This window comes from Gracilinanus agilis, chromosome 1, assembly GCF_016433145.1.
Source record: "Gracilinanus agilis isolate LMUSP501 chromosome 1, AgileGrace, whole genome shotgun sequence".
In the NCBI taxonomy this organism is placed as follows: Eukaryota; Metazoa; Chordata; class Mammalia; order Didelphimorphia; family Didelphidae; genus Gracilinanus; species Gracilinanus agilis.
Genome location: NC_058130.1, coordinates 709,423,849 through 709,495,937, shown reverse-complemented (window position 1 = coordinate 709,495,937; position 72,089 = coordinate 709,423,849). Strand labels below are relative to the sequence as shown.

Here is a 72,089-nt window from a genome sequence, read left to right as displayed (position 1 = left end):
ACAGATAGGGATGACTAAGGAGATGAAACACAACAGATGAAGGACACAGGGGATTGGGTTGGGGTTTTAGAGGCTACAGAGTGCTAAACTGGGAGTTAGGAGAGAACTGGATTCTGTTATTGACTCTGATGCTCATTACCTGTGACGGAGGCAGGTAACTTTTAACTGCAGATTTCTGTCTCTAAATGTGGAGATAAGGACACTTGTACGTTGGTATCATATGATTGTTAGGAGGCCTAAAGAAGATAAAGTATATAATATCAGTTGATAAACATTTATTGTCTACTATTTATTAAATGCAAGGCACTGTGCTAATCACTAGGGACAGAAAAAAGGCTAAAGTCTCTGCCCCCAAGGAGCTCATAATCTAATGCAAATAAATCTATCCAAAGCAAGCTGTATACAGGAGAAATGGGAAATCATTAATAGATCCTTTAGAAATCTTAAGAGCCATGTCTCAAGCTCAGCTGTTAGTACTTTCCTGCCTCCTCTTAAAAACCTTGAGTGCTGAAGAAATCAACCCTCTCATGAAGCAGCTTATCCTATTCTTGGACAGATCTAATAATTAGGAAATTTTTCCTTCTCTCCAGCCAAAATTCCTGCAGTTTCCACCCACTGTTACTAGTTCAGCCTTTCAGGGCCAAGAACTAATCTGTCTCCTCTTCTAAGCATTAGCCCTTCATAAACTTGAAGTCAGGTGTTCACTTTCTCACGACCATCTAATCAGTAGAAGTCAGAGATAGGTCTTCTGATGCCAAACTCAATATTTTCTCTCTCTTATAACCTGCTGCTCAGCTTCTACCCACTAGGCAGGCAAGCCAATCTAGCCGAAGTGGTAAGGTTCCCAGAGGGAACATCAGGGAATACGTGGTGGGAGTATACATTTGTTTTTAAACCTTATCTTCTTCGTATCAATTCTAAGAAGAACATTCAGGACTAGGCAATCAGGATTAAGTCACTTGCCCAGGGTCACATAGCTAGGAAGTGTCTGAAGTGAGATTTGAACCTAAGTTCTGACTCCAGGCCTGATTCACTATTCACTGAGCCACCTAGCTTCCCCAGGAATCCACATTTATTAAGTGCCTATTATGAACTAACTAACCAGTGTACTAAGCCCCTTATAAATGTTCATTCATATTAACATTTAGTGTTTTTGTAGCACTTTTAAGGTTTGCAAATATCTCATTTGATCCTCACAACAACCCTGGTGGCAGGAGTTATTACTATCCTCATTTACACTTAAGGAAACTGAGGGGCTGGTGGGTGGCTCAGTAGAGCCAGATCTGGAGTCAGGAGGACCTGGGTTTAAATCTAACTTCAGACACTTCCTAGCTGTGTGACCCTGGGCAAGTCAATTAACCCTAATTACCTAGCTCTTACTACTCTTCTGCCTTAGAACTGATACTTAGTATTGATTCTAAGGCAGAAGGTAAGTGAGAATAACTAAGTTATTCACAGTTGATTGTCAGACAATATTGCTACCACTGTGTACATTGTTATTCTAGTTCTGCTCACTTTACTTTGTATCAGTTCATATAAGTCTTTACAGGTTTTTCTGAAATCATCCTGCTTGTCATTTCTTGCTGTAGTCCAAACATTCTAGAAAACAAGTGGGAACTATGCCCAGAAAGCTATTAAAATATGCATACCTTGGCTCAGGGGATTGAAAACAAGGCCTAGAGACCAGAGGTCCTGGCTTCAAATCTGGCCTCAGATAAATCCTAGCTGTGTGGCCCTGGGCAAGTCACTTAACTCCCATTACCTAGCCCTTACCACTCTTCTGCCTTAGAACCAATACACAATATTGATTCTAAGACATAAAGTGACTGTTTTAAAAAAAAAGAATTATCATTTGAATGAACTTGGTTTCTAGTATATGGTTCAAGATATTTCAGAAGATAATGAGAATTATCTTCTAAATAAGTCATTACCTTCCTGCCTCTGCCTTGGAGAGATAATTTTTTAAAATTCAGAGAAAATCTGCAATTGTTTCAGGTATGGTTTTTCAAAATCTTTATCAGTCTCAAAAGTCTCATGAAAATGATAACATCTTGGATTCAAATGTTTGTAAAATAAGACACAAATAAGCTCAGTATTCTCATTACTAGAAAGCCAATTTTCACTTGCTTTCAAAAGGCTTAATAAAATGGAAACCAAAACTATTTATATATATATTTGATCTTTTGACTCAGAAATAATGCTACTCTAGATCTAAACCCCCAAAAGAGATCAAAGAATGAATTAAGCAACCCATATGTATGAAATTTTTTACAGCAGCTCTTTTTGTGGTGGCAAAAAAATTAGAAACTGAAAGGATGCTCATCATTTGGGGAATGACTGACCAAGTTGTGGTATATGATAGTGATGGAAGATTGTTGTGCTAGAAATAAAGAAAGAGATGGTTTCAGAAAAACCTGGGAAGGCTTATATGAACTGATGCAAAATGAAGTGAGCAGAACCAAAAAACAATTTACATAGTAAAAGCAATATTGCAAAAATAAGTAATTTTGAAAGACTTAGCTATTCTGAACAGTACAGTAATTCAAGACAATTCCACAAGTTATTCATGATATAAAATGCTTTATTTTTTTATTTTATTTTTATTTTATTCATGATATAAAATCAAATGTAATGGACTTCTCTACTAGCAGCAATGCAATGATCCAGGTCAATTCTGAGGGACTTATGAGAAAGAATGCTAACATTCAGAGGAAGAACTATGGGAGTAGAAACACAGAAGAAAAACAACTGCTTGAACACATGGGTTGTTGTAGATATGATTTGGGATGTAGACTCTAAACGACTACTCCAGTGTAACTATCAATAATATGGAAATAGGTCTTGATCAATGACACATGTGGAAATGCACATCATCTGGGGGGGAGAGAAGAGAAAGAACATGAATCATATAACCATGGAAAATTTTCTAAAAAATAAAAATTATCTTTAAAAAATGAAAAAAAAAAACCCTCCAAATAACAAACTGATAAGTCAGAGTAAAGGTTGAAGCATTTTTTTCCTCTGTGTTTTTCTTGCTTTTTTTTTCCTCTCTGGAACATGGCTAATGCAGAAATTTCTTTGTGTGACTTTATTCTGTGATAGGTTTTATATTTCTTGCCTTCTGAGTGAGGGGGTGGCTAAGGATGATAATTTGGAATTGAAAATAAAATAAAATTGTATTTAAAAAAGAAAAATGCCTCTGATACTATATATTTCCTGGACTAGTTTGCTGAATGATTGTTTTCCCAGAGGGAAAGGGAAACATGGCTATTTGCTGTTTTTCCTAACTAAACATCTAATGTTGAATGTATCCCCTGGTCTATCTGCAGAGATCCTTGCTATTGAGGAAAATGTGGCCCAGAAACTTATTGATGAGGAAGAAACAGCACAACGTGTTGAATCTAAGTTACAGAAAATTGAAGCTGAACTTCAGAAGACCAGCGAGAAGAATGACAATTTAAAGGCCAATCTTGAATATCTTTGTGTCCTTTTTCTTTGAAAATTATTGTGTCGATTCTTTTTTCCCCCCAGATATTTGTAACTCCCCAAAGTCTACCCCTATACCTATTGAATTCTCCCTTATGATAAATAAGTAGGGATAGGCACTGGGCCTATGATTTCATTGATTTAGGGATTGCTGAATGAGAAAATTCCCTCTACCAATGCAGGTCAGCACCTCTCTGTAAGAGATAAGTGACCTGTCCAGGATCACATAGCTAAATACATGTCAGAGGCAGGGCTAGAATCTAGATCATCCTGGCTTCAAGGCCAACTCTATCCCCTTCACTAGGCTGCTTCTCTGACACATAAATACAGGCATGAAAAAAATTAATCAAACCATTGACCATGTCAAAGTATCTGCCTCATTCCACATCTAGTCTACCACCTTTTTACCAATAGGCAAGAGAAATGTTTCATTATTGGCCCTTAGATTTGGCTGCTGTATCTCATTCAAGAGTTCTAAAGTTTTCTCCACCATTTTCCTTTATGTGATGATGGTCTTTATGCCAATTGTTCTTCTCATTGTGCTTACTTTGCTCTATATCAGTTCATGCATGTTTTTCTATATTTATGAATTCTTATACTCTTTATTTCTTTTTTCTTTTGTTTTTTAAACTCTTATCTTCCATATTAGAATCAATACTGTGTATTTGTTCTAAGGCAAAGGAGTAGTAAGAGCTAGATAATGGGGGTTAAGTGACTTGCCCAGGATCCCACAGCTAGGAAGTGTCCGATATCACAGTTGAACCCAGAATCTCCATTTCCACGGCTGGCTCTCTATCCACTGAACCTCCTAGTTGCCCCCTATACTCTTCATTTCTTAAGACACAATAGTATTCTATTACTTTCATCTACAACAGTGGTTCCCAAACTTTTTTGGCCTACCACCCCCTTTCCAGAAAAAATATTACTTAGCACCCCCTGGAAATTAATTTTTTAATTTTAATAGCAATTAAAAGGAAAGATATGTATTAATGTTTCTACCTTTTTCGTAAAATATAGTAGAGAAAGGTGTAAATTAGAAACATTGAACTTTGAAATTATGAAACTATTTATTGAACTCAGAAATGCACCTGTGGCCATCACTGACCCCCCTGGATCGCTGCAGCACCCACCAGGGGGTAGTGGCACCCACTTTGGGAATCACTGATCTACAACATTTTGTTCAAATATTCTCCAAATGATGGATATCTACTTTCTTTCTAGTTCTTTGCTACTTCAAAAAATGCTACTAAAATATTTTCACACATATGTGATCTTTCACTCTGTCTTTGACCTCCTTGGAGTATGTGCCTAGCAATGGTATTATTGGGTCAAAACATTTATATATTTTAGTGGCTTGTAAGTATAATTCCCGATTATTTTCCAGAAGGGTTGCAACAATTTATAGTTCTATCAGTAGTACAGTATTGTACTCATCTTCCCATATCCCCTCCAACATTTATTATTTTCATCTTTTGTTACTTAGATTAGTTTGGAAGTAAAGTGAAACCTCAAAGATGTTTTAATTTGCTCTCTGTTATTAGTGACTTAGAGGATTCTTTCACATTGTTGTCGATAGTTTATATTTCTCCTTATGACAATTAGTCAAAACTCTTGACCATTTATTTGTTGGGAAAGCTTCTAATATCCTTTTATACAAGCTTGCATTCAGAGCCAACCTCTAGCAAAGACTTGCCCTTTGAAATGTTCATAGAATTTCTTATGAATTATTTGTGGATCTGGGAGAAAGGTTCTCATAGTCAAGACCAATATTGCAATTTTGATAGGAGCAAGAGGAGGTATTCAAAATAATGGCTCCTTAACTTCCTTTGGTACTCTGTTGACAAAAGAGCTGGAAGAGCTCAAGGAAATGGAACAAGATCTCCTAAAGACCGAGGGAGAAGTGGATGAAGATACCACTGTCGTGATCCCTTCAGCTGTGTAAGTGTCCCTGGTGTATGTCCCCAGGAAGTCATATTTGTGTTAGATGTGATGTGTTTGACCTATTAAACTGGCCTCTGTTTTCAGCAGAGATTCTTGACAATGTCCATAAAATGCCACTTTGATGCCTCATCATGGTATGGGTGTAGGTAACACCAGTGGTTCGTGAGCTCTATCAGGTCACGCCGAGCTGGGCCCCACAGCCAGGCATTACTCAAGGAATAGCCAAATTAAGTACAGTGATCACAAGATGATTAGCTACCCTAACTCATCGAACTGTCTGTTAATGCTTAGAATCACAGATTTAGGACTGAAAGGCATCTCAGAGATCATCTAGTCTAGACCTCCTCATCTTATGGATGGAGAAACTGAGGCCCAAATAGGTTAAAGGAATCAAAATTTCTGTCAGTGAATGGAACTACAACACTCCTAATACCTTAGGACTAAATATTAACATTCCCCAACACCAAACCTTTTTTATGTTTTCTTTTGCAGGTATGTGTCTCAACTTTATCATCAAATCAGTAAAATTGAGTGGGATTATGAATGTGAACCGACTATCATCAAAGGCAGTATCCTTCCCTGACGGTCAAGGGGCAAAGGTCCCACTGGGAGGGGTTGTAAATAGAAATTTGTTTTCCTTTACTTTAGCTCTGCAGTTCATCACGGTCCCAACATTGCACAGCCTATCCATCTGGACAACACCCAGCACTCTCAGAAGTTTATCAGTGACTATCTCTGGAACTTGGTGGACACACAGTGGTGACCCATCCATTGGCCCCACTGGCATGGGGGAGGTAATAGGAGGTTGTGAAGTGTAGGGGCGCTGCTTCAGGGTGACTGGTAATTAATTGTAAGGAACCTCAGTTATGTGAGTCTCTTTATAAAGGAAGTCTTAAGTGTTAGGTTTGTACTGGGTTTTTCTTCTTATTTGTCCTTCAAACCCCATTATATGTTTGGTTCAAAGTCAACACAGTATGTCTTGAGTAATGGGAAAAACCACTCATCTAGATCCCTGCGTTCTAGTTTTGGCTCCATTCCTAACTAGCTTTATGACACTTTGCAAATCACTTAATGCCCCTAGGGGTGGGTCCCTTTATAAAATGGGGGGAACTGTTAGGGCTCTTCTAGAGTTCTGTGAGTGTGTGATTCATCTCAGCTTCTGAAAATATGCTCTGATCCATCTCTCAGTGACCCTGGAATAATTGGTATTTTCACAGAGGAATTAAGGAAGGATTTGAACCCATGATTTCACCTTAACATTATAGCCAGGATAACCTCTCCTGGCCCTCCACCTGAGAGTAAGTAGCAATTTGAGGCCTCAAGTCTCTGGGGTAGACTGCTGAGTCAAAATGTCCACTCAGTCATTTTTCCTGAACTCCCAGCTCACTATCAAAAGATAGGGCTGATCCACCAGTCAGGAGTGTAGAAAGGGCTACCCCAATGTCAGGGGGAAGGATCAGCCCATCAGGGGGAGGAGCAGAGTTCTTTTGGCTTTTGCCTTGCTGTCTAACAGCTGCCAGGAGATGGCACTAAGAACAAAGCCCAGAGCCCCATTCCTCCCTCATTCTCACAGATTTTAGGCAAACCAGTTGACTAGCACTTATGAAGCACCAAATGTGTACCAGGTGCTGTGCAACTACCAGAGTCCATCGTATTTCCCAGCCCCAACATGAGCCCTAGAGTTCTGGGAGAATAGAAATGATTTAATTTCCTAAATGGCCCTCTGCCCCAAGGGAATAGGAAAGAATTCAAACCTAACCCAAGGAATTGGGTGTTACATTTAAAAATAGCATTAGTGACTCCATTTTGCCTTTATCCACCATTCTGTGAAGCCGAGTTTCAGCTGCTGAAGTCATCGGGTTTCTGAGAAGCCACAAGATTACTCCTCTCCCCAAAAGTGACCCGACTTAAGGAATGTCATCAAACTACCCCCTCTCTCATCTTATTATCTCCCAATGCCCTCAACCAATGAGAAACTAGATATCTCAGTCCCAGTAATCCTATTTTTCACTCTCCAAATTATATATTAACTATGTAGAAACTGAGCTTCGGGTCCTTGACCACCTAGAACCTTGGTCTCGATTTGTAATTGCATGCATTGCTAAATAAATTATCTGGATGAAACTCCGTTTCTTTAATCCACCATAACACAAAGAAAGGATTCAAACCTACCTCAGGGGACTGAGTCCTGAGAGGTACACAAGCTAAGAATGTGGTCCACAGAGGTATTAGACAGGTTCCCAAGAAGTGAATTTTTTAAAAATTAAAAAAATGGAAACATTTAATATCAGTCCCTGGACCTGATTAAATTATAACTGGGGAGTACCTGAATCCAAAGACCTAATGCTTCCAACTTGCATGTTCCCAGCCAGTTTCTATCTTCCTTTGTTCTCCCAAAGGGACTTTCCTAGTTTTTCCCTGGGAGAGTAGCCAAGAGAAGCAGGGTAGGTGACAAGTAACGCAGCAGCTTCTCGGTGAGGCTCCGAGAGGATGCCCTTCCGATGGAATCTGCTGACCAAACGGTAAAAGTCCAGGTCAGAGGACATGTGCAAGGGGACCCAGCAGGGGCTGAGTACTCTGGAGACGTGTGGAAGCCTGGGAGGGATGAGGAATGTACAAGTGGGTGAGGAATGTGGCCTGGGCTTGGCCTTAAGAGCATCATTCTCCCCAGGCCTCATTCAGGGAGTTGCCTAACTTTGAAAGAAAGCAATTGTGAAAAACAGAGGTGGATATTGTCACAGGCTGCTAGATGAGAGGAGGGGCAGATGCCTGACTCACAGGGAAGCTATGGACCCTATTACAGGCTGGTACATTACTCTGGCCCAGCCTGTCTGTCTCCCCCCCCCCCCCCCCCNTGCCTGACTCACAGGGAAGCTATGGACCCTATTACAGGCTGGTACATTACTCTGGCCCAGCCTGTCTGTCTCCCCCCCCCCCCCCAGTGTCAAACAAGACTTTCTTCTCCTGCCCTCTGCCCCACAGCCTAAGATCTGAGACTTTCTAAGAGAAGGGAGAGACTGGAAGCTATTGTCCCCATTTTCCTGAGGAATATAATAGCTAAAGACCTGCAAGGTTTCAGAGTCCGGAATAGAGCTGGGATCTAAACTTCCTGGGAGAGGCATCAGATTAGAGTACAAATTAACCCTTCCAGCAAATGGGTCTTTGAATAGTCACCTATGACTAATGTTTATTAAACATGAGTCACATCCTCTTCCCCCAGGCATGATGATTAGCTCCACCCTTGCAGGTTCCTCTCAGAATTCAAGTTTTAAAGAATTTACAGATTTAGAATTTAAAGAGACCTTAGAGCCCATGTAGTCCAGTTCTTGCATTTTCTGTGTTGGGTGTGGACTACATCTGTCTAAGGAAACAGGGCCAGAGAATAAAAAAAAAAAAAAAACAGATCATGTTAGAAGTAGTCGATCAAGCTGGTATTTGAACTCAGGTCCTTTGACCTCCTACTATATCAGGCTGGGGTAGATGATGGTTGGTCCCAGGGTCATTACTTACTAGTAATAGCCTTGAGATACCTGCCAGCTCTTTCTCCTGAGACTTATGAAGATATTTGGAAGACGCTCTGATGTGAGTTACCCTAGGCTGAGGACTAGAGCCAGGGACTGGGTTCCAGGCAGAGACAACTGAGAAGATGGGTTTAACTCTCCCCTGCCCATTTTCAGATTTAATCATCCCTGAAAATTTTCTCAAACTTTTTATTAAATCTAAAAATGGGCAGGGAAGAGTTAATCCCATCTTCACACAACAGTTGGAACTTGAGACAACTGGAGCCTCTTCAGGATGGAGCAGGAGCTCTGGGGTCCCTGCTTACCACTGAGGCCCTCCCTTTACCTCCCTGCAATGGGCCAGGCGGCTGCTCTGAGCTTATCCTTCATTCTACCAAGAGGGGTAGGGCAGGGTGGAAAAGAGAAGTCTGGCAGGAAGGTGCCATCTAAAATCTGCCCATAAATACCTGCCCTGCTTGGGCCCTCTCAGAAGAGAGGAGGCCACTGCAGGGAATCAGAGAGGCCAGCCCTCTCTCTTGAGAATATCACGGACCTGCCCAAGTCTCAGTGGTACCAGCCACTACCCTCCCTGATGGACAAGGAAAGGAGCCTGGCATTTTCCCTTCAAGTACCTGGGGTTCTTTCCCCAAATTTCCCCTCCCCTGCCACTCACTAGGGGCTTGGCCTTTTATTGCCTCAGTAGTGTGGAAAGGTAAACCTTCAAAGGAGGTGGGAGGCCTGACTGGGCAGAGGCCCTGGGCAGAAGAGGCAGTGAGTGGGACAGAGGCTGAAAAGACCAGAGCCGAAGAGAAAATCTGATGTTCAGACGCAAGACTCAAAAGAATAAAATGGTAAACAGAAAAGAGAAATCAGAAGGGATCCAATAAGGTTAAACTTCGCATTCCTATGAAGGAAGATTCCCCCTTGTAATGCCTAAGAACTTTATCATTGTTAGGACAGTTAGGAGCATATATAGAAGGCATGGGTGTGAGCTGACTATAGTGGAATGATTTAAAAAAATAAAATCAAGGGATGAGAAAGGGATACACTGGAAGAAAGGTGAAGGGAGAGGCAGAACAGAGTAAATTATTTCACATAAAAGGAAGAGTTTTTACAGTGGAGGGAGGAAGCATGGCCGGTGATGCCTAAACCTTACTCTCATCAGAACTGGCTCAAAGAGGAAATAACCTACCTACTCAGTTGGATATAGAAATCTTTCTTGCCCTACAAGGAAGTAGAGAGGAGGAGTATAGAGAGTGGGGTGGCAAGTAATAGAAAAAAGGACAAGTTAGGAGAGATGGTGGTCGGAAACAAAACATTTTTGAGGAGGGCCAGGATAAAAGGAGAGAGAGAAAATGATAAAAGGGAGGAAACAGGCTGGATGGAAGACAACACACAATTGGTAATCAAAACTGTAGGTGTGAATTGGATGAGTTCGTAACACGAAAGCTGATAGAAAAGTAGATTAAAAAACAGAATCCTATAATATGTTATTTATAAGAAACCACTTGAGACACCTGCAGAGTAAGGGTAAGGGGCTAGAGAGGAACTATTATGCTTCAAATGATGTAAAAAGAAAAAAAGTAGGGAGAGCAGTCATGATCTCAGACAAAAGAAAAGCAAAAATAGACCTAATAAAAGAGGAAACTATATTTTGCTAAGCAGTATCATTGAAGGGCAGCTAGGTGGCTCAGTGGATTGAGAACTAGCCCTGGAGAGGGGAGATCCTGGGTTCAAATCTAGCCTCAGACGTTTCTTAGCTGTGTGATTCTGAGCAAGTCACTTAACCCCCATTGCTGAGCTCTTACTGCTTTTCTACCTTGGAATCAATACTTAGTATCAATTTTAAGGGTTTAAAAAAATTAAAATAAAAAGTATCACCGACAATGTTGCAACTAAGTAATAGGCAGCACTATTAATTAATATTAATAGAGAGAGCACTGTGGTTGGAACCAAGACTCATCTTCATGAGTTCATGTTCAGCCTCAATTACTAGTTGTGTGACCCTGGGCCAGTTATTTAATACTGTTTGCAGGGGCAGCTGGGTAGCTCAGTGGACTGAGAGTCAGGCCTAGAGATGGGAGGTCCTAGGTTCAAAGCTGGCCTCAGACACTTCCCAGCTGTGTGACCCTGGGCAAGTCACTTGACCTCCCCCCCACTACCCACCCTTACCACTCTTCCACCTATGAGCCAAGAAGTTAAGGGTTTAAAAAAAAAAACAGTTTGCCTCAGTTCTTTATCTGTAAAATTAACCGGAGAAGGAAATGGTAAATTATTCCAGTGTCTATGCCAAGAAAACCTCAAAATGGGGTCACAAAGAATTAGAGATGACTGAAGCGACTCAACAGTGACACCATAGACAAGGAAATTATATCAATACTAAATGTAAATGTACCAAATGAAACAGCATTTAAATCCAAAATCTTAAATTCTTAAAGGAAAAGCTAAAGAAGTTTTAGGAGGAAATAGTAAAACTATACTAATGGTGGACCTCAACTATCCCCTCTCAGAACTGGATAAATCTAACCAAAAAATAAACAAGAAAGAAGTTAAAGAGATGAATGGAATTTTAGAAAAGTTAAATATGATAAATCTCTGGAGAAAATTGAGTGGGAATAGAAAGGAACATACCTTTTTCTCAGTGGTACATGATAGCTACACAAAAATTGACCATGTATTAGTTCCTAAAAACTTCACAACTAAATGCAGAAAAACAGAAGTATTAAATGCAACCTTTTGAGATCATAAGGCAATAAAAATTACATTCAATAAGGAGCTGTGAAAACAGACTAAAAATTAATTAGAAACTAAATAATCTAATCCTAAAGTACACAGAATGAGTAAAAGAACAAAACATAGAAGCAATCAGTAATTTCAGTAAAGAGAATGAAAACAATGAGACAACATAACCAAAATGTATGGAATGCAGTCAAAACAGTATATAGGAGTAAATTTATATCTCTAAAAGCTTATATGAATAAAATAGAGAAAGAGCAGATCGATGAATGGAACAAAAAAAAAAAAACAGTAAAAGAATAACTTTGAAATCCCCATTTAAAGTAGAATTAGAAATCCTGAAAGTCAAAGAGATGAATAAAACTGAAAGTAAAAAACAAACAAACAAAAAACATTCAACGAATAAACAGAACAAGAAACTGGTTTTTATGAGACAAAAAAACAACAATAAAATAGATAAACCATTTGGTTCATTTGACTTTTTTTAAAAAGGAGGAAAACCAAGTTACTGGTATAAAAAATTAAAAGGTTGAATTCACCACCAATGAAGATGAAATGAAAATAATTATTAGGAACTATTTTGCCTAATTAAATCTAATAAGCTAAGTGAAATGGATGAATATTTACAAAAATATAAATCGCCAAGTTTAATGGAAGAGAAAATAGAATATTTAAATAATCTTATCTTAGAAAAAGAAACTGAGCAAACCATAAGTGAGCTCTCTAAGAAAAAATCCCCAGGATCAGATAGATTTACAAGTAAAGTCTACAAAGCATTTAAAGAACAATTAATCCAGTATTATATAAACTATTTGGGAAAATAAACAAATAAAATTCTTTTATGACACAAATATGTCTCTGATACCTAAACCAGGAAGAGCAAAAACAGAGAAAGAAAACTAGAGGTCAAGTTCCCTAATAAATATTGATGGAAATTTTTTTAATAAAGTACTAATAAGGAGATTATAGCAATGTATCACAAAGATCATATATTGTGATCAGGAGGGATTTATACCATGAATGAAAGGCTGGTTGAATATTTGGAAAACTATCCACATAATTGACCATATCAATAATTTAAAAAACACACAAAAATCATAGGATTATCTCAATAAATACAGAAAAATATTTTGTCAAAATACAACATTCATTTCTATTTAAAACTCTAGGAAACGTGAATAAATAGAGCTTTCCTTAAAATAAGTAATATTTATCTAAATCCAACAGCAAGTATTATCTATAATAGGAAGAAACAAAAAGCCTTCCCAATAAGATCAGGGGTGAAGCAAGGATGGTCATTAACATCACTATTATTCAATATTGTACTAGAAATATTAGCTATAGCAATAAGAGAAAAAAAAAGAAATTGAAGGAGGGAGTGAGGAAATGTAGCTATCACTCTTTGCAGATGATATGATGGTATTCTTGAAGAATCTGAGAGAATTAACTAAGAAACTAGTTGAAATAATTAAAAACTTTAGAAAAGTCACAGAATATAATATAGAAATATATAAATCATCAGCATTTCTATATATTACCTGTAAAATACTCATTTTATCAGTCTATATATTATCATCAAAGATATAGAAAGAGAAATTCTATTTAAAACAACTATAGGGGCAGCTGGGTGGCTCAGTGGCTTGAGAGCCAGGCCTAAAGACGGGAGGTCCTAGGTTCAAATCTGGCTTCAGATACTTCCCAGCTGTGTGACCCTGGGCAAGTCACTTAACCCCCATTGCCCACCCTTACCACTCTTCCACCTAGAAGCCAATACACAGAAGTTAAGGGTTTAAAAAATAAATAAATAAAAGTGTCATTTAAAAAAAAAACAACTATAGACAATACAAAATACTGAGGAGTCTACCTGCTAAGAGAAACCCAGGAACTATATGAACATGATTACAAAACATTTTTGACACAAATAAAGTAAGGTCTAAATACATGGAAAAATATTCATTGCTCATGAATAGATTGAGCCAATATAATAAAAATTCTGCCTAAATTAATATATTTATTCAGTGCCATACCAATCAAATTACTAAAAAATTATTTTATAGAGTTTGAAAAATTATAACAAAATTCATTTGGAAAAACAAAAGGTCAAGAATATCAAGGGAATCAATGAAAAAATATGAAGGAAGGTGGCTTGACCATAACACATTTCAAACTGTAGTACAAAGAAGTAATCATCAAAATAGTCTGCTAAGAAATAAAGTGGTGGATCAGTGGAATAGATTAGGTACACAATATGCAATAGAAAGCAACTATAATAATCATATTCGATAAACTCAAAAGTCCAAACTTTGGGGACAAGAATTCAATATTCGACAAAATTTTCTGGGAAAACTGGAAACATTGTGGCAGAAACTAGGTATAGACCAACATCTCACAATGAAAACCAAGATAAGGTCAAAATGGGTACACAATTTAGACATAAAGTGAGATACCATAAGCATATTAGGGGAACATGGAATAATTTTCCTGTCTAATCTATGGATAAGAAAAGAATTTATGACAAAAGAAGAGATAGCATTAGAGGAAGTAAAATGGATAACTCTTATTACATCAAATTAAAAAGGTCTTGGATGGGGACAGGTAGGTAGATAGGTGGCTCAATCAATTGAAAGCCAGGCAGAAGATCCTGGGTTCAAATCTGAACTTGGACACTTCCTAGCTGTATGACCCTGCACAAGACATGTAACCACCATTGCCTAGCTCTTACCACTCTTCTACCTTAAAGCCAATATTCAGTATTAATTCTAAGATGGAAGGTAAGGGTTTAAAAAAAAAGGGGGGGGGGTTGTACAAATAAAACTAAAACAGACAAGATTAAAAAGAAAGTAGAAAAATAATGGAGGGAGTGGATTTTTAACACAAGTTTCTCTACTAAAGGCCTCATCTCTCAAATATATAGAGAACTGAGTCAAATTTATAAGAATATAAGTCATTTCCCAATTGATAAATGGTCAAAGGATAAGAAAAGACAGTTTTAAAAAATGTATTTATTTAGAATATTTTCCCATTGTTACATGATTCTTTCCCTCCCCTCCTCCCTTCCCCCTCGCATAGCCAAATGAGCAATTCCACTGGGTTTTACATGTGTCATTGATCAAGACCTGTTTCCATATTATTAATATTTGCACTAGAGTGATTTGACATCCCCAATCATATCCCTATCAAACCACGTGATCAAGCAATTGTTTTTCTTCAGATGAAGGAAGCGAAGCTATCCATAATCATATGGAAAATGCTCTAAATAACTATTGATTAAAGAAATTCGAATTTAAATTACTCTGAGATATCACCTCACACCTATCAGATTTGCTGATGGGACAAAAAAGAAAAAATGACAAATGTTTCATAGAATGCAGGAACATTGGCACACTCACACACTGTTGGTAGAACTGATCCAGTCATTCTGTAGAGCCATTTGGAACTATGCCTAATGGGCAGCTAGCTCACTACAGATCTGCATCTCAAAGAGATTTTTTTTTAATAATTTTTTATTTTTAGAAAAATTTTCCATGGTTACATAAGTCATGTTTTTACTTTCCCCTTCACCCCCTCAACCCCCCCCCCCGCCCCCCTCCACTGTAGCCAATTCACATTTCCACTGGTTTTATTATGTGTGGTCAGTCAAGACTTAATTACACATTATTGATAGTTACATGGGTGTGGTCTTTTCAGGTCTACATCCCCAATCATGTCCTCATCAAGCCAAGTGTCCAAGCAGTTGTTTTTCTTCTGTGTTTCTACTCCTGTAGTTCTTCCTCTGAATGTGGGTAGTGTTCCTTTCCATAAATCCCTCAGAATTGTCTTGGGTCATTGCATTGCTACTAGTACAGACGTCCATTACATTCAATTTTGCCACAGTATATCAATCTCTGTGTACAATGTTCTTCTGGCTCTGCTCCTTTCACTCTGCATCAATTCCTGGAGGTCTTTCCAGTTCACATGGAATTCCTCCAGTTTATTATTCCTTTGAGCACAATAGTATTCCATCACCAACATATACCACAATTTGTTCAGCCATTCCCCAATTGAAGGGCATACCCTTGCTTTCCAGTTTTTTGCCACCACAAAGAGCGCAGCTATAAATATTTTTGTGCAAGTCTGTTTATATATGATCTCTTTGGGGTACAATCCCAGCAATGGTATGGCTGGATCAAAGGGCAGGCATTCTTTTATCGCTCTTTGGGCATAATTCCAAATTGCCATCCAGAATGGTTGGATCAGTTCACAACTCCACCAGCAGTGCATTAACGTCCCAATTTTGCCACATCCCCTCCAACATTCGTTACTCTCCCCTCTTTGCAGATGATATGATGGTCTACTTAAAAAATCCTAGAGAATCAACTAAGAAGCTTGTAGAAATAATCAACAACTTTAGCTAAGTTGCAGGATACAAAATAAATGCACATAAATCATCAGCATTTCTATATATTTCCAACACATCACAGCAGCAAGAGGTAGAAAGAGAAACACCATTTAAAATTACCCTAGACAGTATAAAATACGTAGGAATCTATCTACCAAAACAAATACAGGAATTATACGAACATAACTACAAAACACTTTCCAAAAAAGTAAAACTAGATCTAAACAATTGGAAAAACATTGAGTGCTTATGGGTAGGATGAGCTAGCATAATAAAAATGACCATTCGACCCAAATTAATTTACTTATTTAGTGCCATACCTATCAAACTACCAAAAACCTCTTTTACTACATTAGAAAAAACTATAACAAAGTTTATTTGGAAGAACAAAAGATCAAAGAGATTTTTTAAAAAGAGTAAGACCAATATGTACAAAAATATTTATAAGTAGCTCTTTTTTGTGGTGGCAAAGAACTGGAAATTGAATGTCTATCACTGGGGGAATAGCTGAACAAGTTATGGTATATGTTTGTGAAGGAATACTATTGTGTTATAAGAAATGATGATCATGATGCTTTCAGAAAAACCTGGAATGACTTATAAGAACTGATGCAAAGGGAAGTGAGCAGAACCAGGAGAACATTACACATAGTACCTGCAACATTGTATGATAATCAACTGTGAATTGCTTAATTATTCTCAGCAATACAATGATCCAAGACAATACCAAAGGACTTAGGATGGAAAATGTCATCCACCTCCAGAGAAAGAACTGTTGAGATTTGAATGAAATTCAGAGTATATTTTTAAAAATTATTTTTCTTCATTTCATGGAGGGAGGTCTATGCTTTCTTTCACAACACGGTTAATGTATACTCCATATCAAATTGTTTGCCCTCTCAACAAGTGGGGAGGAGAAGGATGGAGGAAGACTCAAATGTTAAAAAAAAATGTTTTTTCCATCTAATTTGAAAAACTTTTTTTTAATTTTTAAAAAATTGTTTGGAGGGAAGACACAGGGTGAAAAGGGAAGTAGTGGTGATGATGCCAAAAAAAGTATGATTGAAATATTTTAAATTAAATTTTATTGATAGCTTATGTTTTTATCACCAATGTTTCCCTCAGTATCTCTCACCCACCCCCTTCCAGAGAGCCATCCCATACATCAAATAATGTTTTTTTAAGGAAAATAAAATGAAAAAAAGGAAACCAGAAAAATTGATCAAAAGGTCTGAAAATATGTGAACATTCATGGACATTCACCCCTACAAAGAGGTGAAGAGGTGGGGGGGTCCCCTCTTTTTCTTCTTTGGAGCTGGCTTGTTCTTTACAGTTCTACCACATTGGCTTTTATTTGTTTTGTGATTGTTCTTTCTACTTCTATAGTTGAGGTCAAAGGTTATATTGTTTTCTTGATTATTTGCGTCAGACTGGATCCAGCCATGTAAATCTTTGCATGTGAAGTTTCTGAACTTATTTGTTTTTTAATACACAGATGAGAAAAAAGGAAGTATAAGGGGAACTGGCGAAGCAGGACACCTTTGAAACCAGTTTGCTGAATTTATTATATATATAATAGAGACGATAATATAAATAATTATTATATATTATATCAGTCTATATTATATGTAGAAATGATATATAAAATAATAAATATATATAATATACACAATAATATAAAATAATGTAATAATATAATATATTATATGTAAAACCAGGCTGAATAGAGAGTCAAGGCTTCGTTTATGGGTTTCTTTTTCTGTTTTTTATATTTGAAACTATTTATATCCATTGATATTTATCAAGTTCAGAGTAGCAAAGAATAAACATTTACAACAAAGGGAGGAAATAAATAATAAAAGCAGTCACTCTCATGAGAGGAATGTCTGGCTCCCTGGGAGGTCTGTGAGGGTTATAGGGGAAGAGGGGAGCAAGTGCCTACCTAGTTCCTCTAACTAGTGGGCGCAGACTAACAGGCAGCCTGCAGGATGTGGGGAAAAGGTTCTAGGGACAAAGCCAAAGCCCATTCTGGGCTCTTTCCTTGGCTGACTCGCCCCACCCAGGAATGTGCCTCCCGGTACCATTCCCAGGGTAAGTGACAGAAGACAGGACCTGACTTAGCTCAGGAGATTAGAGGGGTTGTGCTTATCCCTGTATATATTCTGTTCTTCTCTGAACGGAGTCTGGAGAGAAATATCTGGGAATCCGAGGTAGTGGGTAACCTCTGATAACTGGAGGACCTGAAATGGAAAACGCAGTTCAAACCAATCATAGTATCAAATATATGGGCAGTCCTTTTCCTAGAGCTACCACCTTCTTTTTAAAATGTTAATTTTTAAAAATAATTTTAATTTTGTATCTCTTCCTCTTACTGCCCTTCTCAAATAAAAAATATTGAAAATCCTCATAACAAGTACTCACAAATCCAGCAAAACAAATTCTGATGTGGGCCATATCCAAAAATACATCTCATTCAGCATTTTAAGACTGTCACTACAAAGAATGCTATCTAGGGGCAGCTGGGTAGTTCAGTGGATTAAAAGCCAGGCCCAGAGATGGGAGGTCCTGGGTTCAAATTTGACTTCAGACACTTCCTAGCTGTGTGACCCTGGGCAAGTCACTTAAACTGCACTACCCAGTCCTTACCGCTCTTCTGCCTTGGAACCAAGGCACAGTATTGATTCTAAGATGGAAGTTAAGGGTTTAAAAGAAAGAAAAAAAAGAATGCTATTCATCTCCAGAGAAAGAAACATTGGAGTCGGAATGTAGATCAAAGCAAATGATTTTTGACGTATAGTTTATTTGGAGGTTTTTGTTTTATATGAGTATTCTCTTACAAAAATGATTTAAAAGTGATTTACTGGGAGGCAGCTGGGTGGCTCAGTGGATTAAAAGCCAGGCCTAGAGATGGGAGGTCCTAGGTTCAAATACGGCCTCAGACCCTTCCCAGCTGTGTGACCCTGGGCAAGTCATTTGACCCCCATTGCCCACCCTTATCACTCTTCCACCAAGAAGCCAATACACAGAAGTTAAGGGTTTAAAAAATATATATTTTAAAAAAAAGTGATTTACTTAAGTTCCAGAAGCTAGTAAATATCTAAGGTAGGGTTTGAACTCAGGTCTTTCTTCCAAGCCCAGTGCTCTATCTTTTATTTAGTTAGTTATTTAATATATCTATATGTTGTTTTTTTAAACCCTTACCTTCCACCTTAGAATCAATACTGTGTATTGGCTCCAAGGCAAAAGAGTGGTAAGGGCTAGGCAAGTGACTTGCCCAGGGTCACACAGCTAGGTAGTGTCAGGCCACATTTGAACCCAGGACTTCCTGTCTCTAGGCCTGGTTCTCAATCCACTGAGCCACTCCGCTGCCCCCCACTCTCGTGACCTCTTAAAACTTTACAGTAACTCTCTGAAGTTGAACCTGTTCATTCCTTGGATTTTCATCTGGGCCTCTTCCCTCTGAGATAAGGAGAGACCATGAATTGGGGAGCCATTCACACCTACCCCCTCACCCAGAAAGAGGCATAGCTGAGGGGCAGCTAGGTGGCACAGTGGATAGAGAGCCAGGCCAAGAGATGGTTGGTCCTGGGTTCAAATGTGATCTCAGACATTTCCTAGCTGTGCGAACTTGGACAAGTGACTTAATCCCAATTACCTAGCCCTTCCTGCTTTTCTGCCTTGGAACTGATACTTGGTAGCATTCTATGATAGAAGGTAAGGGTTTATTAAAAAAAAGAAAAAAAAAGTTATACAGCTTAGTCTCAATAAGACCTTAACAAACAGGGCAGCTCCCTTCTACGTGCAGCCTGCTCTTCCTGGCACATAAAACAAACTGCCTCAGACTTCACTTCCTCCCCTTCTCTAAGGCTGGAGGCAGACTTTTCTGCTCCTATTTAGCACTCAGAAAGAGTGCTACGTTTTCTTAGAAATGACTCTTTATTAAGCAAGACAATCTTGTATTTCTCCAGTTGGGTAGAGCATACAAAGGCTGGAGGGTATGGTTAGTGGAGTGGTGGCTCAGGGCCCCATGGGGGGGACTAGAATGGCAAAAGGTCAGGTGAGAAAAAAAACAACAGGTTGATGCCCCAAGTTTGATTGGAAGAACAACTTCTAGAGCTAGTTAGCAAAGAGATCTTAAATATTCAAACCGCCACTCCCTCCCCTTCAAAATGGAGAGGATTGGGGGCAGCTGGGTAGCTCAGTGGATTGAGAGCCAGGCCTAGAGACAGGAGGTCCTAGGTTCAAATCCGGCCTCAGACACCTCCCAGCTGTGTGACCCTGGGCAAGTCACTTGACCCCCATTGCCCACCCTTACCACTCCTACACCTATGAGTCAATACACAGAAGTTAAGTTTTTAACTTTTTTTTAAGTTTAAAAAAAAAAAAAAGAAACAAACAAACAAAATGGAGAGGATTAAGACATGGAACAGAACTCTAGTTCCAGGGTTCAAATTCCAGACTTTTTATTGTCTTTGAGGAGCCTCTGCCAATGGGCATCCAAGAGTGGTGCCATCACAGAGATAAGAAAGGCTTTGCATGCCAATATAGAGTAACTGTTCCCAGCCAGGTGTGTGGCAGCTGGGCAGTAACAAAGAGTGGTTGGGTAGCCTCTGTCTCTATCGACTAAAAAGCAGAGTTTCCCGCTTTGGTAGGGAAGGAGAATGGTTCACTCTTCTCAGATGCCTCTGTCTGAGCAACATCCTCCACCCCAGAGTTCTCCTGGGGGATCCCAAGGAGAAAAACATTGAGATTGAATGGAAAAGGAAACACACATGAACTTGAATCTGTGCACTTCAGAAATTTAATTGATCACAATAAGACAATCAGGCTACAAAAACATTTTGTACATATAGTTGGTTAAAAATCCACCCCCCCCCCATTCCAAAGGCAATCAGCATTTCATGTGTATGTGCGCAAATGCCATTTCCCCAGGAAGCATCAGCTACAGTGGTGCAAATGTCATCTTTAGAAACAGGATGAGGAGAAAGACCCAGGAAAAATCACCCCAGATGCAGAGGGTGCCCCTAAGAAGTTTAAAAATAAATAAAATGATTTTTAAAAAAAGAATGACAGTGGTCTCACCCAAATATACAAAGAATACACAAAAAGACATATTGTGTGCAAAAAAAAAAAAAAAAACCCAAACAAAGCAATAACCTGCTGACTGTACATGATTTTATTTACAGGCTTCAGAATGTCTTTCACAGCTTCTGACAAAAGAGGGGTGTAGTGCTTTATATCTTTCTTTAGTGTTTATGTCCTTTTCACTCCCATTTCCTTTAAACTCTGAAAGGGATGGATCCCTAGGGGCAAGGGGAAAAGAAACATTTACCAACCAGGAATGATTGGGAAAAGAAACATTTACCAATCAGGAATGATGGGGGTTTGCCTGGCTCTCTCCAGTGTTCAGGTCAACTTAATTCAACAAACATTTATTCAGGGGTCATGAAATATAAGGCAAACAGTCCAATGGCTGGTTGCTGCTGTTTCTTCCAAAAGGTTTCAAATTCAAAATATATAGTTGAACCCAGCATAAGGATTACTAGTCCTATGCAAGTATTCTGAGCAAAAGATGCTAAAAGTGGAGATGTACTGAGATGGCACATCCCCCCCAAGTGAAGTAAAGTATTCAACTAGGTGGTCTAGAACCGTGTTGGCAAACCTACAGCACTCATGCTGGAGGGGGCTGCTTTCCTACCCCTCTGCACGCCTGATATCATTTCTCTCATCACCAGCCCCTCTGCCCAACAGCCCAATGGGAGCACTTCCTCCCTCCCCTGTCTGGAGTAAGGAGGGGTTCACATGTAGCATGAGGATTGCAGTTTGGGTACTCAGTCTCTAAAAGGTTCACCATCACTGGTCTAGAAGGTTTCATAAGAAACACAAGAGAGAAGACTTTTTAAAGAGCCCATTAGATGTGAACTAGAAAGGTAATGGATGGCAATTATAAACTGTATTTTAAACAATGCAGTCCTGGCTTAGATTTCCTGATCAACTCTTCCATTTGAACAATCTCAGACACTCAGAAGAGTACACACGCACACACACACTCACACACACACGCACACACGTGCACGCGCACCTCTTCTCATTCATTGAACAGTATACAAAATACCGCAAATTTACAAATACAATGCAATCTTTTTGTTGGCAATTTACAATGGGTCATTCTGGCCAAGCCTTCAATATTAGTCAAAATATATACAAAAGCAACAGTGCAAAATTATAATAAAAATATAAAATTTACAAATATACAACCCTGAACTGAAAAAGTGCAAGGAAAAAAAAGGAAGAGACAAAATTTATCAATGAAAAGAAAGAGGGGCAAGTGGAAGAGAGGGAGGCATTCAGTGGAGGGAAAAAACCCTAAAAAACAACTTCATAAAATGGCAAAGAACTACCGAGACAAAAGTGGCCTAGCTGGAGTTCACTGGATAGTGCGTGGCACATTATGGCATATTGTAGGATGAATGGTGGCAGATCTCCCTCCAGGAGCTCCTGTAAATGAGTGGTTAAGTGTCTGGGGTTAGGCTAGTTTTAGCTCAAGCTAACCCCACACTTGTTTACTAGTCATCTCTGAGGCAAGTTAATGGCTTAAGAGAAGAGCACAGATGTGCTTGGAAGAGGCAAAGTTTGGATTATGAGAGGGTGGGCATCAGAACAAGTTATCTACCAAGAACTCCAAGGCAGAAGAAGTAAACACTTTCACTCCTGAGATAAAGGGAGTAGGGAAGGGATGGGGCGCAGCACCTGACCCAGGAGTAGCACCTGTTTCTATCTGAAAACCACCGTGCCTTAGTTCAGTCCCCAAGTCTTCACATAACCCCATTCCTCATCTTCACTCCTTTAGCCAAAAGACTGTGGTGAAGGGAAGCATCCAGATCCCACCAGAGAAATATCGCAGCCTTACATCCAGAGAATCACCCCATCTTGTTTCCTGTTTCTCTTCTCCTTCACACGTAAGGGAAATTACCAACAGAAGCCATCATTCAAAGACCCCATCAGAAGCTTGACTGTCCTGCCTCCAAGATGAATAAATATATAAAACAAAACTCCAAGTGGACAGTCAGCTTAGCCCAGACATCACCCCCAAAGCCCATTCATCTGGGGATGGGTGGAGAAGTGGCTTTTTGGGTCTTTTGTTTTCCTTTCTCTTCTTTCTTTAGGTAGGAGGATATCAGTCAGGTCCCTTGGGAAATAGCAGCAGTGGCTGCCCTGGGAGGTGAGCAGTTGATAAAGGAACTGGGAAAGAAAAGGCATTTTCCTCCCATAAATAAGCAGCAACTTTTGGTAAAAGGCACTTCTTGTGGCAACCATTCATGCAATATCATCTTCCAGGCTCACTATCTGTCTCTGTAAATGCAAAAGGGAGAGGAGGTTAGGAATAGCCTTATTGTTTCTTCCACCCAGTTGTCAAAATATCCACCCTGAAGCCTTCCCGTATCAGAACACAAATGATCCATAATGTGGCAGCATAGGAGAGGAATAAGTCACAAAAAATCTGCCGCAGCTCACTTTGCAACCTTGGACAAATTATTTCCTTTGAAGGGAAGGAATGCAAGGAAAGAAACATGCATTTACTCAGCACATATTATGTACTAGGCACTATGCTAAGCACATTATCGAATCATCTCATTTGATATTCACAAAATCTCTTAATTTATTATTATTCCCATTTTACAGTTGGGGAAACTGAAGCAGATAGAGGTTAAGTGACTTGCTCAGAGTCACACAGCTAGTTAGTATGTGAGGCTCAATTTGAACTCAGACCTTCCAGAGTTCAGGTGCAGACATTTATCCAGTGTACCACCTAGCAGCTTTCTCAAACTGGCATTGAACATATACAAAAATATTTACAAAAATTGTTTCTATAGTACCAAAAAAATAGAAACTAAGGATCTGCCCATCAAGTGGGGGAAAGACCAAATAAATTACAGCATATAAATGTAATGGGATACTATTAGTCCATAAGAGATAAGAAGACAGTTTCAGAGAAATCTGTTAAGATTTGTATGAATTGATGCAGAACAAAGCGAACAGAACCCAAACAATTTAAACAATAAATCTGTAAAGATAAACAACTTTGAATGACCTAAGAACTGGTCAGCTCAATGACCAACCGTGATCACATGGCATCCACTTCTAGATAAAGAGGCAATAACAGACTCATGGCGCAGAATTAAACAAACACTTTTGGACAAAACCAATGTGGAAATGTTTTTGCCTGACTGCATACTTGTTACAAGAGTTTTGTTTTTCATCTTTTTTTTTTTTAATGAGAGTAGAGTATTTGGTAGAAACACCAATTTTTGTTCATTATAAAAATAAGATATAATAAAAAATTGTAAGGAGTTAGACAAGATGATCTCTCTGGATCCCTCCAGTTTTTAAAGTCCTTGAATTAACCTTGGATGCTGCCACAGAGAAGGCAAAGTCTATGTACCATAGAAGGTCATTTATCACAGGACCCGGCATATATAGGTCATTCAATGAATATTTGTCAGAGGAGTGACTGAATGAGCAAGTACGTGTCTTACCGAGGGATACGTGTAGCCATCTTGACTCCTACAGATGTGAACTTCATCCTCTGTTGTCTTTTGATAAACGGGATTATCAAAGTTTATGCTGTTGATGTTCTTGAGCCTCCAGTTCTTCCATACCAGGAATGCTCCAAAGGCAATCAAAATGAGCAGAACTGGAGAAAGAGAAGGAGGAACATAAGCTGCTTGAGGGCAGGAACTATTTTTCATTTTGTCTTTGTCTCCCCAAGCCCTAGCACAACTCCCAGTATTTAGTAAATGCTTGATAGTATAATACAGGATTATGGTGAATATCCTTTGATATAGGAAGGGATGTCTACTAGTCATATGCCCCAAAGAAGTTAAAGACAGAGGGAGGGACAGGTAGGTAACTCAGTGGATAGAAAGCCAGGTCTGGAGTCCTGGGTTCAAATTTGGCCTTAGACACTTCTTAATTGAGTGACCCTGGGCAAGTCACTTAGCCCCAATTGCCTACCCCTTCCTTCTTTTCTATCTTGGACTGGATACTTAGTATTGATTCTATGACAGAAGGTAAAGGCATTAAAAAAAAAAAAAGACGGGGAAAGGTCTCATATATAGAAAGATATTATGGCAGCATTTTTTTAAGTATCTAAAAACTAGAAGGAAAGTGAGCATACACCAATTGGGAAATGCCTGAACATATTGTGGTAAAATATGGAAGTAAAATTACCATCAGAAATTATGAATAGGAAGAAATCTGAAAATTTTGCTAAGATAGAATATGAACCTTTTGCTAAGATAGAATAAGATAGAATACATAGCAAAGATGCCCAAAAGAACCAGATCAGTTTACATGCTGATAATGTAACCAAAAAGAGATTCGGAAAGACTTTGAACTCTGATCAATACTGGGACCAATCAAAACTTCAGAGGAGTCTCCCAGTATATCTACTGCCTTTTGGTAAAGAGATACAGAGTAAGCGTAGCCAATGTACTAATCTGTTTTGTTTGGGGGTGCTAACTAGTTACCAGGGAGGGTTCTACAGTAGGGAAGGGAGTCAGGGTTTCAGAGATGAAGTGAAGGCATATTACTTCTCTGCTCAAAAATCAACATTGGCTTCCTGCCTCCCCAGTAACGCCTGAACCCCTTCTTCACAACTTGGCACCACCTTAATCTCATATTCTTCTTCTTTATGCTTCACCCAAACCAGGCTATTCAGTGCCCCTCAGATATTCCATGTACTTTCCTACCTGCATGTGCCTTTGCTTAAGTAAACTGCCTCCCAATCCCCATTTCCTCCCCAAACCTAACTTGGTATGCATTAAATAAAAATGTGTTGATGCACTGATGAAATTCTGGCTTTGCGTGATGGGATTGGAAAAAGGGTTAAAGAACATGTTCTGAGAAGAAGGCATCTGTCCCTGCAGGCATCGGCATCTTACCTATTGGTAAAACGATGGATAAAGCGGTGGGTCCATTATGGTGCTCTTGACTCTCTTGTATGCCCACTTGATTCAGTACTGCTGAGGAGGAAAAAGAGAAGTAAGCCACCTTCCAAAGGAGGAAGATTAAAGAAACATTAACAATGAATTATCAGTTTATGAAGATTAGAACTTGGACTAGACTCTTGTGCTGCTTTTAGAAATTCAACTGAATTTGCGCTCTTCAACTGGAAAAAAAGTTGCCTTTTTGATCCTCCACTAACGCCATCATACTGCATTACCTTATTGGGGGAAAGTGGCCAATCTATTGAGACAGCATGGCATAGCAGATGGAGAGTCAGGAAGACCCAAGTTCGAATCTCACCTCTGATATTTACTTGCTAGATGAACCTGGGCAAGTTTGTTCAATGGCAATCAATCAATAAACACTGACTAAACACCTACTATGTGCCACACACTGGGTCCCATGCAACTTCCTAGGATTTATCAATTGTCCATAATATTCTTTAACATTATAGAGGAAAGCGGGTCATTCGGGATGTTTGGACTAGGGGATCTCTCTGTCACCTCTACAATTTCCTTCCTCTTTCAGGTTCTAGATACCTCCCTTATTTTGGGGAAATTCTACATACAGAAAGGAACCCTAAGCGAGGAGATCGCATTCATTTTCAACTGTTCCAGTGATCTAAGGGAAGACTAGCTCAATTTAAAATCATCTAGGTGCTCTTGGTCCTATTAGACACCTTGAAATTTACCTTTTTGGGACATTGTAACCATTTCTGCCGTCGTGAGGTCAGGAGTGCCATACTTGATGGTTGGCTTTCGTGTAATGGTTGTTATTAAGCCAGAAAGAGTAGTCATTTTAGGCTCCTTTGTTGCAATGGGCTTGGAAGACGTAACAGGTACGATTGCTTCTAGAGAAATAAAAATGTCCTGAGTACCAATCAAATTTGATTAACAGTTGAAAATTGTTATTTCATATAATTGGAAGAATAATTTTGTAAATAAAATTTTTTTTAAAGATTCTATTAACAGAACTCTGTGAATATAATACCAACACAGAGCTTCCTTGAAATTCCATGCAGTGGGCAGCTAGATGGCTCAATGGATAAAGAGTCAGGCCTAGAGGCAGGAGGTCCTGGATTCAAATCTAGTCTTGGAAGCTGTGTGACCCTGGGCAAGTCACTTAACCCCCACTGCCTACCTCTTACAACTCTTCTGCCTTGGAAACAATACACAGTATTGATTCCAAGATGGAAGGTAAGGGTTTAAACAAGAAATTCTATGCAGATCCTGGGCTCATTAAACGCCAAGGGCTATGGTCTACTGCAACAACACTGTAACTAGAACTTGAGCAGACAGGGGAGACCAAAATATCAAAGGGGTCTGGAATCTCGGGGCTTGTTGTTAAGATAAGGGGAAACCATGCCTCCAGGTTAGTTGTCTGCCCAGTGAAAACGCAGCCTGGGTAGGCGTAAAAGTTCCCTTGCAAGGCTGATGATCCAGGATTCCTAGAGTTGCTTACCTTTGGTACACCTTCTCATATCTGCAGCGAGGTGCATGCCATCAGGACAGGCACAGGTGAATTTGGGGGAGTGAGAGTTGATTTGTGGGGCTGGAAGGCACAGATACTGGCAGCCACCATTGGAGAGAGAAGTCTTCTCACACCAGTTCACCCCTGAAAGGCCAGGAAATACAGGGGTGAGCATTCACTCTGATACAACCGGCATTCATTCCTCGCTCTTTACACATCTAATAGGCACCAGAAGCATGAAGACAAAAACCAAAGCAGTCTCTTATTCTACTTGAAAGAAATCTGTCTAGCACCGTGAATGAATGAAAATGCAAAGACAACTCAATTCCAAAGGAGAACGAGATGAATCAAGGAACAGAGAGAAAGAAATGAAGAGTTTCAAGATGCCATGAATTGCCCATAAAAGTCAGTTATAGTACCTGTAGGCTGGGTGAGGTTGTGATAGAGGACAATGTCCTCAGGAGACAACAGATCTTCTGCCACCAAAATGATATCAGATCCTGTGAGGCGATTTGCACTGAAAATGGCTTCATTTATAATGTCTGTCCAGAAGACCTTATCCTAAGGGATCATTGAAGAACAACAGATCCTATTAACAACTGTGTTTTCTCCAATACACACGAAGCCCCTACGAAGCCCAAGTCTCTCTGCTCCTCCGGCAGACACAGACACACATATACACATGCGTGCCTACACAGCAAGCCCCTCACCCCCACAGGACAGCTTCCTTTTGTTCAAGGCGGAGGAGACCCTTAAGCTTCATGCCATGGATGGTAAAAGCCAAGAGACATTAAGACTAACAAGAGAAATCCTAAGGCCTGGCCTTCTCTTCTCTCTGATCTCTTATAATTAAAAATGACATCTGAGCAAGGTTATAGAACCAAAGGATTATAGACCCAGAGTTAAGGGATGCTGGAGGCCATCTAGTCTAACCACACCCCCATTTTAGAGATGAGGAAACTGAGGCCCAGAAGATTATATCCCTTGCCCTAAGCCATGCAGGTGGTAGTAATAATAATAACACTAACATTATCTATAATTTTGTACATATTATCTCATTTGACCCTCATGATGACTCCATAACATAGATGCTATTATTATCTTCATTTTACAATCAGGGAAACCAAGGTTGAAAGAAGTTAAGTGACTTGGCCAGAGTAATACAGTCAATGTGTTTAAGAAAGAATTCGAAACTCAGATTGTCATGACCACCAAGTCCAGGGTTCTATTCAGATCGGATCAAGAATTCAAATCTAGGTCCTTTGACCACAGAGCTAATGTTCTTTCCACTGAATAGTTCATTTCCCTCTGATTTGAGGGGATTGCCCAGAAAAGGAAGGAAAAAGTGATATAGTCTGCAAATAATTTACATGGAAAAAGTAATTATATATGTGCTATGAGATAGAGGTTGGGGGAAGAGGAAAAGAAACTTATTTGAAACTCTAGTGGAAGGGGGCAGCTAAGTGGTTCAGTAGATAAAGAGACAGGAGGTCCTGGGTTCAAATCTTGACCTCAAACACATCCCAGCTGTGTGTCCGTGGGCAAGTCACTTAACCCCCATTGCCTAGCCCTTGCCACTCTTCTGCCTTGGAACCAATACTTAGTATTGATTCTAAGAAAAAGGTAAGGGTTTTAATACATTTTTTTAAACACCACCCCCCTTGCCAAATCACTGCAATAAAGCTTATTCCTTTTCATAATTAAGTATTCAAAGCAAACCTCTGAAAAGATATTTGTATGCAGAACAAGTCCCTCCTTCCCTGTATCATTTACCTAAATTGCCCCAAATCCTCACCTCAAAAATTGCCAGGGAAAATGGGTGTGCAAGTTTGTTTTTATCCTCTAACACTATCCTCCTGTTTCCACCATTGACATCCACACTGGAGATGGAGTGAAGCTTGGAGTCAACCCAGTAGAGACGATCACTGGAAAGATCTATAAACAAGACAGGGATAAAGTGAGGGCAGCATATAGACAACTTGAGCCCCCCAGCCCTTTAAACACTGGACTGCATGGCAGTTAGCTGCTTTCTCTCTCTCATCTCCAGCTTTAGGACACCCAAGAAATGTGTCATTTCTTTGGTGTGGGTATTGAGTTCCCTGCCACCAATTCAGGCTCTCCCTGCCTCAGGGGATCATCTTTATGAATGGTCAAAAATATACAATGCCTTGGTGGCTGGCCTTCTGGGAAGCAGCGGTGGACATAGTTTTTAAGAACCCAGGGTTACTTTCATGTCTCAATTGGGCATCAGGAGAGGATATTAATGGAGGTTATGAGGTTACTCCTATGTTAAAAATATCCCCACGGACACCTGAGCCAGAAGACGCCAAAGAGTGGAGTCAGATGCCTTGGCATTTTGTTCATTTTTAGAAAAAAATGTAACATCTAAATTTCAGTGGAATTTTTTTGCAGCTTAGATATTATGTTACGAAGTGGGAAAGGGTTTTTTTTGTTTTGTTTTATTTCTTAGGTTTAGCTGTCTTCCCTTAGCAGCAGAAAGGTGGAGAAATATGAACATGCCATGGTTCCCTCATTGTTAGATTTGGTCACTGAATTGACTGGTTTTGCCTCAATGTCTTTCTTCATTAAAAGACAGAAGGGGATTGCTTTTTCTGACCAATGTACATTTCCTCACACAGCACAACATACCAAGAGTGATTCCATTGGGCCATTGTATCTCTTCTGTCACCAGGGGGAAGCTGTCAACTCCATTCAGACCACCTTTCCCAATCTTAGCAGGGGTTCCCCAGTCTGTCCAATACATGAAGCTGACAAGGGAAGGGAGAAAAGGGAAGACATGAATATTAAATATTGACAGAAAATTAGGCATCTCAAAATTGAAAGGGAGCTCTGGATCCTCTAGTCTAACCTATAGCTGAATAAGAATCTCTTCTACCATACACCCAACAAGCTTCGCTTAGGGACCCCCAAAGAGGAGAAATTAACTCTCTCTGGCAGTAGACCATTCCACTTTTGGAAAGTATTAAGTCATAGATCATAGTTACATCATAGATCTCAGAGCTGGAAGGTAATTTAACATTCAGAGAGGAACTTAACTCTCAACCAATGTATAAATTTCTCTATAAAAATTAAGAAGTTTTCCCTCAGAATTAGCCTAAATCTATCTCCTTTTTTGAAAAACTAAAATATTTCTTCAATTAATTAAAACAAGATCAAGCACAACAAAACTACAGAGAGAATACAGTAGAAAAATTGTTGGATTTGGAGTGAGACAATTTGTGTTTGAATCTAACCCAGAACAATTCTTCCTTTCTCAGTGAGTTCGGTTTCTAGAAAACATTTTCCCTCTATATTCCAACTCTTACTTTCATACTAGGGAATTTCAGCATATGTGCTATTCCCTCAAATATCCAAACTTCTCAGTTCCTTCAACTCTAAGACAGAAGGGCAAGGATTAGGCAAATGGTGTTATATGACTTGCCCAGGATCACACAACTAGAAAGTGTCTGAGAGCAGATTTAAATCTATTTCTTTGTGACAAAAAGACCCCACAGTTCTCCCAGGTTTGCCTTCTGGAGGCAAACAGAACAATTCCTCTATCTTTCCTGTGTTAGCTCTTCAAATATTTGAAGACAGCTATCATGCCTACCAAGCTTTATCTGCGCCAGGGTAAATCTAGCCCTAGTTCCTTCAACAGATTCTCCTATGGCAAGAGCTAAAATCTGGGCCCTATCCAATAGGAATAAATGGCCTGATATCTACCTCCACTGCCTAAATCTACAACTCATTAATGATTCTAAAAACTAGTACCTGAGATGCAGGAGGTGGGATATTGTTAATAATTCGACTGTTCTTAGATCTTTCAGTTATTCCTGCTGCACCAAATTCTAGAATCTCATAGCTGGAAGGTACTTTCGAGGTAGTATAGAGCAAAGGCATCATCCTGCACTTCCAGGGGTTAAAATTTCCACCTCCCACCATGGACCATTCCGTTTTTGAAAACTCTTCCTTATAGTAAACTGAAATCTTGCCTGACCCTCAATGATCTTAGTAGACTTAAAGTGCTCTACAGAACAAGCTTACACCTTCCTTCCACAATAGCCCTGCAAGTATTTGGCGAGAACAATTCTGTCTCCAGGCTATTCATCCCTACTTCCTATGATATTGGAAATTTGGGAGTCCTTGAACTAATTTTGAAGTCCCTGATCTAAACTTCCTGTGGACATTTAGATCTCTTTCAAACTACATTTCCCATGATTCCTCTTGTGGCCAGGAAGTGTAATTATGTAACCAGGAGTATAAAGGCTGAAGACAGCATTGGTACTTCCTCTCTTTTCGGTGATTTGGAGCAGAGTGGGGATGGGAGGAAGAGGTAACAGGGCCCGCATATTTTGAACTAACTCAACAGGCATGTGGCTTCATTTTTCTAAGTGGCTTTCAATAAGCCCTTTGAAACCATGATGTTTTTAATTTTATCACTCTATATTAATTTTATTTCTTACATTCCTTTAGCACTTCCCAATATGACATGAAATTTAGATACCCTGAAGGTATCCTTCTAGTCTTCCTCTTCTCCGTATGCCCTAATTAGGTCAACATTATTGAAAGGTGGGGCTAGGAATCAATCCAATTTTCCAGATGTGGTCTGACCCAGCACTGAGTACACTGGGACCATTATTAGCCATGCTTGGCCATCTCCACACCTTGCCACAACCACTGCAGCCATCAATCTCACCTCCTTCCCACAGGAACCTTGAACTTTGACCCTTGAAACCACCTGGCTTCTAAAATTTGAACTTTCGTCAGATCTTGCCTTGAACCATCTCTAAAATACATTGCCATGCCCCCTCTCTCCTCCTTCCTAGCTCACTTTTAGGAATAGATTGGAAGCTCCTAGAGACCATGACTGTTTTGTTTGCTTCTGTTTTTATCCTCAACAATAAGCAAATGTCTTGTTGGTAGTAAAATCCCAGGAAGTGTTCTATCTATGACCAGAACACTATCCTTATGTTAGGGCATTCCAAAATCCCCTCAAGTTTCGTTGGGGGAGGTGGGCTTAAATAATCGCATCAAACTATTATTTCATACTGAGCTTGGGGCCAACTAAAAACCTCAAGGATTTTTCATATGAATAGCTATGAAACCAGATCTCCTCCATCCTATATCTGAACAGATGTTTTTTCAAACTAAAAGACTGTATGACCCCCTAATAACTGGTTGACTCTCTTACAAAATATAGCAGGAGCAAAGGCAGTCTAGTAGGGAGCCTAGCTCTGCTACATATTGCCTCTATGGCTTTGAGCCAAGAACTAAATTTTTCTGGGTTTCACCTTCCTTGTCTATAAAATGGAGGAGTAATCTAGATTCTCTTAACGATTCCTTCTACTTTTAAATCCTCTGATCCTAAAAATGAATCCCCACAAGGGACAGTCAACTTCCTGTGTGCTGGCTGGCTGGGTTTTCATGGTGTCATGTCCCAAGGAAAGACACTGATCCTTCTTAGATGACAATCCCACAACCTGCTTGGTAAACGGCTAGCTTATTTTCTAGGGACAATGTTCACTCTCTTATGGGAAAAACAGGGAAAGTTAACTTAAATATTTTAGTCAGCCCTGCTGCTAAGTCTCCTAAATAATAATTTAGTAATCTACCTTACAACAACTCTCAGGAAAATTTCTTTCTTTCTTTCTTTCTTTCTTTTTTTAAACCCTTACCTTCCGTCTTGGAGTCAATACTGTATATTGGCTCCAAAGCAGAAGAGTGGTAAGAGTAGGCAATGGGGGTCAAGTGACTTGCCCAGGGTCACACAGCTAGGAAGTGGCTGAGGTCAGATTTGAACCTAGGACCACTCGTCTCTAGGTTTGGCTCTCAATCCACTGAGCTACCCAGCTGTCCCCAAAAATTTCAGTAACTATGAATTTCTATCTTCTTTCCTTTTCTCCAATACCCCCACAGTGTATTAGGTCACATTTAGAAATACATACCCATGAACTGGATCTACCACGATGGCCCGGGGTTTAGCACCTTCCTGCTTGAAAAGTGTCTTCCTCTTGGAGCCCTTAGTATTGGCCACAGAAATGGTGCCAAGGACAGAATCTGTCCAGTAGAGATTCCCATGGATCCAGTCAACTGCGATGCCATCTGGAGCCTGGATATCTCCACTGATCACAGTATCATGAGTGGAGAAACTATGGGCACTGTCAATTTCAGAGCTAGAGAGAAACAGATAAGGAATCAAAGGAATTAGGTGGAGGTGCTAGTTCCTTCTTTACTCCCAAGGTGGCTAATGAGGAAATCTGGAAGGTCAGGAAGTTACTAAACCCATGTAGCTGTTGAATTAAAATTAAAAACCATAAAACCCAATCCTCTTTTACCTATAGATCTTCTTCTGTGACAGATCAGACCAATAGATCTTATTACTGGCCACTTCCATGTCCAAGGCTACTACATTTTTCAGATTTGGAATGAGACTGATGTATTCACTTCGGTCCAAAGTCATCTTCCTCACTTCGTGGCGGTTGGTGAAAAAGAGATAGGCAATGGTGCCTAGGACATAAAAGGAAGTGGTTTAGTTTGAGAATTGGGTTCCCTGAAGTCCCAAAAATCCTGGTTCAAAAATCCTACATGATAACCATGTTAAAAATGAATATTAATAAACGATTAAAAAAATCTTACATGAAAATAAAGATGCTTTCTATCTCTGTCTACTATCTATGAGCAATGACTATTTCTGAGCATGAGTAAAACTCATCAGAGGAAAACAGACAACAAAACTCATCAGAGCTTAGTATTTTGATCTAGAATCAAGAAGAAATGCAGAGAACGGATAGAAACTTAAGGCAGTGGTTCTCAACCTCTTTCATACTTAATATAAATCTTATTTAGAAAAGGAAGGGCACTTCAGAGGTTACCTAGTACAAAACCCCTTCAAAATATAGATGAAGAATCTGAGACCTAGCTGCATCCAAGACCTCATAGTATATACCACAGATCCAATCCAGTGTCTTTATCCAATATATCATTCATTTCTCAATTATCTCTCCTACTTCATCCTTCCAACCCAAAAAAGGGCAGTAGCATTTCCCCACAATCAGAAGCAATGAAGCCTTTTCCATTCTTTTCTTGGCTAAGTTCCCAGAGAAAAAAGATGGTCTTGACAAATGGCCAGTGACTAACTAGAAAAATTTTCTAGTTCTTATATGTAAACATCAACTTGGGTAAATAACCCGCTACTTAATCTTATGAGGCAATATTGTGTAACATGTGAAGATGGGATTAACTCTCCCCTCACCTACTTTTAAATTTAAATAGGTGTATACACCCTACTTAACTCATAAGTGGGGGAGGTCTCCAACCCACATGCTAAAGTGGGTGACAACTCAGAAATAACTGACTGCCCCCTGGGCAGTCCTAAGCAAAGTTATAAACTGCAATTGGTCCCTGTAAAGTGGAGAAAGGAACAGGAAGTGATGAAAAGAAGGGTCTTTAAAAGTGGCTGTAACTTCCTGTGCCTCCAGGCTCTGGAGGCTGGTGAAGGATCATCTTCTTCAGCATGGACCTAGGACTCTAGCATTTGGTAAGACTGCTCTGGGATCTTCTCCTCTTGGATTTTGGATTGGTGAGTGGTAAAAGCTAACCTTCCTTTCCTGACTTCTGGAGAGATTAACACCAGATAGGCCTCCCTTTTGGAGGAGGCCACATGGGTGAACTCCTGGCTTAACTTACCTCTGGATCCTCTGGCTGGGCCTTCTGGAGCCCTGCCGGAGTAGAGTCAGGCGCCAGAGCAAATATTTAGGGTGATAAGCCAGAATTCTCACTCTGCCCTCTTTCACATTTTTCTACCTTACTCTTTCCCTCTATTTTACAAATAAAAGCTGCTGAAAAGTCATTTTTGACTTGAGTTATAATTTTGGCAACCACATTCTCTCATATTTTAGTCAAACCATTAATTTTTAACCCTTACAAACAAGAGCTTTGGGCAGGAAGTCAAAAGACAAAGAACTTCTAGGCTTTGCTAATAATTACTAGCGGTATAAACTTGGGCAAAACATTTAGACCCTGTGAATCCCTGGTTTCTTCAATTGTACAATAAGAATAATAACTGTATAACTGAATACATGTACAAGGACCAAGTAAGTGAAAGGCACTTTGCAAACTGTAAAACACAATCCAAACAGAAGGAGTTGTTATTAAATGTTGAAACATGCCTTATGAACATGTTTAGTCAAGGTCCTAGCCAGGGGGGCTATTCATTAATTAGCCAACAGATTTTAAGAGCCAGCACTCCTCCCAACCTCAGGACATTTCACTCTGTTGTTATTTAGGGTTTCTATGACAAAGTTCAGGTGATGAAATTCCCTAAATATTGTTTGTTTAATCAGAGCCATTATCAATTTTTCTCAATTTTCCTGTTATTTCCCCCACCCACAACCACCCCAGTCTGCTTCCTCACAAAGATCAAGAAGCCTGGGCTCACCGATGGCCTTGCAGGTCTTAGTGATTGGGTCAGTCTGGTAGCCTTCATAACATTCACACTTGTAACTTCCCGGGAGATTCACGCAAAATTGGCTGCAAGTGTCTGGGTTCTGGCATTCATCGATATCTAGGAATGTAATAATAATGATGATTATAACAATAACAGTAATGGCCAGCATTTATAGAGGGCTCTAATGTGTGAAAAGGATACTATGAATATTATCTTACTTGACCCTCACAATAACCCTGGGAAGTATTATTATTATTATCCCTGCTAGAGAAATGAGGAACCTGAGACAAGAAAATTTTAAGCAAATTTCCCAAAGTCATGTGTGCTAGCAAGATTTGAACTCAGGTCCTCCTGACTCCAGGTCAAGCATTCTATGTACCACCTATCTGGAAGTAGGAGGGAGAGAGCAAGTTCAAATCATAATGTCACTCAAATTCCTGACAAGGTAGAATAATAGTCCATGAGAGGAGAAAGGGGTTCAGAAAATTCCAATCCTTCAGTTTCTATTTGGCACAAAAGTCGAGGACTACTATAATTCCTCCATTGGAGAAGAATAATCCATACTAGGTTCCATTTGACCAAAGATGCCCAGAAATTCTTTAGGAATAATTTCAGTTCTATTAAGTTTTCAATTTGGGATTATATCCTTGAAATATAGGAATGAAAAGTTCATAGCCAGTGATGGAAAAGAGATAAGGATAGAGCCAGAACCTATGATTTCATTCATTCTGACAAAGGTAGAGGTACTCCAACGGTATTCCCAGATGAAGAAACTCCCTCTTTCAAAACAGATGGGCAAATTTCTCTGAAATTTATAGTCTTAGAGAGTTGCCAAGGGCACTGATTTGTTAAGTGGCACAGCCAAAAATGAAAATCTGTTTTGCAGGATTGTAGATGAATAATCTACAGCAAATTGCTTGCCTTCTCAAGAAGGAGAAAGAACAGGAAGGGAGAGGGGGAGAGAATCTGAAAGTTTTAAAAAACAAATGTTAAAAATTGTTTTTACATGTAATTGAGAGAAAAAATAAAAGTCAGTGGGATTCAAGGGAGAGTTTGAACTCAAAGGCTTCCTGGATCTAAGGCTAGTTCTAAACATGAAACCACACTGCTTATCAACAACATTGTGGGGAGAGGAGGGATTTGACCTTCGATTTCCTCATCTAGAAAACTGCTAGCTGAGGGAACTCTCTCTGTACATCCTAAGGAGTTGCCCTGAAAGAGGTTTAGAGCTCCAGGCTTGGAATCAAGAGGTCCTGGATTCAAATCCAGCTTCAGACACTTCCTAGTTGTGTGAGCCTGGACAAATCACTTAACCCCAATTGCATATCCCTTGCCGCTCTTGTGCCTTAGAATCAATACATAATATCAATTTTAAACAGAGCTGAAGGTTTAAAAAATAACTAAACAAAATAAGTTGCCTCACTTTGGAGGTGAAGTTGAGTTGAAGTCCCCTGGCCAGAGGCCCAGAACCGGTATGTGTCGGGCCCTTGTTTGTTCAGCATGAGCCAAGAACAGAGCACAACATCTCCCACATCCTAGTTATTACATATCTCTTAAACACTGGACTTTGGGCAGAGAGGTGGCACAGTGGATAGAGCACCAGGTCAGGAACCTGAGTTCAAATCCGGCTTCAGACATTACTGGGAGTAACTTAGCCTTGTTTGTCTCAGTTTCCTCATCTGTGAGATGACCTAGAGAAGAATATGGCAAACTGCTCCAGTCTCTTTGCCAAGAAAACCCCTTACGAGGTGATAGTCAGACACAACTAAAACAACTGAAAAACAACCATATTGCTTAAGATTACATTAACTGCTGACTTATTTTGAGCTCCTAATTCATTAAAAAAAAAAAACCCAAACCCAAATCTTTTGCAGATCAATTGCTGTTTAACCTTACTTTCCCAACTTGAGAAGTTGTTTGGGGGCTCCGAAGTAAGACTTTACATTTATCTCTATTAAATTTTATTTTATATTAGATTCTGTCCCAGCAAATGTCTCAGCCACATTGAGCTTTGTTGTTCTCATCCTAATGCTAATGTACTGTGCTAGGGGAAGGGACAGGGAGGGTAGGAGGGAATTTGAATGGCAAAATGCAGAAAGCAATTGCCAAAAATTGTTTCTACATGTAACTGAAAAGAAAAATAAAAATTCAATTTTAAAACATCCCAATGCTATTATCTCGTCAATCCAACACCTTCCCAGCTTGTATCATCTTTCAGTGCCAGTAATAATTTGCTAAGTAGGCCATCTAAGTCACAGATAATAAAGCTAAATACCAAAAAGCTCAATCATTCAGTCAATACGTATTTTATTAAGTACCTGCTATGTGGCAGGCACTGTATAAAGCACTTTACAATTATTTCTTATTTTATCTTCACAGCAATTCTGGGAGGTAGGTGCTATTATCATTCCCATTTTACAGGTTAACACTGAGGCATGGGAAGTTTATATGACTTTTCCCAAATCATACAATCCTTAGATCACAAGTTTAGAGCTGGGAGAGATCTTCAAGACTATTTAATCTAATCCTCTTATTTTACAAATTAAGAAACTGAGGTACAGAAGATAAGTAACATGCTTAAATATCATGGACATAAGTAGCAGAGGAAGGAGATTTGAACCCAAGTCTTCTAGCCCTAAATCTAGGTTTCTTTTCACTATCCCACACCATCAAAAAAATTCTTCACGAACCTACCCTCTCAAAGAATATCAAGGAATAGAAAAAACAAATCTCAGAATTTTACCTTCGCATCTTTTCTGGTCAACAAGTCGGAAGCCTTCAGGGCACAGGCATTCATACCCTATTTTGAGGTCGTTGCATATATGAGAGCAGCCGCCTTTGTTGTTCAGACATTCATTGGTTCCTGAGCAAAGGAGAAATTGGCAGAAATTCAGGCCCCAAGACTCTCTGATTGAATGCCCTTGAGATTCTGGATTTTCTGAACTCTTTCTTTTTTTATTTTTATTTTTATTTTTATTTTTTTCATTTTTATTTTTATTTTGAATATTTCCCCCTAGTTACATGTTTCATGTTCTTTCCCTCTCCCCTTAGCCGACGCACAATTCCACTGGGTTTTACATGTATCCTTGATTAAGCCCTAATTCCATATTATTGATAGTTGGACTAGAGTTATCGTTTAGTGTCTACATCCCCAATAATATCCCCATCAGCCCGTGCGTTCAAGCAGTTGTTTATCCTCTGTGTTTCTCCTCCCACAGTTCTTCCTCTGAATGTGGCTAGTTTTCTTTCTCATAAGTCCCTCAGCCTTGCTCTGGATCCTTGCATTGTTGCTAGTACAGAAGTCCATTAAGTCTGAACTCTTTCTTACACTCAAGAGTTTCTAAATTATCTGCTGGCCCCAAGGGAGGTCTGAGTATTAACGGGGGAGGGAATGGTTCCAAGGCAGAGCCTCCACCCCATTTGCAATTGTTTTATACAGGTGGATAGTCGGGTTAAAATAAACATCAAGGACAGTCTATAAGAGGCAAAGAAGTCATAGGATTATCTGGAAGGAAAGCAGACCTATCATGCTCCAGAATCACTATCAAGGTTAAGAATGAGTCCGCTAGAATCATCTGTGACTCCCAATTACATTAACGATGACCCCACCTAAGTGTTGGTCTTTACTTTTCTATCCCCCTCAGAGAGAAGGCAGCCTTAAGCCCTGCAAGCAGATGAGGAGTCAAGCTCCCATTGCCGATCCTTAAAAGCCAAATTCAGGAGTTTCTGTCTTACCGCATTCCTTGATTGGCTCATCAGACCAGTCCCGGCAGTCTCTGGGTCCATTACACACTTTGTCCATAGTGATGCACTCTCCACTGTGGCATTTAAATTTGTTCGGGCCTTCACACAGTGTTACTATAATTAATAAAAAATAGAGAATAGAAAAAAAAGTGAGGGGACCATTAGGTAGAGGACTTGCTGAGACTTTGAGAGTCTTGACATTCACATTTTCTAAAGTCTTCTCAGTAATAAACCCAATCTCAAGGAGTACGGCATAGTTGCTAGAGAACCAGCTTTGGAATCAAAAACACTTGACTTCAGTTCCTGCCTCCGATAATATTGGCTCTATGATCATGGGCAAGACCAAGACTCTTAACCTTTTCGTGCCCCAAGAACTCTCTAAAACCAAGCAGGAGAGCCAATGTCAACCTGACTGGGAGATCCTTAGATGAATGAAAACATTCATAGAAATGAAATAATCAAAAATGCAAAATTCTCTTGCTAAGCACCGATCCTCTCCCTCATTAGTCACAGCGATAATTTAGCTCAGTGATTCCCAAAGTGGGCGCCACCGCCCCCTGGTGGGTGCTGCAGGGATCCAGAGGAGCGGCGATGGCCACGGGTGCATTTACCTTTCCTATTAATTGCTATCAAAATTTAAAAAAATATTAATTTCCAGGGGGCTAAGTAATATTTTTTCTGGAAAGGGGGCGGGAGGCCAAAAAAGTTTGGGAACCACTGATTTAGCTCATGTACGGAACACTCCTTTGGAGCAATAGTGAGTCTGCTGGGCCTCACCATTGACACAGCCGATCTCATCACTCATATCCTTGCAATCATATTCCTTGTTGCATTGCCGGCTCCCGTGGACACATTCCCCATCATTGCACTGAAACTCATCAGGGCGGCAAGTGGCTTTGACTGGGAACACAAAAGAACAAGAGATATTTATTTCTAAATGATTATCCTCAGAATAAAAGTTCCCCCAAAAGAGAATGATTTTTTAAATTTAGGAGTACAGTCTCCAGGGAAAGGAGAGAGATATTTTGATTTTAAAACATCATGCCAACTTCAGATCTCTAAGTTTCCAGTTCAAAAAATGCCAGAATAAGATGCATAGTGCTGAGTTAAAATGAACCACAATAAATTGGGGAAAACAAAACTGGGCAGATGAATCGTTTGCCACTAAAGTAAAGGAAAAGAAGGAATTATTCCCTGACAAGGAAAGAAGGATCCTATTTTTCATGTCAAGTGGGGAGGGCATCTTCCTTGGTTTCCCTGCAGACAAAACTCTAAGAACATTTACAAAGACAGCATTCTGAATGGTGATAGCTTGCACTTGAATGGGAAAAGACATCTAAAATCAAAGACGGCAGAAGCCCCCGAGGAGACTTCTATGGGGGAGAAAAATGGAAGGCCTCAGTGTGGGGGGAAGAAAAGAAGAAAAAGAATATGAAAGAGAAGGGGATGGAGGAGAGCATCCTGACCAATGCCAGGAGGCTGGAGTCTAGAGGAGAGAAAGAGGTGAAAAAGGCCAAGTGAAGTAACAAATCTGAGACTTCTGGAGAGAATGGAGTAGAGTTCTCTTTCTGTGGAAAAGGCTTTTGCTTGTTCTCCAGGGAATGATAATAGTTATGGGGGGTATCAGGTAAGAGATGATCCAGGACAGGACAGAGGAAGAGACAAGTGGTGGTGGTTGGGGATGCCCTGCTCAGAGGGTATTTTTGGTTGAAAGGCTTCTTGTTTGTTTCCTTGGGGCATCTACCTAGAGTAGGACAGAGAACCAAGCACTTCGAAGCTTGTCAAAGCTATGCCTTCTCAAACCACATCTGATGATTCATGTGGACACAAATGATACTGCTAAAAAGAAACTGGGAAACAGCAAAGGATCATGGCATGTTGGCAAGAGACTGATGACCTTGGAAGCACAGATGGTATTTTCTTCACTGCTGCCAGTCAGAAGCAGGAGTGAAAGCAGATATTGGAAGTTAATGTATGTTTAAGAACATGGACACTGAGAAGAGAAGTTGGAATCCTGGACCATGGCTTAAAATACAGGAGTGAAAAATTCTTAGCCAGGGATGGAGCTCACACAGAAGAAAGAGTGGATTTGGAATCCGAGGACCTAGGGTCAAATCTCATTTCTGTCACTGATAGCTTTGTGACCTTGGGCAAGTCATCTAACACTGTAAAAAAAAAGTTGGACTAGATAGATATCTTCTCAGGTTCCTTCATGCTTTAAATTTATGTTCTATAATTAAAACAAGTAATTAAAAGGAGAAAATATCTCACATAGATCCACCAAGCTGGATACCATAGAGCTATAATGTAGACAGAATTGTGGAAGGGACTCCCAGAAATTCAGAGTGAGAAAAAATCCAATAAAGGAGCAGCAGCAAAATCCAGTCTCACATAAATGCACAAAGTATAGAGAATAAGCAATCTTAACACCAGGAGGAAATTTGCTTTCATAGGCATCATTAAGACTTTATCAACTGGGGGCAGCTGGGTGGCTCCGTGGATTGAAAGCCAGGCCTACAGATGAGAGGTCCTAGGTTCAAATCTGACCTCAGACACTTCCCAGCTGTGTGACCCTGGGAAAGTCACTTGACCCCCATTGCCTACCCTTACCACTCTTCTGCTTTGGAGCCAATACACAGTATTGACTCCAAGACAGAAGGTAAGGGTTTAAAAAAAAAAAAAAAAAGACTTTATTAACTAAGATCTTCCTCCAATCTGACTCTGGAAGGGTGTACTATATTTAAAAGGAAAGGCAAAAGAGATGCAAGTAGGGAGGATGACAAGTTACTAGAGGTATTAAGATGTGCTCAGATGAGGAAATTAAAAAACCAGAAGCAGGAAGCCCAGTGAAGAACACCTGGGAGATGATCAACAAAGGGGAAAGAAGAAATGATTATTTTTCTGGAGGATAATACAGTCCACCTGGATAGAATTTTTTTCAAATAGGTGAGGAATTTGGTGATGGGTAAGTCGGTGATCTGGAAATCAGTTGGAATTTTCTTTCTGCCAAAAGTAGAACAGATAACAATAACTTTCTGACTTGCCTTGATGACCATTTCTTCTGTCAAAAGGTGGTGGAAATAAGAAAAGGAACTTCCCATTCCAGGCCTAATTCTCACCAAAAGATGAGGAACCACCTGCTGAGATACATTATAGACTTCAGAATAGTTTTTAATGAGTTCAGAGAAGGAATTTATAAGATTTCATGGACAAAAATTCAAGAGTGTAAAACATTCTAGAAGAGATGGGAAGCTCTTTAAAACGTGTGAAGAGGGGCAGGTAGACTGGGAAACAATCAGATGACTAGGCTGGTTGGATAAATGAATAGTACTTATTGGCTGCATAGACAGAGGGAATGAGGACAGATGGGAGGGTCGGAATTGCTATGTTGAAGAGGATGGATTTTGCTCTATAGCCGTTGAGGAAACACAAATTTGTTAAGCAGAGGAATGACGGTATGGCAAATTGCACCTGAGGAAAAGATGCCGATTGTCTATGAGAAACGAAGTATTTGGGAACATACCACAGCCCTCCTCATCAGACTTGTCCTTGCAGTCATGACCCCCGTCGCACCGCCAACTCATGTGGATGCACTCCCCACTGCCACAGTGGAACTCCAGAGAAGAGCAAGGCCAGGGCTTCTTGACCAAGTCATGTCCCCCACACTTGTCAGGCTGTTCGTCGGAGCCATCTTCACAGTCCTGGTCACCATCGCAGACCCATAGTTTGGGGATACATATAGTATTGTTGCACTGGAATGTTGCTGGATTGCAGGTGGGGTCTGGACAATCTAGCTCATCACTCCCATCATCACAGTCCCGGTCTGCGTCACAGACAAACTCTTGGGAGATGCATTTCCCATCATGGCATCGGAACTGGTCGTGGGAACATGTCTTAAGGGCTAGGAGAGGAGGAAATAAGATTACTTTTTTATATGTAAAAACCATTTTTTTAACCCTCGCTTTCTATCTTAGTATTAACTAAGTCAGAGGGTTAAGGGCTAGGCAAATGCCTAGGTGACTTGCCTAGGGTCACACAGTTAGAAAGTGTCTGAGGCCAGGTACCCCCAACTCCAGACCTGGTTCTTTATCCACTGAGCCACCCAGCTGCCCCATAAAAACAAATTTTAACATTAGTTTTTTTTTTTTCATTTTAAACCCTTAACTTCTGTGCATTGACTTATAGGTGGAAGAGTGGTAAGGGTAGGCAATGGGGGTCAAGTAACTTGCCCAGGGTCACACAGCTGGGAAGTGTCTGAGGCCGGATTTGAACCTAGGACCTCCTGTCTCTAGGCCTGGCTCTCAATCCACTGAGCTACCCAGCTGCCCCCCTTAACATTAGTTTTTTTAAAAATTTGAGTTCCAAATTTTTCCCTCCTCCCTCATTGAGAGGACAAGCCATTTGATATAGGTTGTACTCATGTGGTCAAGTATGTAAAACCTATGTCCATGGGAGTAATCTGGTCACTTTCAAGCACATTGGCCACTCTCAAACTCCTCTTCCCATATAGACCTGAGACTGATCAACTAATGAATTCTCTAATATTAAACCTGAAATCAAATCCTCAGAAGTTTGGTGGAACATAAATGAGCCACTCAGCAACCAGTATTTATTGGGAAGTTACAATGGCTTTAGTATTGGAGAAGGCTTTTGAGGGACAAGTGAATTCGTACAGGGCAATGCCTTATCTTGAGGAGCTTGCACCCTGGGTGGGGAGATGGGATTTATTCACTTGAAACCATTAGGGAATGAGTACAGAAAGATCTAGAAAATAAAGTGGGGAAGCCTTCAATCAGTAAGTATTTTCTATGGATGATAACTAGGTGGCTCAAGTCTGGCTTCCTAGCTGTGTGACCCTGGGCAAGTCACTTAACCTCCATTGCTTAGCCCCTAACCACTCTTCTGTGAAACCAATACACAGTACTGATTCTAAGAGGGAGGTAAGAAAAGGAAAAAAGGAAAGGGGAAGATTAGTGGGGGATGGATAAGAGGCAAAGAAAGGCTTCCTGGAAGGGGAAGAACTTAAGCAAATAGGGCCCTGTGTATAATTCTCCTCAGCAGGGAATGTATGTGTTATAATCTATAACTTAAAAGTTTAAATTCTTTTGAGAGTAATTTCAGGATAAGAAATTTGCCATCTCACCAGAATCCAGACAACGAACCTGTTTGGAGAAGGCACCATGAAGATGCCTGAAGAACCTACACTGGATCATGAAGATCCAAAATGAACTTTGGGGTGCAGTTGCTTGAATTATGGGGAGTTGAATGCATTTGAATGGCCCACCATACCTTCCCCTTGGCTGCTTCCTAGGAAAGAGCGCATCCCAATCAAGCTCTGAGACTTTATACCTCTGTCTACCTAATCACACTTCCTGCCCACCTGTATTACACAAGAGGAATCATAGGAAATGTAGTTTTCAAGTCCCCTAAACGTACATGGGAAGTTTATACCACAGACCCCAATATTAAGTTCAAGGACCCCAAATTTCCAATATCACATTCCCCCCCTTGAAATCCAGAGAAAAGACTAGTCTTCTCACACCTAAAGAATGGGTAGAATTTGGATTTATGAATGGAGAAGAGAAGGGAGGGTGTCTCAGGAAGGAAATGAGTAAGGATGCCATAGAGAAATTGGGGGAGGTAGGGAAATGAAACTAAATGGGACAGCAAACAGTAAATTCCCATATAATCACAGTTGATTTCTTAAGAAACAAACTTTTACTGTATCCCAGAGACCATATTGGCACATTCCTGAAAGCCACATTAGATTTTAATTAACTAACATTTTATGGCTCCAGTTAATGCTAATGAATCCAACAGGTCCCTACAAGAACCCTCTGAATCACCCCTGAAGTGCTCAGCCAGCCCCTCTCCATACTTACGGCAGTCTTGCTCATCTGAGCCATTCTCACAGTCCGTTTGGGAGTCACACTTCCAGGTTAAGGGGATGCACCGATTAATTCGACCACCACAGCTGAACTCTTCTGGCTTGCAGGTCACAGATGCTACAACAAAGATAACAACCTTCTTTCAAACAAACAGCCAAAGAGCATGGGATCAGGAGGAGGGGGCAGAGATCCTGGGCTAGAATGCTGGTTCAGCTACTTCGGAATCCTATGACCTGGGTTCTTCTCCTTTCTCTTGAGTCTCAACTTTCTTATCTGTAAAATGATGGGGTGTGCTAGATGATGCCTAAAGGAGAAATGCTTTCTGGCTTCATGACAGAAAAGCAACATGGTAAGCAATGGTTCCCAAACTTTTTTGGCCTACTGCCCCCTTTCCAGAAAAAATATTACTTAGCCCCCTGGAGATTAATTTTTTAAAAATTTAATACCAATTAATAGGAAAGATAAATGCACCTGTGGCTATCACCACCCTCCTGGTGGTGCAGCACCCACCTGGGGGCGGTAGCACCCACTTTGGGAATCACTGTGGTAGAATATTAAGAGGGACTGACTTAGGGTCAGAAGACCTAAGTTTGGTTTACACCCTAGACTCTGGTGGTGAGAACACAGAAAGTCCCTTCACTTCTCAAAGCTTCAGATTCCTTTTCTGTACAATAATTCTGGCTCGCAAAGCTCTGTAACCCTTAAAGCCCCCAAGAAATGAGAGTCATCATGACAATGATCCCACAAGTCCAACTTACAGCAACCTGCCATGGTTGCTAATTTTATAAGGGGACAGCTGGGTGGCTCAGTGGATTGAGAGCCAGGCCTAGAGACAGGAGGTCCTAGGTTCAAATCTGGTCTCAGATACTTCCTAGCTGTGTGACCCTGGGCAAGTCACTTGACCCCCATTGCCTACCCTTGCCAATCTTCTGCCTTGGAGCCAATACACAGTATTGAATCCAAGACGGAAGGTAAGGGTCTAAAAAAAAAGAACAACATCTTATAAGCTATACAAAACATGATGTCATCAAAAAGACTTGGTACTGCTGTAACTGGTAGCATGGAGTAGATGACTCCCCCTTGGAGTGAGGAAGACTTGAGTCAAGCCCCACCTCAGACACATCCTTAGCTATGGCACTGCCTGAGAAAGACACTTAAGCTCTCAGTGACCCAGACAACACTGTAATACTAAGTACCTCCATCTGTGGAAGGAATTTTCTACCCTGATAGACTCATAAGTTTAGTTTAAAAAAAAAAACAAAAAAAAAACAAGCGACCAAAAAAATTCACAAGTTGTATTTTTAGGATTAAAAAAACACATTTTTGAAAAGAAACACCCAGTTACTATTTCATGAGACAAAATGGTTCCGAGCTATTTTGGGGTGGTAGCACTTAGCTGAACAATTAGTTCACAATTAATGAACAGACTACTCTCCCAACCAGCCAGGTCTATACATGTACCTGTAGCCCACTCACACATTCCCAGGCCCTTACACAGCTCAGTCACTAATGGCCCTCGATTCCCTTGAAACTTTCTTCATCTTGTTTTTTTTCCCATCACGATGAGATCATGCGTTTTAGATTGAGCAAGACCCTTACAATAACCTTTCTTCAAAGAGCTGCTATTATATCCCTGTTTTACCTGGCGTCTAAGACCCTCCAGGGAGTCAGTGAATTTGGAAGAGAAAAAAATTATATCTGTTTTCAGTAACCTTTAACTGAAATTTAGCATTTCCTTGGATTATGGATTTTTTAAAAATTCTGATAAGGAGGGGCAGCTGGGTAGCTCAGTGGAGTGAGAGCCAGGCCTAGAGAGAGGAGGTCCTAGGTTCAAACCCGGCCTCAGCCACTTCCCAGCTGTGTGACCCTGGACAAGTCACTTGACCCCCATTGCCCACCCTTACCACTCTTCCACCCATGAGACAACACACCGAAGTACAAGGGTTAAAAAAAAAAATTCTGATGAGGCTGTCAAAGGCTTCAGACTGCCAAAGAGGTTTATGACACACAAAAAAGGCCTTAGAGGGCAGCTATGTGGCTCAGTGGTTTGAGAGCCAGGTGTAGAGTAGGGAGGTCCTGGGTTCAATTTAGTCTCAGATATTTCCCAGCTGTGTGTTCCTGGGCAAGTCACTTAACCCCCATTGCCTAGACCAGACCATTCTTTTGCATTGGCACAGTATTGATTCTAGAACAGACGGAAAGGGTTTAAAAAAAAAAAAAAAGGCTATGACTCCCTGCTTTAGAAGGTCAAAGGTGACTTACAGCAGGTTTCCATGGTTTCATCAGATCCATCCTTGCACTCAGGACTACCGTCGCAGACCCACTTATAGGAGATGCACTTTCCATCTTGGCACTGGAATTCATTCCTCCCACACGTGTCCACTGAAGCAAAATAAAAACAAGAGGGGAAGGCAAAAAATGAACTAAAAACTTGACAATCGGCCTGTGGCAATTAGTACAGCGAAAAATAAAGGAACTGGAAAGAAAATGGTCAACTCAATACCAGCCATGGTAATACAATCAACAATAATGGTAAGAAACCAGTCACTGAAATCATTGCTAAAAGTACCCCAGGCTGTGTGTGGTTCCATTAGGGTTGGGCTGAAAGCTTAAGGACTATCATTAGGTGGTTGGGCTTCCTTTTCTACTTCCGTTGAAACTAAGAACCAGGTCTGGGCCACCGGCTCCTAGAGCTGAGGGTATTGAGGAGGAACTCCCAACCACAAGGAAATGAAAGAGACTAATAAAGAATTAAAGAGCAAAGTAAAGAAAGGGACATCCACATGTTTTCATTTCAAGTATGAATAAGTAAACTAAGAGTCTCTAGCCTCTGACTATCCATACAGGAAAAATCAAGTGGATGAATCTCTATTGTCCAAACAGCTGGACATAAAGCTCATCCACCACTGCATATATTTCGAACAGACACTATAAATGAGCTGTCCCATCGTGCCTGGCACATGGCACATTCTTAATATGTATGTTATGCTTGCTAACTGACATGACCTAGATTTGAACAAGAAAATGAGTTGAATTGCCTTTGAGAAACTACAAAGTTCTTTTAATTAAGCCAAACTTCCCTCTGAAATGAAGGTCCATATTTTAAAAAATCAGTAAGGGCTTAAGAAACTAAATGAATAAATATTAAAGGCATGTTTAATGCCTTTACCCCTGATTGATTAGCAAGCTGCTAGCATACACACAGAACTTTAAGGTTTGCAAAGCACTTTACAGTCATCATCTCAGTCACAACAATCCTATGAAATAGGGTTGTTCTTATTATTCCCATTTTACAGATGAGGAAAACTGATGCTTGTTTTAGACTCTATCAGACTCAATGCTTCTAGCTCCCTCCCAAGAACTAAGCTTGCTCGTTCTCTCTTCCTTCTTTCCTTTCTTTCTTCCTCCATTACTTTCCATCTTAGTGACAACTTTAAAACTGAAGGGAAAGGACTAGGCAATTAGAATTGAGTGACTTGCCCAGCGTCACACTTCTAGGCAGTATCTGAGGTCACATTTGAACTCAGGTCTTCTAGTCTCCAGGCCAGGTGCTCTAACCACTGTGCCACCTAGCTGCCACTAAGGTTTCCTTTAAAGAGCTTCCCAAGATGGTTTATGTGACAGTGGCCTACAGAATCCACAAATATTTTATTAATTCAATTCAATCTTTTTTGGGTAGTCAATACATCACTGAAATGTCTTTTGAAATGAACTGAATCCTACGAACTCTGTGTGTAGATGGAGAAGGAGGGAGGGAAGAAGAGAGGGGAGAGAGAGAGAGAGAGAGAGAGAGAGAGAGAGAGAGAGAGAGAGAGAGAGAGAGAGAGAGAGAGAGAGAGAGAGAGAGAGATTTCTTCCTGACCTCTATAACAGGGAGGAAGAGAAGAAAAGTAGAAAATTATCTGAAGTACAAGATAATGGAGAGTGTACTTTGTTCTTATTTATCTACATTTATGTTGTAACTACCCCACTGCTACCCTCCTCCTAAAATATACACCGTTTTGTCTTTGTATCTCCAGAGATAAGCTTTACTGTAAGCCCTTCATGTCTGCTCAATTTAATTAAGAGGGAGGCAGCATGGCTCACTGGAGTCAGTCCCTGAATTCACATATGAACTCTGCCCTTTCCTAACTATAAGAGCTCAGATAAATGTTTTTACCTTTCTGGGTCCTAAATTCCTCATCTATAAAATGGGTAACTTGGATTAGATGACCACTCGAGTCCCTTCCAACTCAAAATATATGAACCTATGATAAAAAATGTCTAGAAAACCAGGGTTCAAAATCTGCCTCTGCCACTTAGCAGTCTTAACTTCTCTCCAGCTGTTTCTTCTCATCAGTAATATGAAGAGGTGGATGGTCTGAGGTCCATCCTACTTTTAAAGGGATCTTAGAAGAGGGAAAAAGGAATCAGTGTGTCAACAGCCCTAGGGAAGAAGGGAGTTTGACTAGGCAGAGAGGATAAAAGACTTGGGAGGAGGCTCTCACTAGTCCAAGCAATGGGACCTCAGGCAATTCACTTAAAGAATGCTTTTAAAAAGAAATCCTGGGGCAGCAAGGTAGCTCAGTGGATTGAGAGTCTGGCCTAGAGACGGGAGGTCCTAGGTTCAAGTTCAGCCTCAGACACTTCCCAGCTGTGTGACCCTGGGCAAGTCACTTGACCCCCATTGCCTACCCTTACCACTCCTCCACCTAAGAGCCAATACACAGAATTTAAGGGTTTAAAAAAAATTTAATTAAAAAGAAAGAAAGAATTGCTGGTATGTTCTCTGGAGCTGAGAAGTCTGACAGGACTGGGATCAATTACTTTCAGCATACCACCACATAGACAAGATGGGGACACAACTTAGACCGGTGGGGGGGGGGGGGGAGCACAGGTTTTTAAATTGTTATGGTCTCAATGGCCACTAGCTCAAAACAAAATGATTCTCTGGGCTTCTGATACTTATTTTAAACCACAAATACGCTTTAATAGTACCAATAGTACATACTAAGTGCTCTGTCTGTCTTTTGTTGTTCATCCCTCAAAGAGGACCAAGAACATCACAAGGGTGAGCTCTCATCTCTCCATGGCATTTAATTCAAATATTTATTGAATGAATGAGTGAATGAGGTGGAAAGCGCCCCCGTCTGTAAGTCAGGCCCTGGGATCTGGTCCATAACTTTCTGTGCGAGCTTGTACAAATCATCACTCTTCTCCGAGAATCAACTCACTTTTCTGTAAAATGCAGAAATTGAACAGGGGCCTCCTCCGACAGTCTGGTAGGCCTAGGGGACCCCCTCCTCAGAATAATGTTTTTCAGACAAAATAAAATACATAGGATTTGAAAGGAAATTAATTATATTGAAATTAAACCCTAATTTGTTTTCCCATCCAAGTTTATGGGTCCCTCAAAATCTACCCACAGACTTAAGCGTCGGATGGGTGAAGAGAGGCAGTTCCTAGATGCCAGGCTAAGAACTTCTGATTTCTAGAAGAACTCTAAAGGCCCTTCCTACCTTGTTGACTTGATGGGGGAAAAAATAAACCCTTCTCTTCTGTCTTAGAATCAATACTAAGCATCTGTTCCAAGGCAGAAGAGCAGTCAGGGCCGGGTCATTGGGGTTAAGTGACTTACATCACACAGCTAGGAAGTGTTCCTATTTGAACCCCGGACCTCGGGGCTCTGGACCTGGCTCTCTATCCATTGAGCAACCTAGCTATTCCCATAGTTAAATTTTAAAGAAGCTGACAAAGCCAAGCCCTCTAGTTGCAGAATCAATTTAATTAAACAAACATCAAGCCTGAATAGGCGCCTCATTTTATGGATTAGGGCTTGCCCAAGGTCATGCAAACAGAATCGGAGCTTCTAAGGGATCTTAGATGTAGAACTCAAAAAGATCTCAGAGATCAACCCCCGCATTTTACAAAATGAGGAAACTGAGGCCCCAAGGCAGGAAAGCTACAGATTGCGTCCCTAGTCTCCCATGAATTTCTCTCTTCCTCACACTGCCTTGGGCTCCCAATGAACCAGGAAGAAAAAAGCCACTTTCCCCTAATCAAAAGAGAATGGAGGCCAACTTTACCTAAACAAAACCTAAATTGTAATTCATGGCTCTTTTAAGGCAGTAAATTCGCCAGGAAGCGGAACCTGAAATCCAGCTGGGTTTTACACAAGACAAAAGAATTTGAGTTTCTACTTAGAGACAAGCCAGTACAAGCCAGGGAAGAATCTTACCTGTACGGAGCCCCAAGGAATCAGTTTGTGATCCTTACAGCCAATGGACAAAGTTCAGGAGAAGCAGAGAAGGTCACCATCCTTGAATAATAACTGGCCTCGTAATAATAACTAGCGATTATAGGGCAGCTGCTAGTGCCAGGCACTGTGCTAAATGCACTTGACAGCTGTCTCCTTTAATCCTCACAATCACCCTGGGAGGTAGGTGCTACTAGTCTCCATTTTATAGTAGAGGAAACTGAGGCAGAGAGGTTAAGCAACTTGCTTACACAGCTAGGAAGTATCTGAGGCAGAATTTGAACTCGAGTCTACCCGACTCCAGGAGCCCAGGGCTCCATCTACTTCTCTACCTGGCTGCCTCTAAGCTGCCTCTCCTTTCTTTGGGGAAAGGCATCAACAAGGTTCCCTTTGACCTAGAGTTTCCCCTCCTTTATAACAATTACGAAAACAAGCAAATGTTCACTGAATTTCTACCAGGCGGGAAGAGATTTGTGGAAGCCCTGACCTCAGACTTCCAGGCCCGGCCACCTGAAGAGCCCCGACTAGAACAGGGGGACAACGAAAAGAGAAAAGAACTCCACCCAACTATCTATGGAGGAACCATCTCTCGGCAGCTAGCTAAGTGGTGAAGGCATAGACTCACTTCCCAAGTGCAAATCCGGCCTCAGACACTTACCAGCTGTGTGACCCTGGGCAAGTCATGTTTAACTTTGCCTCAGTTTCCTCATCTGTAAAATGAGCTGGAGAAGGAAACAGCAAACCACACCAGTATCTTTGCCAGGAAAACCCCCAAAGAGGTCCTGAAGACAAGGACACAACTGAAAAAATGACTAAACGACAAAATCTTGGAAGATTTTGAGTGAGGACAACAAGGTAGCACAGTGGATAGGGTGCCAGGCCTGGAATAGGGAGATCCTGGGTTCAAAAACCTGGCCTCAGATACTTCCTAGCTGTGTGAACCTGGGCAAGTCACTTAATTCCCATTAACTAAGCCCTTCCTACTCTTCTTAGAATTGATGCTAAGATAGAAAAGAAGAGTTTAGGAAAAAAGAAGAAGAACTCTGGTGGTCAGCATAGGCTTCATGTACAGATCGAGACTTGAGCCAGGCCTTACCTTACAGGATGCGTGGAATATGAATAAGCAAAAAGGAGAAAAGAAAAAACCGAAACGTGGGTGAGAAATGGGAGTGGGAAGGAGCCAGAGACTAGCAAGTCCCTGATGTTCTGAAAAGGAACAGTCAGTTTCTTCACATTTGCACAATGTTTTAAAATAAACAAAGCTCTCTGTCTCACGGAAAACCTGGTAAAGTAGGAATTAGTTATTATTTTGTATTGTGTAATTATTATAATGTAATTATATTACATAACATGTAACACACGTTATATGATACATTATTATATAATTAGGTATTATTATTCCCAGGTTACAAAAGAAGAAACTGAGTTACAAGGTGACGGTGACTTGCCAAGTTGCTACAACTTAGTATCAGAGTCAAGACCCAGGAATTCCAACTCGGAGACTCAGGACCCAGGAGTCCAGGCTTGTCCCTCCATGTCACACTGCCTGACTTGGCTAAGTGCAACTCGGAGAGCAGCTAAGACTCCATCTGATTAAGAAGGGCAGAGCCAAGTAGTGGAGGCTCTTGAATGCCAGGGAGAAAGAAGGCTTTCTTTTGAACCCAGTTCAGGAATGACTGAAAGGAGGAGAGGATGAACCAACTAGGAGAGAGAGGCCATCCCAGTTATTCAGATGACCCTAGGATGGTCGCTAATGGAGATGGGAGAAGCTCTTGGAAAGATCAACTGGCATCCAAAGGGTTAACCAAGACACTTCCAAGAGTTAGAAAGAGAAAGGCATCATAGTGTGGTGGGTAGCGCTGGAATGGAAGTAAGGAAGTTCTGAGTGCAACCTCTGCCTCAGATAGTTACTAGATGCATGACCTTGGAAAAGTCACAGCCAAGCATCAGTTTCTTCATCTGTAAAATGACAGATTTGGGCTGCTTGATCTCTGAGATGCCTTCCAGTTCTAAAATTTTGTTCCTAAAGGTACTGTCAAGTGAACGAGAGGATTGGTAGGGGAGTTGATGAGTTGGTTTTTGAATAGATTCTGTGCTTGTTAGGCTCTAACAATTTTCTACAGTGGAAAGAACAAGTTCAAATCCCAGCTCTGACTCCGAGGCCATGGGTTAAACCTCAGTTTCCTGATTTGTGAAGTGGGGATACTAAGGCTTGGCTACATACTTCACAGAACTGCTGGGAGTTGGGGGCAGGACACGCTTTGTAGCCCTTAAATGGTGTTAGTATATCATTCAACAGCCCCATTAATATCAGTGGCATTTAACTGTCGCTTATGGAAGCGCCCTATGCTGTCCTCTGTGGAAACCGAGTCACAGTTTAAAGCCATTTACCTGGGGGGCAGCTGGGTGGCTCAGTGGATTGAGATCCAGGCCTAGAGACAGGAGGTCCTAGGTTCAGATCTGACCTCAGACATTTCCCAGCTGTGTGACCCTGGGCAAGTCACTTGACCCCCATTGCCTACCCTTACCATTCTTCTGCCTTGAAGCCAATACACAGTATTGACTCCAAGAGGGAAGGTAAGGGTTTAAACAAATAAATAAATAAATAAATGAAAAATAAAGCCATTTACCTATTTCTAATCTCCCGGTGTGTTTGTTTTTTAAACCCTTACCTTCCATTCCAAGTCAGAAGAAGAGCAGTAAGGGCTAGGCTATGTGGGTTACATGACTTGCCCAGGGTCACCCAGCTAAAAAGTATCCGAGGCCACATTTAAACCCAGAACCTCCCCTCTCTAGTCCTGGTACTCCATCCACTCACTGAGCCATCCAGCTTCAGAGTTTTGAAGGAAGAAAGTTAGAGTTCTTATACAACTTACACTTCTCTTACAATAGAGCGCCACTAAAAAACAACAAAACAACTGAAGTCGGGCTACTTATCAGCAGTGACTATGAGTGAGTCATTTCCCCTCTTCCTACCAGGCTGTTTCCTCTTCTATAAAATGGTTGGTTAAAAGAGACTGGCTTCAGGATAGGGGGAAATGCAGAGCAAATAAATCACTTTTATATCTCCTTTAAAATAAAAATGTAGTGGAGTTTTTAATAGTATTATACTTATCCCTTTAACACTTTAAGGCAAAGTGATTTCCTCACATTACTGTGAAGGGCAGCTAGGTGGTAAAGTCTACAGAGCACCAAGCCTGCAGTCAGCAGACCCACAGCTTAAAACTAACCTCAGACAACCAACTAGCTGTCTGACCCTGGGCAAGTCACTTAACCATATTTGCCTCAGTTTCCTCATTTGTAAAATGAGCTGGAGAAAGAAATAGTGAATCATTCTAGTATCTTTGCCAAGAAAACCCCAAATGGGGTTATGAAGAGTTGGCTACAACTATGAAATAGATAAATATAGTTATTATCCTCTTTGAGGAATCAGGAAGACCTGAGTTTAAATCCAGCCTCAGACATTTGCTAGTTGTATGAACCCATGGCAAGTCATTTAACCTCTGTCTGCCTCAGTTTTCTCATCTGTAAAATAAAAAGAATAATAGTACCCATTTTCCAGGGTTATTATGAGGATCGAATGAGATCATAATTGTCAAGTGCTATATAAATATTATCTATTACTAGTATTATCTTTGTACAGATGAGGAAATTGAGCTGAGTCAAGATCTAAACAGCTCCAGAAGTATCGGGATCAAGATGAAAAGTTACAAGTTTCCAGAGTCCTTTCCCAGAAGTTCAGTCTCCTGGATTGTATTTGTTACAAGCTATTATGAAGTTTAAATTTTTAAAAATGACTTAATTGGGGGCAGCTGGGTAGCTCAGTGGAGTGAGAGTCAGGCCTAGAGACAGGAGGTCCTAGGTTCAAATCCAGCCTCAGCCACTTCCCAGCTGTGTGACCCTGGGCAAGTCACTTGACCCCCATTGCCTACCCTTACCAATCTTCCACCTATAAGTCAATACACAGAAGTTAAGGGTTTAAAAAAAAATGACTTAATTACTTGGTTTATTCATCACTTTGGAGAACATGATCAGGGCAGTGCTTCCAGCTCTGAAACTTTCTGCTGCTCAGGGACAGGAAGTCCGGAGGAACAGGGACATTTCTCTTGTTTTGTCATCACCCCATTGCCTCAAGAAGCTTAGGTCAGCCCTTCGTGACAGAAGAGGAAGAGGAAACAGGGAATTTGGTAGAACTGGTCCACCCTTTTAGAACATTTGAATAAGAATGTGTCAGGTAAACAAAGCCTCCATAAGGCCATCCTAGCTGTGTGCCCTTGGGTGAGTCACTTAACCCAGAGAGCCCAGCTCCTGCCACTCAAAAAAATAAATAAATAAAATGGTGAGTGGAGTTGGACTAGATGACTTCTGAAATCCCATTTAAGCTCTCAATCTCAGCATGGCAGATACTACTGAACCCCTAACTGAGTAAAGATTTTACTGACTAGGGTTTTCTATCCTAGTGAAGATACCAGTCTGAAAGCAAAGGGTTCACAGAAGTCCTTATTGGAGAATTATTTAACCAAGTCAGGAAAATATGGTTAGGGCCCCCCAGTTGAAGTGCCTTGAAGCAGCAGGCTGCCTTGCACCAGGAGGGAGGGATCCTAATTTTGGGTTTTACTAGACTCTGTTCTTCCCTTGAAACCTCTGCTCCCACTTCCAGGAAGTTCTGGGCACAGTTCTCCCACCCCCACTATTACACAAAAAGGCCAAGTGGGCTTGGATGAGTATTGGAAAAGGGAAGCCAAGAAAGGACATCTAGGCTGTGCTAGGAGAGCACTTCCCCAACGAACTGCTCCACAAAAACAAGAAGTCAAGCTGTCTCATGAATAATAGATGAAAAATAAAACCCCGAGTTTTTTTTTTGTTTTTTTTTTTACTTCCAGGCAAATGAAGTGGCAACTGCTTTCGAATGATTTTTCTATTGCTGCCCACCAAAGCGAATAAAGAAATTTTAACGGAAACATATGGTGAACCGGATCTAATAGTCTAGAAGACCTGAATTCAAGCATCTGCTCTGACTAAGAGTGGCTGTATGTATTCTAAAAAGAGGGCAGTGCCTCCATCTAGGAGTCCCTAAACCAGTGGAGGTCTCCCCACTCCCCCTCTCCAACCATGGGCAATTTCCAGACTAATTCTCGGATTCTGCAAAATGCTAAGGAGAGTAAGCTTGAGTCTCCAGCATGGCGTGGCGTCAGTGTCCCTCTGTCTCTGTCTTTCTCCCCCAGGCGCCCTCAGAATCTGGTCATCTATGGCAGTGCCCCACACTTACTGATTACTCCCTCAGTCTCTTAGCAACTGTCGACTTACCTGACAGATAGAGGCTCTTAGCAAGCTTAATGTACACTTTGGATGTATTTCTGAGGGCCTGAAGGCTGCATCTGGGCCCCTGGGGAATGTGGAAAGGCCCAACAGTGAAAACCCTGACCAACCTTTAGCCCAGCCTCTCCTTGGGGGATTAAATACACCCTGGGATTAGATTTGGAGTAGCTTGATTTTTTAGGATCAGATTTTTAGAGCTGGAAAGTATCTTAGAAGGCATCTGGTTTTCAGTCCTAGTGAAAATAAAGAAGTAAATACCAAATATTCAAAAGGGATGAGAGGAGGGGAGGAAATCTGGGGCCTCTTCCCATTAAATTGCCTTTGCAATTTAATGCTGCTGAGAATTGCGGGATATTTTCTCCCTGAAGACCAGAGCAGGATAAACCTACAAAATGATCTAAGGATTAACAGGGAAGTTCTCTAATTCCCCTAGGTATAGATGGCCTATGAAGGGATTTAGTTGAATATGTTCCAAAAATACTTATTAGTAAGAGGCAGTTAGGCAGCTCAGTGGTTTGAGAGCAAGGCCTAGAGATGGGAGGTCCTAGGTTCAAATCTGACCTCAGACTCTTTCTGGTTGTGTGACCCTGGGCAAGTCATTTAACTCTTTGTAGAGCCCTTATCACTCTTTTGTCTCAGAACCAAAACATAGTTGTTGTTGTTGTTGTTGTTTAAATCTTCCTTATTTTATTCCAGTAAAAAATTTACCCATAAGGGTTTTAATTTTTTAAAATATCATTAGTGGTTTCTGCTCAAGAATAACCCTTTTCGTGTCCAATATGGACAAACTCACTGAATTTCCCTGGAAATGCCCATGAATGCCATACCTATACAAAGTGTTGGTGATCCTCATAGGAAACAGAAGGAGGAAATCCAGGCTGCCACAAGAAATAAAAACCACAGGATAAGATGAGGTAATAAAAGGCTGATGGTAAAATAACATCTGCTCTCAGATTTTCCAAAGGCCAACTGGCTGTCACCCTTCCTTAGAAGGCCTCAGTCACAAAGTATAGGACAATGTTAAACAATCTCACTTTGCACATTCAGCTCTCAGGAGTCTGGGAACCTCCTTTCAAAAGCTACCTCTTCCACTTCCTACTTCTGTGCGGAACAAAGGAGATAAGATACGGTTATCTAAAGAAACTGTTATCTAAATGTGAGCTATCACTATTATCTACATGTTCTTGGGCAGTTAATCTCCCAAGCCCCATTTCCTCACCTGTAAAATGGAGGGGTTAGACTAGATGACCTCTGAGGTCCCCTTTCAGATCCAAATCTCCAGAAGGAACCGTGCTTATTGGGGCCCAAGGACAGGAAACTGAAAGTCCTGGCCCTCAAAGAGCAAAGCTGGGTTTGCTTAGGCTAAGATGATGTGTACAAATCAGTATGACATTCTGGACCAGGAATAGCCCCTGTCCAATAATAATTAAGTGGGTTATTGATATTATTTAAAGTCCAGATTGGCCACAGCTGAAGATTTCAGTGCTGCTCAGCCAAACCCCCAAACCAATCTTTTATTTTTTTTTTAAGAGCCCAGAATTTTCTTCTTTTACTAATAAACAAATGGCATTAGCAAATAAAACCTGTGCTTCCTTCACCTATAATCTTCTTATGAGCTCAGGTGGCCATGAGTGGGAAGAGGATCACTTAACTATTATTAAGATTTAATATTATTATCCCTTAAAAGCCCTTAAAACCATTACTACTGCTTAAAAAAAAAAGCAGCTAAAAGAAAGCGGCTTGAACTTAGTATCTTGCAGTATTATCTGAACAGCCCAGATCCCATGTTATCAAAGCCCGAAATCTCCAGGGCAGGTGTGAAAGGTCCAACAGGTCTGAGCCTTTAATCTTAAAGAGCCAGGGACTACCAGTCTTGGATTTAATTTTATTGTGATGTCGAAGAAAGCCAAGAAGCTTAAAACTGATCCTGTTATTTTTATCAGTCTCTGCAACGATTAAGCTATTAAAAACTCTGGAAACTGCACGGGTTCAAGACATTCACCAAGAAGCAAAGTGGTGGGAACCGTTAACAGTGTTAAAGTGTTTCCAAAGGCCACTCGGCAGGGGTTTGGAACTGCCAGATACTGGCCCCAGGAAGGCCTGGCTCTGAGGTAGGGTTTAAGCAGAGAAATCCTTTTGTCCTTAAGGGGAAAGGACCCTCCTTGTTCTCTCCCTTTCTGACCCCGGACGCTGCAGCTCGTTTACGTCAAAGGACTGGCAAAGACCAAGAGCCCCGGTCTGGGATGCCAGAGACCTGGGTTTGGCTTCTGGCTCTGAAGTGTGAGCTCAGCCAAACCTCTTTCCCCCTCTGAGTCCGTTTCCCCATCTCCGTCCGCATCGTAGGAGGTTAATAATGTGAAATCGAAAGGCATGGCAGGAAGGAGGGCGTATTTCAAGACCCCTTTAAACTCGGAATCCTCTGCCCACTCTGAAGGAGATGGCTTTTGAGGGTTTCGGTCATGCCAGGGTGGAAGGGGGAGGCACCCAGGCGGTCAGGACCATAGGAGGGAAGGCCAGGGACCGCACCCTTCCCCCCAACGCCTCTAGAAGACTTCCCGGAGGTCCGGCCGGCGAGAGGCTGGGAGGTGCCACGAGGGAAAACCTGCACCCCTCCTGCCGTTTCTGGGCCCCATTGGCCGAGGGGAGTGGCTCGAGGATCGCCAGTTCCAGAGGCATCCAATGGGAATGGCCCTACCCTTCCCCCTACCCACACGGAGGGCCAGTGGTAGGAGGGATCGAGGAAGCTGAAGGTCATGGCGCGAGAGCTCTCGAGGGCAGTGTGCCCCTCGGCCTGGAAGCGGGAAAACCAGCAGGGGGTGGGGGCGAGGAGGACTCGGGAGGCCCCAGACCAGAGGAGGAGGAGGAGGAAGACCCAAGGGCCCCTCACCCTAGACTGGGTCAGGCTAGGGGGAGAGGCCACGATTCTCCGCCTCTGGAATGGGGCGGACACTGGGCACGGCTAACCTGCCGCCACCTCCCACGCCGGGCCCTCCCCTTGACATAGTACACCCGGGTGGGAGAAGGGGAGGGGCGCGAAGTTTTCTAAGAAAGGGGCGGACCCAAAATGGAAGAAGAGTCGTCTTACTAGGCAGAACGTCAGACCCCGAGGTCGCTGATAAAAGTCCAATTCCCCCTCATTTTACACCAGGGAAAAGAGAAACACCCCACAGATCATTTAGACGTGGAAGGGACCTCGAATCCAGAACCCTCATTTTCAGAGGAGGAAACTGAGGCTCAGGAAGATTAAGTATATTGGTTAAAGTAAAGGGAAACGTGAGCATCAAAAGTGGATTTGAACCTGAGTTACTAACAAAATCCACATCCAGCTGGCCAAAAGGCTTCCTAGAAGGCGCAGCACTTCATCAGTGGCAGAGCCCAGAGTGAACCTGATTTCCACCACTCCTGCCCCCGCAGTCCTCGGCCTTCAAATTCCACTGACTCTTCGGAACCACCTAGTCTTTATTCCCTAAACTAGCCTACAGCAACCCCACCCCCGCCCCATCCTTTCCCCTTCCGTAGTTAACACTACTAGATAAATCACCGGTTTCACTCCACCTGGGAAATGAACGCGTCAAATATGGCCAAAGTGACAATGCGGATGGCGCGCTGCTACGGGTTTGGGTGGCGTCTCCCTCTCTCTGGTTTCGGCTGAATGGAAGGCAGCCAAGAAAGAATGAATGGAAGCATGAGGGAGAGAGAAGGCGCGGAGAAACCTTCCCTTTCTGGAGCTTGTGGGGTTAACTACTTCCAGCGGGCAGAACTGTATCCCACCGCAGCGAATGGGAACCGTAGCTCAGTATGGTAGTGACTAATCCAAGTCCCACCCCTGTCCCCTCTCCTTCCATTTCCGACCGGCTTTCAGCAAGCCAGGAATAACAGCAAAAAACTTTATTCTCATCATACCATCCAGCCGAATCTAACCCGCCCGCCCTCGGTAATGGACAACAACTTAGGTCAATCACTATCTCAGATCTTCGATAAGGACTAGTAAGCTCCCAGAAAACAGAAAACAAACAATATTGTGGCTGCTTAAATCTTTTTAAGTCCAGCTCGAGCCTGGGCACATGACAGAAGCTTACCAAGTGTGAGTTCCATTGAAAAGCAAGTTAACTGGCTCCCAATTAATTGATCCTCGCTAATACCGTGTAGGAACGAGATATGGTCCTTATCCATTTCGCTGCGACTGTGAGAACGACAGCCTGAGCCAGTGGACTTACAAGCATGCAAGAGTAATATTACTTTAACAGACCCCTTCACCAATAAGCCCGTCAGACCCTTCCAAGTCCTAGTCAATAGGGGAAAGGAAAAAACAAAAGCCCCAAACCCTTACTTGCATTCGTTGCGGTCGATAGAGTCAGAATGATAACGATTCCGGAACACAGCAATACATCTAAAGATCCTAAGCCTTTCATGCTTCCTTCCGCACCTCTGGGCTTGCTATCTTCCCCCGGCTTCTATTGTGTCCGAGGCCAACTGTTGGTTCTAAAAGGACTTTAAATTTTGTGAGGAAACCCAGGCGTGACTTAGCACGTCGGTATGGGAAATGCATAGGAGGCCGGAGTTATTTGCAGAATTTCAATGTGTGGCTTCGATGAGGGGGTGGAGTTTAATGTGGGGTGATTTTCAAAAATCTTCACCTCACAAAAAGAGGAGGAGTCTCCAACGCATGATGTGACATAGGCACCCTCCTTAACCCCTGAAACCCTGACTGCAGCGAAACCCTGACCACCCTTCCTGAGCCCTGAGAAATCACTTTCCAAAACGTTTCCTCTCCACCTAGGACTGTTCCCAGGTTCAGCTGCCGCGTACTTGAAGGCCATCCACGTCAGTACCCTTCAAACAGTGACTGCCATCATTTAATCTGTTTTCCTTGAAAGCCTCGTAATGAACGCCCAATAACCACGCCGGTGGCTTTTTCTCCGTTAAACTACCACTAGTCATGGCTGGCCCTGATCCTCACAAGGATACGGTCCATAGCCTTCGGAATTTTATCTGCGGCCCATTTCACCCCGGCAATCACTCCGGGGAGGCGGCGAGGTATTTTCCCAAACGTGTTGTGAACTGCCTCCAGCAATGGGTTGAAAGCGCTGGAGAAAAGCCGCACCCTCCTAAAACGGACGCACGGCACCCTCACCCCTAGCTGGAGCCCGGGCTCCCAGCTAAATTCTATCTCCTCCTACGAAGTAAAGAAGCCCGCCGGGTGAAAGGAGAGGTTGAGCAGCCTAGTTTCCCAAGTGAAATCAAAACAAAAAACCACGGGCCCACCCCCACCCCCACCCCCACCCCCACAGTCCACTTTCCTCGTAGAATGTTTGTTCAAGGCTCCTCCGGGGCTTATTCAAGACAAGCCTCGTTCATTCTCTTCTCCCTTCCTCTCTCCCATTCCTTTAGTTTGTATTTGCTTGTTTGTGTTCTGGTTGTAATCCACAGCCTCTTTTCCCCTCCCCAGGAGGCCAGTTGTTTGAGGACCGAGACTTTTTCCTTCCCCTCTTTGCCTACTATCCCAAGTGGTCCGGAATTAGGACCCAGCTTGATAAATGTGATGCCCAGATGGATGACGGAGACCCAACGTCTCTATCTGGAAAGATCTCTAGAGTCTGGCAGCTCACACGCATTTATTGAGCTTTTACTGTGTGCCAGGCGCTGTTAACTGAACGAAAACTCTTGGATTGAAAGCGAGTTATTAATTGGGCTAATCTGGTTGCCAAAGAAAACTTACAGAGGGGTGCAAATGAGGAGCCCTTTGCCCAAAGTCCTGGAACTCTTGGGCCTTCTCCAGGAATGAGAGAGGGTCCTGAGGTTCTGCCAGCCCTAAAGAGGGCCAGGGCACTAAATGTTTGTTGAACTGGATCTCCACCTTCTCACTCAGGAATGCGGTTTCTTCTTGTGGTCTGGAGAAAGAGGTTAATACGGAGGGTGTTTGGTCTCCACTTCCATAAATGGCAAACACTAAAAAGGCGAGGAGGTTGAATTCCTCAAGATGAGTTAAGATCCATTCATTCTGTTTGCCCAGAGCTACTACCGTCAGGAAAGCGGATTTGATTTCATTTGTCACTTAACAAGTATCTACAGAAAAGGATTTTTTTTTTTTTAAATGTAACCGCAGAGCACGATCCTCCGCACTGGGCCTCACCTTGTTCCACACCTCTCTCCTGTCTCTCTGCACATAATCGTGTGCATTATAACTCTCGGTGCCAGAGTCCTAATCCTCGACGAGACTTCAGCCTCCACTGAAGGCAGCAATCTTGTCTCATTTAAGTTTTGGACCTGGCCTGGCATTTAACACCTAGTAGGCAGTTCGTAAGAATTTTCTTTTTGAATGAATGAAAAGTCATTGAAAACTTGAGGCAAAGTAGATAGATACACTGCAGAGGGAGAAAGGAGATAGTGTTGGGGCTGCCAAAAAGATGGCGAAGAGAGGGTCCCTGAAGCATTTTTAGAAATGAACAGAAAAGAACAGAAAGAAGGAAACAAATGCAAAAGAGTTTGGAAAGTTCTGTGTTGATTTTATTATAGATTTAAAGGTAAAAGCAAGCTCCGACAGAGATTCGCAGTTTCAGACACAATCCTCCTTTTCTATTTTACTAGGTAGGTAGAAATGACGTTTTACCTGATGCTGGCTGGGTTGAGAATAAAAATAAAATAAAATAAATGCTAAAGTTAAAAGTGGCGCTCTCGTATGGAGAAAGAAAAATACTCTAGATCAAATACAGGAAACCTGAGAGTTACATGCAAATAGTCTATGACTTTGGGTGAGTCCCAACCTCTCAGTTACCTGTGTCCACGTGGAATCTAGAAGTCCCCAGACTTGTGGCCTGGAAAGATTTAATGACCCCCAGTTTACTTAGCTTAAAGGTGAAAGCCCCAGGTTTGACCTTGTCACCTGAGAGTTCCCCCTGAGGGAAAGTCCAACTTCACTAGTCTCAGACTAACCATATTAGACCTTAAAGTAGTTTAAGTGGCCATCAGGTGTTGAGTATCTCCTTGATCCCAAAGGTTTCTCCCCTTAGGCCAAAGTCCTTTACCAGCCTTTGCCTGGGTCTTTCCCTTCTGTGTCCATTTGTAAAGCATCCTCATTTTCCTTTGTTACCATTGTAAAGTCAATCAACTATCCCTCTCATCCTCAGGCGCCATGCTCCCCTAGAAGGGTATTTAAGCTTCCCAACTTGAATGGCTCCTTGGAGTTGTCATGTAGCGCGGTGGCACTCCCAGGGATAATGTCTCCAGAGTCCAGGGTGTAGACCCTGTAAAAGTTTCGGCACTGGACTCTGAGTAAAGGGTCAAATGTTGGACTTATCCCTATCCTGATTAAACAGTGGTTTTTCTGACTACTTTGGTAGTTCTGTGTTATTTTCAAGTTGACACCTGCCTTGAAGAATTATGGTGAGGATGGTATAGCACCAAGAGCACTGGATTTGTTCTGCATCAAAAGATTTGCCTCAAATCCCAGATCTGCTTCTCAGTGATCTGGGACTGGGAACCACTGGGAGCTTCCATTTCATCATCACCTCATCGGGGGATTGAATTAGATAATCTCGATAATCTCGAAGGTCTTTTCCAGTTTTAGGACTTGATCTCTTGAGGTCTAGGTGAGATAACAGAGAGGAAAGGACTTTATCACAAGACACTAGATAAGTCCAAAGGATTAGTATGTTTTTACTGATTATACAGGATCAAACAATTAATTTAAGGCCCTATGCCAGTAGTTCCCAACCTGTGTACTTCACAGCCCTGGAATTACTAAAATCCATGATGTTCACCAAGCATGATCATTTCTATCTTTTTTTTTCTAAAATAAAAAATGAAGCATGCATAATGGGTTTCCATGTTCAGATTTTTTATGATCAGTGCTTTATGTGTGACTAGATATGAGATGCTTAGTTTGAGCAAGTTATATAGATTCAGAATCCAGTACTGTATCTGAGTTAGCCAGTAAGTAGCTATCAATTTTATCTGCTTGAGTCTTTCTTGGTGGGTTGCACATGGAGAATGTGGCCAGCCCTTTAACAAACTGCAATAGTCCCTTCACAACACCACCACATGCACACCATCACAATACCCCACTGGCTTTTAGTTATTTTTGTCTGTTCTCTTGGTTCTGCTAATTTCGCTCTGCATCAGTTCATGTAGGTCTCTAGGTTTTTCGGAAATCCCCCTGCTCATAACTTCTTACAGCATAATAGTATTCTATCACTATCATATGCCACAATTTGTTGAGCCATTTCCCAATGAATGGACATCTTCTCAATTTCCAGTTCTTTGCCACCACAAAAAAAAAAAAACAAAACAAAACAGTATAGCAATATTTTTTGTAATAGCTAAGAATTAGAAACAAAATAGATGACCATCAACCGAGGATGGCTAAGCAAATTATAGTTCATGAAAATAATGGAATATTACTGTCCTACGAATGTGATGAATACAGAGAAGCATGGAAAGTTCTATATGAACTGAACAGAACAAAATAAACAGAGCCAAGAAAACAACATATACAATAACTATTATAATGTAAGTTGAAGAAACAACCAAAAAAATAATATATAATAATAAAGTTATAAAGATCAAGCAAGACTTGAATGGAAGTGGTTGGTCCACAAGTGATATTCATTGCACATATTTTGGGACTTTTTCCATGTATTAATCAGGTATGCTGATTTTCTTCTTTTTTTTGTCTTAAAAATATATGTTATAAGATGGCCCTCTGGTTGAGGAAAAGGGAGGATACTAGAGACAACTGTAATGCTATTTAAAACGACATCAATAAAAGTTGATTTAAAAATAATAATTTTTTAAAATCACAACTATCTAGTAGATAAATTTTGCTCTTAGAAAACACATTTACTGAGATGGCACTAAACTGTAAAAACAGTAACTCTAAAACATTACCACCAGAAACCCACTGTGTACTTTGCCAAGAATGTACCCAGATTGCATGCCGAGGAGAATAGACCCAAACTTAGTATAATGTTAGTGAAGCACACATAAAGAGAACATATGTGCTCAAGACTATTCACTATTCCTGTATTACAGGACCTGAGAGTCCTTTCTCTCTTCGTAGAGTCCTCATACAACTCTCCTCTGAGTACATCTTTGCTCATCCTCTCCTCTCCACAATTTCATTCAGTTACTGGGCTGGTTCTCTCAATTACTAATCTACTTATCTTGGTCCCACTTTTATTCCTCCAGATTAATTTTATTATCTTTTCTAGTTCTGTAAAACAATTACTTGGTAGTTTGATTGGCATGGCAATAAAGAAGTAAATTAATTTAGGCAGAATTGTCATTTTTTTATTATATTAGCCCGGCCTACCCTTGAGCAATTAATATTTTTCCAAATGTTTAGATATTACTTTATTTGTGTGAAATTAATTGTGTGAAAAGCATTTTCTAATTTTGTTCATATAATTCCTGGGTTTGTCTTGGCAAGTGGATTCCCAAGTATCTTATGTTGCCTAGAGTTATTTTTTTTTTAAACCCTTACCTTCCATCTTGGAGTCAATACTGTGTATTGGCTTCAAGGCAGAAGAGTGGTAAGGGTAGGCAATGGGGGTCAAGTGACTTGCCCAGGGTCACACAGCTGAGAAGTGGCTGAGGCCAGATTTGAACCTAGGACCTCCTGTCTCTAGGCCTGACTCTCATTCCACTGAGCTACCCAGCTGCCCCCTTATCTAGAGTTATTTTAAAAGAAATTTCTCTTTTTATCTCTTGCTGCTGAACTTTTTTTGGTGATATATAGGAATGCTGATGATTTGTGTGGATTTATTTTGTATCTTGAAACTTTACTAAAGTTATTAATTATTTCAACTAGTTTTTTAGTCAGTTCTCTAGGATTCTCTAAGTATACCCATCATATCATCTACAGAGAGTGATAATTTTGTTTCCTCCTTCCCTGCTTTAATTCCTTCAATTTCATTTTCTTTTCTTGTTGCTAAAGCTAGAATTTCTAATACAATATTAAAGAATAGTGGTGATAATGAGCATCCTTGTTTCACTTCTGACCTTATTGCAAAGGCTTCTAATTTATCCCTATTGCAGATGATACTTGCTGATGGTTTTAGATACTACTTATAATTTTAAGGAATGACTATTTATTCCTATGCTTTCTAGTGTTTGTTTTCCTTTTTAACCCTTAACTTCTGTGTATTGGCTCCTTGGTGGAAGAGTGGTAAGGGTGGGCAATGGGGGGTCAAGTGACTTGCCCAGAGTCACACAGCTGGGAAGTGTTTGAGGTCAGATTTGAACCTAGGACCTCCCATCTCTAGGCCTAAGTCTCAATCCACTGAGCTACTCAGCTGCCCCTACTTTCTAGTGTTTTTAATAGGAATAGGTGTTGTATTTTACAAAAGGCTTTTTCTACATTTATTGTGATAATTGTGGTTATTGATATGGTCAATTCTGCTGATAATCTTCCTAATATTAAACCAGCCCTGCATTCCTGGCATAAATATCACCTGGTCATAGTGAATGATCCTTATGATATATTGCTGTAGTTTTCTTGCTAGCATTTTATTTAACATTTTTGCTTCTATATTCATTAATGAAATTGGCCTATTATTTTCTTTCTTTGTTTTTCCTCTTCCTGGCTTAGGTAACAGTACCATATTTGTGTCATAAAAAGAATTTGGTAGGATTCCTTCTCTGCCTATTTTCCCAAGTAGTTTATATAAGTTTGGAATTAATTGTTCTTTAAATATTTGATAGAATTCACTTGTGAATCCATCTGGCCATGAAGATTTTTTCTTTGGGAGTTCTTTGATGGCTTGTTCAATTTCTTTTTCTGATGTGGGATTATTTAAGTATTCCATTTCCTCTTTTGTTAATCTGGACAATTTGTATTTTTTGTAAATAGTCACCCATTTCATTTAGATTGTCAGACTTATTGGCATATAATTGGGCAAAATAGCTCGTAATGATTGCTTTAATTTCCTCTTCATTGGTGGTTTATTCTTTTAATTTTTGAAACTGATTATTTTTCTTCTTTCCTTTTTTATCAAATTAACCAGTGCACTGTCTTTTTTATTTGTTTGTTTGTTTTTTTATAAAACCAATTCCTAGACTTATTTATTAGTTCGATGGTTCTCTTACTTTTAATTTTATTAATTTCTCCTTTAATTTTTAGGATTTCCAATTTAGTCTTTAATTGAGGATTTTTTATTTGTTCTTTTTCTAGGTTTTTTTAAAATTGCATACCCAGTTGCATTATATATATATTATAAACATTTAGAGATATATATTCGGAATGCTTTGGCTGTATTCCATGAATTTTGATATGCTATCTCCTCATTGTCATTCTCATTAGTGAAATTACTGATTGTTTCTATAATTTTTTCTTTGACCTATTCCTTTTTTAGCATTAGATTTTTTAGCTTCCAATTAATTTTTGATTTGTCTTTCCATGGAGACTAATTGATTATAGTTTGTATGCTGTTATGATCTGAAAAGGATGCATTTATTATTTCTCATTCTCTGCATTTGGTTGTGAAGTTTTTAGTGCCATAATACATGTCATTTTTTTTTGTGTAAGAGCCATTTTCTGCTGAAAAGAAGGTATATTCCTTTCTATTCTCGTTCAATTCTCTCCAGAGATCTATTAATTCCAACTTTTCTAAAATTTCATTCCCTTCCTTTACTTCTTGTTTATTTATTTATTATTTTCAGTTTGATTTATTTAGATCAGAAAGGGTGAAGTTGAGGTCTCCCACCAGTATAGTTTTAATTCTCCATTTTTCCTCCTGAAGCTTATTTAATTTCTCCTTTAAAAATGTGGAGGTTACACAATTTGGATCATATATATATAAATATTAATATTACTTCATTGTTTGTAGTACCTTTTAGCAAGATGTAATATCCTTCCATATCTCCTTTAATCATATCTATTTTTGCTTTAGCTTTGTCTGAGATCATGCGATTACTGCTTTTTAAAATTTCAGATGATGCACAATAAATTCTGCTTTGGCCTCTTACCTTTACTCTGTGTGTCTCCCTGCCTCAAATGTGTTTCCTGTAAACAACATATAGCAACATAGTTATAGGGAGGAAGACAAGAGAAATCTCTTTCTGTCCATCAGAAAGTGATTCCTTCTCAGAGGTTGGAGACCTCCTCCCTTCTGACTCAAATTAATGAACTCTGCTAGGACTTAGGTATTTAAAACCCTGAAAAAAGTGTGTCTAACTTTTCTGCTTATCTAATGGGGTTGGAATCAGGAAATTTCATCTTCATTCATATCCATATTCATTCATATCCAGAATTCATATCCAGTTTCAGATACTTACTATCTGTGTGACCCTGACCAAGTCATTTAACTCTGTTTGCCTCACTTTCTCATCTATAAATTGAGCCAGAGAAGGAAATGACAAACCACTCCAGTATCTGCCAAGAAAATTCCAAAATGGAGTCACAAAGAGTCAGACAAGACTGAAAAGACTGATCAGCAACAACAACAAAATGAGATTATTCCCTGACTTTTTTCAGCCTACCAGTTCTAGCTTAATTTTCCCAATACTTTAGCACCTTTTCCCCACTTTAAGGTCTTATCATCTTTGACTAAATCCTCCTGATGCATGAGCTGAGCCTGGGAGATCATATCTCCCCTTTCCCTTACACACAGAATTAAAGTGTTAGGAAAGCAAACATTTCTTTTTTTCACATAGCCCAGAGAGATATGTCCCTTTTCCTTTCTTATCTGTGTGGAAGGGGAACATTTCTGTAAATCTTCTTCTAGGCACATAAAGCTTGGGGGTGAGGAAATTCAGCTAAAACAAAAAGTCTCTCTAGTTGATCAATCTGATTACTGCATAAATTGGAGTAGTTCTCCAGCTTCAGCAGACCCTGAATTGTTGATGATCCAGGTGCAGCATCTTTTCCCCATGCGGACCCTTACATGCTCTGCTCACTTTGTCTTGAGAAGTTTCAAAGTCTTAAGAGGTCAAAAACAGAGCCTAGGCTAGTCTTGTTTTATCAGCTGATCTTAATCTTATCATCTGTGGACTTTTTTCACTAGTGTTTGATCATTTATTTGCCTTTTTTTCTCTTGAATTTGTTCATATTCTTTAACCACTGATTCCCTGGAGACTGGCTCTTGTTTTTATATTTTTGTATTAGTTCCCTGTGTCTCTTAGGTATCAAGAATTTTAGCAGCAGCATTTTAGGCAAATCTAATTGGAAGGCTACTTAGTGAGGCTCCAGTTCTTTAAACAGATATATATATTCAGTCTTCCTGATGAGTTAATATTCTCTGCCCTGGTAAACTTTCTTAGGGCCACAAGTGGTAGATGGTTTGGAATTGCAGTGATGAAGAAATTTTGATTGGCCTTAAGAGTCAAAAGGACCAATGATGGGAGCTAAGTTTAAATAGAAAAAGATACACCAATTCCTCCCTTGTGCCTTTTTGTGCTTCTGTCTTCCTCAGTAGCTTTTAAATTAGTAGAATTGCTGGGGAGAGCCCTGTGTAAGAAGGCGGTGAGAGAGAGAAGGGGTGTGGTATGGTAACCCCCTGGTTGCTGAATAAGGGCCAATATTCTTCCACAGCCACCCCTACTTACTTGGAAGACATATGGGGGTTTCTAGAAAATTGGTGTTCCCCTAGATGGTCTGCCAGGGTTAGGAAGGTAGAAGGTGGTGCTCTATAAAGGGAAACAAGTGGGACCCCAACAAGTTGTTCTTGTCTGGCTGTACCCACAGAAGCCTCCCTGATCCCCAGGTAAGATCTGGTTTAAAATGAAGGATTTCTTTCCTTCCTCCCTCAACCCACAAATTCTGTCTCCCTTCCAATTCAATTACACAGATCTGACTAAAATGAAACTAAAGAGGGTTTATTCAGGAGCAAATAGTTGAGGAATGAATGATGAGGGTGTCAGGGGAAAGAGGTGTAGGTGATTCCCTAAAATCCCCTTTCAGTCCCTCACTGGGCCGGGTAGTAGCAAAGATTCTTCTGCATTCCCCAAAAATCCCAGCTTCTCTGACTCGATCTCCAAGTACTACTCTTACACCTAGAAATATTACTAACTAATGAGGGACTATAGCAAGGCAATGTTCAAGGCAAGAGTTGGGAGCCCCCAGGGGCTGGGTCCCCACAGAAGTCCAGACCCCCCTGGCCAAAGGTGGAGAAAAAGTTGTTCAATATTCTCCACTGTGTTCAGGAACTGATTGAGAGCAAATAGAAGGGTTAGCCTTTACTGAAGGTCCCAGGAAAACTCTTCAGATTAGTTTTGAAGGTGCTGCAGCCCCCAAATCCACTCCTCCCACCTTGGCTATTCCCAAAGCTTGAGAGAAATTCATTGGTTCTCTTCCCAGAAGTCCTTACACCCTGGCCAACTGTCATTCTCTCCATTCTCAGTATTTCATCTCTCAATTCCAAAATGTAGGCTTGCCTGGAATCTTACACCTGTTTGGGAAGAGGAACAAAAGCCACAGATGCTTTATTTCTTCATCAGGCCTCCATATGTCCCTGAATGCATGATGCTTTTTTAAAAAAATGTTTATTCTTTCCTCATTGTAGGTGGTTGAATAATCAAAGATGCAATGAGGGGGCAGTTGGGTGGCCCAGTGGATTGAGAGCCAGGTCTAGAGCCTGGAAGTCCTAGGTTCAAATCTAGCCTTAGACACTTCCTACCTGTGTGACCCTGGGTGAGTCACTTAATTCCCTTACCACTCTTCTGCCTTGGAACCAAGGCAAAGTCAAGGAAGGTAAAGAAAATCAAAAGTATTCTCAGCAACCAAAAGCAAAAAGAAGCTAGTAGCAACAGATGAGTCTAGAGAGGAGATAGCCCTAAGGAATTAGCTGCTTGCACCAGCCCAGCAATCGATTTACCTATTAGCTAAAAGCTCCTTGTAACCCAGATTGGTGTAATGTAATCCCAAAGTCTATAAGGAGCTAGCCCAGCTGAGCAAGGGAATGACTGATCTATAATCAATGCCACTTCCTGCAGAGAATATGGT

The 72,089-nt window shown here is 40.9% G+C and overlaps 2 protein-coding genes across 2 annotated transcripts in view; one reads left to right on the top strand and one right to left on the bottom strand.

Moving 5' to 3' along the window:
* The window catches only part of SPC24 (SPC24 component of NDC80 kinetochore complex), a 12,828-nt gene extending 6,518 nt beyond the window's left edge, over positions 1-6,310 (top strand). The window contains exons 2-5 of the mRNA XM_044658402.1: positions 3,330-3,474; positions 5,320-5,424; positions 5,920-5,996; positions 6,084-6,310. Of these exons, the coding sequence (XP_044514337.1) occupies positions 3,330-3,474; positions 5,320-5,424; positions 5,920-5,996; positions 6,084-6,190 (434 nt within the window). The 3' untranslated portion in view covers positions 6,191-6,310. The remainder of the gene's footprint in view (positions 1-3,329; positions 3,475-5,319; positions 5,425-5,919; positions 5,997-6,083) is intronic.
* A 15,878-nt stretch (positions 6,311-22,188) lies between these two features.
* Positions 22,189-61,700, bottom strand: LDLR (low density lipoprotein receptor). Its single transcript, XM_044670188.1, is given in 19 exon segments — positions 22,189-23,394; positions 24,579-24,736; positions 25,986-26,066; positions 26,741-26,899; positions 27,511-27,663; positions 27,939-28,080; positions 29,315-29,454; positions 30,169-30,287; positions 33,465-33,692; positions 33,855-34,026; positions 35,957-36,082; positions 38,709-38,828; positions 39,701-39,823; positions 40,487-40,609; positions 43,233-43,610; positions 45,592-45,714; positions 47,860-47,979; positions 61,482-61,595; positions 61,598-61,700. Coding segments are annotated over 19 exon segments (2,718 nt in total). The 3' UTR covers positions 22,189-23,358.
* Positions 61,701-72,089: the final 10,389 nt, after the last annotated feature.